General features: G+C 39.1%; 2 long non-coding RNA genes across 2 annotated transcripts; one reads left to right on the forward strand and one right to left on the reverse strand.

Moving 5' to 3' along the window:
• Nucleotides 1–15,259: 15,259 nt before the first annotated feature.
• LOC143683992 (uncharacterized) lies at nt 15,260–57,841 on the reverse strand. Its single transcript, XR_013175783.1, has 3 exons — nt 57,720–57,841; nt 40,523–40,598; nt 15,260–15,398 (listed from the first exon to the last, which is right to left on the reverse strand). It is a non-coding gene; the product is annotated as an uncharacterized LOC143683992 (long non-coding RNA).
• On the forward strand, nt 33,646–51,194 carry LOC143683997 (uncharacterized). Its single transcript, XR_013175784.1, has 3 exons — nt 33,646–33,726; nt 50,700–50,817; nt 51,135–51,194. It is a non-coding gene; the product is annotated as an uncharacterized LOC143683997 (long non-coding RNA).
• Nucleotides 57,842–72,089: the final 14,248 nt, after the last annotated feature.

Raw genomic sequence — 72,089 nt, forward strand, 5'->3', positions numbered from 1 at the left:
AAAAATAATAGATCTCTATTGAAATAATATTAACTATGTAGATTTATTTGTGGGACATGAAAATCATACTGTGGTGGATTGAATTGTGTACCCCAGTTTGGACATGTTTGTGGTCTTGGGCTGTTTGCAGCCTTGGTAGTTGTGGACCCAACTGTAAATAAAATCTCTTCTAGATGTTACTTCAGCTAAGGTGTGGCCCAACTGTATCCAGCTGCACTTTAACTCAGTGTTAATGGAGTCCTTTATAAGTAGAATGCAAGTCAGATAGAGAGAGAAGCCACAGGTAGCAGTCAAAAGCTAGAGCCCAGAAGAGAAAGGAGAAAACACTGCCTATGTGCATTGCCATTTGATAGAAAAGCCAAGGAGTAAGGATCACTATCAGTCAATCCTGAAATGCCACAGTCTTCAGGAAGAAAGCATTGCCTTGCTGATGCCTACATATTGGACTTCTCTTAGCCTGAAAATGGGCCAATAAATTCCTGTTGTCTAAGCAAATTCATTGTACGGTATTTGTTTTAGCAGCTAGGAAACTAAAATGCATACCATTACCCATTCCCTCACCACCTCCACCACCCTCCACCCTCCCCCATCTCTTCCAAGTCCCTAAACAGCTATTTAAAGTCTTCTTGGAAATCTTTCCCATTGTTTTTTAAGTGTAATGCTAGAAGAGAGTATACATCAAAAAAGGATATTGACTTTTATCAAATGCCTTTCAGCATCTATGATGATACAGTTATTTTTCTTTTGCTCTATTAATACAAGCTTTTAAATACTGAATTGTTCTTGAAGGTTTAGAAATCCAGGCTCGGGTTCTGATTCCCGCCCTTTTTATCTCTGTCTCCTTGTGTAAAATTCATCCTACTGAAATGATTTTCTGTAAAATGGGAATAAGGGATCAGCTGCCATTTTTGCCTGCTTAAAGTCATTTACCTTCCTTATAAAACAACAACCCTATTTTCCTTTGGGGAGTCAGCCTTCCTTGCCTGCAGTGTTCCCTGGTCCAAGGTTAGATACATAACCCAGGTCTACAAACAGATTGCCACACCCGCTCTGCCTGGCCAGTGATTTTCTTTAAGGATGACATAGCTGGGCCTATGAGAGCTCTGAACTTGTTCTGGACCCTGCTGCCTTTGCTACACTCACAGGATATAAATGTGGGGCCACTGGTGGCCACTTTGTCAACACTTGGGAAAGACCTGCCTGAGACTGAAAGCAACACAGAGAAAATAAAAGCTGAGAAGCAGAGAGAATGAATTCAAGGGAACAAGAGATTTTATGAAATTAATTGATCACTTGAAACCAGACTCTCTTATTCACCATCTGAGCATTTAATCAAACAAGAATGATAACAACAACAAACACACCAAAAATCACTGTGGTTATAATCACTAAAATCTGTCTTATCCTGCAGATAAGATACTGTTCTGGGTACCTTTTAATGCATTACCTCTTTCAATCTGCATTATAATCCAGTGAAGTGGGTGCTATATTATGATCCCATTTTCAGATGAAAAAATCTGAAGCCCAAAGAGCTTAATATCTGCCCTGTGTGAAAGGGGTGATGAGTGGTTAGAATCAGGATTCAAACCCAGCTTGTTTTGTTCTAGTGCCGAAGTATTTCAGTGACAGAGGAACTTTCTGTCCAAAAGCCTCCTTGAGAAGGGCTTGTCTCATCAGCAATACTGTTATTTTAATTCCATGATAATAATCTTTACCTTGAAAAATTTGTTGGGAACATTTAATGAGTCTGTGTGTGTAAATTCACTTAGTGCAGGGTATGGCTGTGCCAGTCTGAATCTGTGGTAGACCCCAGAAAAGCCATGCCTTCATTCAATATTGCTAGGTGGGAGTATTTTGATTGTTTCCATGAAGATGTGACCAACCCAATTGTGGGTGGTAACTTTTGATTAGAAGATTTCCATGGAGGTGTGTCTCCACCCATTGAAGGTGGAATCGCTTGCTGGAATCCTTTAAAAGGGGAAACATTTTGGAGAGAGTATCTTTTTGGTAGAGCCACGTGAAAGCCAGCAGATGCCGCCATGTTCGCCATGCGCCCTTCCAGCTGAGAGAGAAACGTTGAACATCTTTGGCCTTCTTGATCCAAGGTATCTTTCCCTGGATGCCTTAAATTGGACATTTCTATAGATTGTTTTAATTGGGACATTTTCCTGGCTTTAGAACTGTAAACTAGCAGTTTATTAAATTCCCCCTTTTAAGAGCCATTCTGTTTCTGATATATTACATTCTAGCAGCTAGCAAACCAGAACAATGGCAGAAATTTTAGATTCTGCTGCTGCAATTGTACCACTGAATCTTCTTGTTCATCCCACTCACAGAAGTGGAGGGGAATAAAGACTGTAGCCCTCTGGGAATTAGTTATATTAGCTTTGTCTGGATTCAGAGACCTGGACTTTAGCTGGGATTGTAAACTCATATGCTTAGAGGGGCCATGAAGTTAGCACAAATCAGGATTTCTCAACCTTGCCCCTATTAACAGTTTGGATAGGATAATTCATTGTCGTGGGGGCTGTCCTGTGCATTGTAGGAGGTTTAGGATAATTCTTTGTCATGGGGGTTGTCCTGTGCGTTGTAGGAGGTTTAGCAGCTTCCCTGGCCTCTACCCACTAAATGCCAGTAGCAGCCTTTCTCCCCAGTTGTGATGAACAAAAATGTCTCCAGATATTACCAACATCTCCAGGGTAAAGGGGTGGGTGAAATTACCTCCAGTTGAGAACCACAGGGGAAATGCCTGAAGACCATGCTTATATCGTGAGTAGCATTGACTGTTCCATATTGAAGGCACTGATTGCCCTAATTAAAGGGGGCAGCCACTACTCTGCTCCAGAGGATTATTGCTAAGATGGAATGTGCACTCGTTGCTTCCAGATGGCCAAATTTCCTAAAGAAGCCCATGTCTAGCTTTATCTCTTTCCAGATTTTTAAGCATTGGCCCCAATTTTTTGTAACATGTTGTAGACCAGATGAAAGACATCCTCGGTCATATTTGCCTCCTGCCTGTCACTGCGCAAATTCTGGTCTAGAAGAATTCCCAAGATGCTGCCCAGGTCTCTGAGATGCTGAGCAGTGCTTCCATTTCTCAAGCACCCTCCCTCTCCCTGGATCGCTGGAATTGCTGCCTCTCAAAATAGATGGGCTGATCAAATTACCACTTTAGTCCCTTAATTGATTAGGTTCATGTTGCCCCCTTGAACAGACACTCTTATTTCTAACTTGTCACTTGGTAACAGGAATTCTAGAGAGAGTAAAATGAAAAGGATTATTGAGATGATGCTCTCCTTGGAGATTTTAAATGGAGCCCTCTATTTTTTCACTCATCTCTATTATTGGTTACTATGGATATTTTCATTGGTTATAAGTATTACAACCTCCTTCAAGCTGGCTCACAAATAGGGAGAATTTATTATAAAATACTGGGGATGTCTCTTGGAATTGTTCAACAAGTATAATGAGACCTCAGAAGGGACCACAAAAACTATCTTATATCAAGTAATTATTGCCTTATCTTCTCAGACACCCCACTGTTCTCAGCTTTGTAGCTTTCATTCATTCCTCTTTCTAGAATGTCTTTCTCTGTTTTGGGGAGCACATGGCTGCCACAATCCTGGTGTTATATGTTGCTCATGTCTCACATTGAAGTTTCTAATAAGGAGAGAATCTGATTGGGCCAGCTGGAAACAGGCATAGACCCTCACGGCTGTTCAACCAGCCGTGACAGCATCACAAAGGCCTTTCTTTCGCTCATGGGACTTTCTTTTGCTCATGCTGAATCCCCAGAACTTAGAACAATGTCTGGCACATAGTGATCTTGTCTCTACTTACACACTCCTCTTGTGTGTTATATATTCTGCTGTCACCAAAATATTATCCTCAGGATGAAACTCTCTTGAACTCAACTTATTATCTTCACCAAGATATCTAATAGACATGTAAACTTATCTAAAATCATTCTTTCCCACAAATCTGCTCTTCACCTACAAAGATAGGCCTTTCCCATCACAGCAGTGGCACCTTCATCCTCCCAGTTGGAACAGCATCCTAGCAGTCTTCCTTGGTGCCTTTCTTCCTGCCACACTCCACTTCTGAAACATCACTAAGCCCCACCGGCTACAGATCCTGAGTAATTTTCACCACATCACATTTGTCATTCTGGTTTGAGTAGCAGTCATCTCTCTACTGGATTATAGCTATAGCCTTCTAACCAGTCTCCTTACTTCCACTTGTGGTTCCCCTGCATCTGGAGTGATGCAGTTAAAACATTAGTTGGATCATGTCACACTTCTTTCTAAAACCCTCTAATGGCTTCCAACATCACTAAGAATAAAAGCCTAAACACTATTAGGTCCAGGAAGTTCTGTATCATCTGGTTCTCCTTCCTTCTCATTTTAGTTCTGTTCATAAACATTCACCCACTTTTTTCACTTTTTTTCAGGCTCATGAGCCTTCTTGTTCCTCAGATCAGTATACTTCACCTCAGGGCCTTTGCATCTCTGTACTCCAATGTCTGGAATATTCTTTCTCTCAGATATGATCATACTTTGCTCCCCCACAACCTTCATGTTATTCCTAATTGTCTGCTACTCAATGAAGCCTTCCTGCATTCCATATTTCAAACAGCATGTCCATTGCCCTTGGCACTTTGTATTCCACTTCCATGTCTTTGTTTTCCCCACAGAGCATGTATTACCATCTTTTTGTTGTTGTGGATTTCTCTCACTGAAATTTAAGTTCCATTCCATGAGATCACAGTCGTTCACATTTCTTTTTATTTTTTAAATTTTGATTTTGGAATGATTTTAGATTTAAAAAAAAATTGTGAAAATAGTACTGGTAGTTTCCATACACTCCTCACTCAAAGTTTTCCCCATTCTTAACATCTTTCATTAGTATGGTACATTCATTATATTTGATGGATCAATACTGATATATTATTATTAATTGAAGTCAACAGCTTATTCAGATTTCCTTAGGTTTTACCTAACATCCTTTTCTGGTCTAGGATGCCATGTTACATTTAGTCATCACACCTTCTTAGGCTACTTTTGGCTATGATAGTTTCTCAAACTTTCTTTGTTTTTGATGACTTTGACAGTTTTGAGGAGAACTATCTAAGTATTTTGTAGAATGTCCCTCAGTTGGGTTTGTCTGATATATATATAAATATTCTTTTTTTCATGACTGGGGTTATGGATCTAGGGAGGAAGACTAGAGGTGACTTGCCATGCTTATCACATTGTATAAAGATTACACATTAGCTATAGGATTTATCCATATTGAGTTTACCTTGACACTAGGCTGAGGTAGTGTTGTTTTAGATTTATCCCCTGTAATGTTACTGCTCTTCCCCCCTACTTTCCATATTATACTCTTTGGAAGAAAATCATTATGTGTACTCCACACTCTAGGAATAGAGAACTATGGTCCACTTACTTGGGGGTGAAATATGTACATAAACTGTTTGGATTTCTTCTGCAGAAGAGATAGATCTATTCTCCCCAATTTATTTATTTATTTATTTAAGCAATATGGATCATGGATATTTTATACTTTATGCTATAATCTAATACTATTTTATTTATTTTGCTACTCAAATTGTTCCAGTTTTGGCTACTGAAAACTTATGAATGGTTCTTGTGTCCCTTTGACATATACTGTCAACATGGGCTTTTTCCAAAAGGCATTTCCTTGCTTTCTAGTATTACAAGATGCTCCAGGCTTACCTTGTATATACCCTGTCACAGTTCTAGGATCAAACCATTTCCCCAAGGAGCCTGGTTCCCTTTTTTGGAGAATGGAATTAGAAACCAAGATCTGTCTCCTAGGTGTCCTCATTGCTAACAGGCAACTATTACTTCTAAGCCCTCTCATCTCACAGAGCAAGGAAATATTAACATGTATATTAACCTATAGTTACTCAACATATTTATCAATCTATAAATATTTATGTATGTAACCATCTGCATCTATATTAAGCTAAATACTAGTTTATGTTGATGTCTCCAACTCTAATCATTCTATAGGGATCATTTTAGCCTTCTCCCAGTGCTTGTCTATAAGTATCTTTTTTTTAAATAACATCTCAGCTCCCAGAATAGTGTCCAGACATAGCAGATGGTCAATGAACATTTGTTGAATGAATTTTTTTGAGTAAATTTAAGAAGGAATGAATAAATGCAGTCTTCCTCTCACCACTCAGCAGAGACCTCAAAAGAGAGGATGTAGAAAGATGCACTAAGAAAGTGGTATAGGTGTCAGAAATAAAAGTATAAACTTTGCTATAATAATGCTATATTATCTTCTTTTTTCAATTTCAGACTTAATATCATTGTGACCATAGTCAGTTGCTATGAGTAAGAGCACTGATTTACAAAATAAGAGTTTTATTTTTTTTTTTTTAAAGTCATTTGCAGGCCAACTTCAATCTAGTTATAGAAAAGTGAAGAACCAAGTTCATCTTTTTCAAAACATTCTCTTCAAAATTCCACTCTCAGCCGTGATGGAGAGTAAGGTCAATATCCAATGCTTAGCTATATACTAGCAACAGACAATTGGAAAACAACATTTAAAAATATCATTTAAAATAACATAAAACTACTCAGATATATAGGCATAAGTTTAATATAATATGTCTAATAACTATACACTGAAAAATATAAAATATGGTAGAGCGAAATTAAAGAAGACCTAAATAAATTGAAATACATATCATGATCACTGATTAAAAGACTGAGTATTGCTACAATAGCCCCAAAATAAGCTATAGATTCAATGCATTCCCCCTTCAAAATTCCACCAAGGTTTTGTAGAAACTGACAAGCTGAATTTTAAAATTATATGGAAATACAAAGGACCTAGAATAACCAAAATAATTTTTTTTCTTCATATGATGACCGGGGTCACATTTCATTCTTTTTCCATGTGAGTATACCCTTATTGCAGCACCATTTGTTCAACTTTTGTTTTTCTTTGGTTTTTTCATTTGCTTTTGTGAAGTACATGGACCGGGAATTGAACCTTGGTCTCCCACATGGCAGTAGAGAATTCTACCACTGAACTACCCTCACACCCCAAAATGATTTGAAAATGAGAACAAACATACAAATCTTATAATACCTGCTTTCAAGATATACTATAAATCTACACTAATTAAAACATTGTAGTATTCACATAAGGATACACACAAAGATCAATGAAACAGATTAGAGAACCTAGAAATAGATACACATATATGTCAATTCATTTTTTTACAAAATTATTTTTTTTCCACAAATTATCTAGAAAAGTATTTTTTCCCACAAATTATCTAGAAAAACTAGATATTTATGTGGAAAAATGATGAACCACAACACTTTTATCACACCATACTCAACATACCTTGCAATGGCTTATAGGTTTACATGTAAATTAAAATCACAATTATATATTGCTGCATCACAATAGAATATCTTATTTTACAATAAAGCTACTGATAATACTGAGTTATGATGAGGCTATGGGACAACTGGATCTCTCACATTTTAATATTGGGGATCTGAAATGGTACAATCACTTTGGAGAACTTTTTGGCAGCTTCTTATAAAGTTAACTATATACTTACTGTGTGATTTCGCAATTCTGCTTCTAAGTATTTACCTAAGAGAAATGAAAATATATGCCCACAACAAAGATTGGTTCACAAATGTTCATAGCAGCAGTGTTCACACTAATCTAAAAACCGGAAACATTCCAAATCCATATTAGAATTGTTACCGGACAAAGGCCATAGGTTCTTCTCTCTGACCCACACAATAACCAATTCCTGAGACGCATAGTAGGAGAGAGATGGTCTAGTAGCCAAAAATCTATCTTCCCAAGTTTAGGGGGTTCACAGAGTTTTTAAGGATTTTAGCAAAAGGAGAGATGAGGTCATCTCGAATAGCAAGTTCAAAGCAGAAAAAGAGACAGTGTTGTCATCACTATTTCAATAGAAGAACATAAGCTGAAAGGAGGGGAGGCAGAGCTATCACTTCAGTACTACAGTTGTAAGCGAAAGGAAGGGAGGCAAGTTATCTTTCAATAGCAGAGTGTAGCCTCTACAAATGTTAGGAACTGAAACTAGGAGGGGTGATAAAATGTGCAGAATCTTCAAATTCTTCATTAGCCTTAGGACCTCGTCCTACAGGAAAATGACCAGATAAAGGGAATAACAGCTCTTATAGTCACAAAGGCACAAGATAAGGGCTTTTACAATCATTTCAGATATCAGAGCAGCTGAATTAGTTTAGGAATTTCAGGTATTTCCCTCTGACTACTTCAATATACCAAAAAGCAAAAAAGAGTATAATGATTCAGTAATCAAAATCCTAATTTAAATCCTAATTTCTCAGCTATAGAATGGATGGAAATAAATTATAGCACGCCCACACAATGATTAAATCCATACTAGTCAGAATTAAAAAGGGAGGAACTAAGGATGGATGGACCACAAAAACTTTATGCTAAACCAAAGCCATATTAAAATAAAGTACACACTGAATGATTCCACTCAAAGAAACTCCAGTACAGGTGAAACTACAATGACAGAAAGCAGATCAGTGGTTGCCTGAGGTCATGAATGGAATCGCGGGTGGGTGGGAATTGACTACAAAGAGGCCCTAGGAATTCCTCTGTACAATGGAAGTGTTCCTTATTTGTATTGTTGTGGAGGTTACCCAGGAATATGCATTCTCAAAAACTCATCAAACTCTACACTTAAGATGAATGCATTTTATTGTGTGTAAAGTACAGAATTGATGTGGGGGAAAATGCTTTACAGAGAAGCCAATTCCTTTGGAGTCATCCTCTATTCTTTCTCTTGGCACATTGTGTTTAGCTGTGAAGAAAATGCCCAAGAAAAAGATGTCCCATTAGAACAAAATCATACTTGAGAAAATATTTACATCCCGAGGGTTGTCTACACAGGATGGGTGGCACTAAAGGTAACTGTCAACAACTGCAACAATGCCAGAAAATGGTTTTTTTAATGCAAAAATCACAATATCCTTGTCCGGAGGCCACATAAAGCCCCATAGATTTGCTCCTTTTGCTCTTTATGGCTCTGTTTTTAAAAAAATTGTTGCCAACATTCAAATATTGAAAGATCTTACATAAAAATACAAATTTCACTTTATCTTGAAAAATTGGGCCCTTGTTCTTCCATGGCAAATTAAACACCCCACAGTCTAAGTTAGAAAAGAAAAGGTTAATAAACAGGCATAAATAATCTTATCAAATTTGGGTTTGTGTTTCCAGGAAAACAGATTTTTGGCTTACTAATTTTTACTCTAGGCTTCAATGTACAAGGACTCTGAACCCTTTAAAATTATAGATAGAATTTTGTGGAGGGAGAACTTTCCTTTAGAAGGTAGCTTTTGTTTTCCTCACATTAAGAAAGTATTCATAGCCCGAAAAGAAATATGAAACACTGTCTTGGTGGCAGTTCTCCCATCTCTCAATGACATGAATTATTGCGAATGATTTTATGGATTCCAAGTAGTATTACAAGTGCATTTTAAAGGGTATTTACATTCAACACTGCAAAAATGCCAACACAGAATTTTCCAAATTTCAGGCATACACTATAGCTACAAACTGTTGGTGAAACTGGTGAGGGCTTTGTACATGTCTTAGTTTTATCAATAATAGTTTAATTAGCTTATACTAAGGAAATAATCATAAATGTGTTGAAAGATTTAGCAACAAGTAATGAACAAGGATGTTCATCACTGCATTATTTAAAATAATGAAAAATCAAAACCACTTACATGCCCAACAATAACAAATTAGCTAAAAATTGATGGTACATCAATATAATGGTATACTATGAAAATCTTGAAAAATGGTGTTGAAGAATACTAGTGACATGTGAAAATATATCATCCTATATAAGAGATGATAATGACAAATTGTAGCCATGGGCCAAATCCTGCCCATCATTTATTTTTAAAATGCAATTGGTATTGAGATATATTCACACAGCATAGAAACCATCCAAAGTATACAATCCCTGGTTCACAATATCATCACATTGGTTGTGCATACAGCCCCATGATCAACTTTAGAATATTTTCATTACTCCAGAAAAAGGAATGAAAATAAAAAAGAAAACCCTAATCCTCCCACACTCTTATCTCCCCATTTTATTGCCTCAGAGTGTTGATGTGGTACATTCGTTACTATTGAAAGTATCAAAATATTACTGTTAAATATAGTTCAGTTTGCAATACATACATCTTTCCCATATACCCCTCTATTATTGACTCTTTATAATAGTGTTGTACATCTGCTCTAATTCATGAAAGAACTTTTTAATATTTGTATAGTTAATCATGGACACTGTCCGTCACAAGATTCACTGTATTATACATTCCCATGTTTAACCTCCAACGTTCCTTCTGGCCATCACCTATTTTTGTAAATAATTTTCTTGGGACATAGCCATACCCATTCGCTTGCTATAATCTGTGTCTGCTTTCATGGTACAGCTGTGGAGTCCAGTAGTTACAATGGAGATTTTAGGGCCTGCAAAGCTGAAAATACTTCTACAGGGGCTTTTACAGAAAGGGCTTGCCAACTCCTGCTCCATATCATTAAATGATGGAATACTAGGACCCCATCCCTGCAAAATTCATTCAGAGAAAGAGAGGGAGGGAGACGAGAGCTGAGCGGAGGGGGAGCCAGGGAGGGAGGGAGAGAAGGAAAACGGGGAGAAGGAAAGAAAGAGAGAAAGAAAGGAGAGAAGAGAGAGAGAAAGAAAGAAAAAAGAAAGGAACTATTCAAAGTTGATATTCCAAAATGGATAACATAGTATCTTGGGTGGTAGAATATCATGCAATTTTTATATTGATACGAAACATTATTTTTAAATGTTGTAATTCCCTTTAAAAATTCCATTTTAGACTTCAGCAGTTTCCCCATCTCTCAAACTCTTCTGAGGGCAGCAGTGACTGCAGAAGAGTCTCTGGTTATTTTGTTGAGTGGTTGTGAAGCCACCAGATTACCCTGGAACCAAGTTCAGCTCAATGTTATACCTGGGAAGATATAAGCAGCAGGAAAAGAGAATAGGAATAATAGTGCTTGGAGAAAATTAAGATCTGCAGACATGACAGTTCCTAGAAATCAGCGTGTCTTGGTTTTTCCTATAATTATTCACCATTTTGTTTACAAATGGGAAATAGCATTCTACTGTTCAGTGTCTTCCAAGAGAATGAAGTTAATTTGAAATAATCCTCCAGCAAAAGTACCAATAAAAGTATCTGGAACGCCCTGTTGCCATACCCTCTGGCTACCGACGCGACATTACTGATACACAAATCAAAGCTGACTGCTCTGGTAACAGTGAGTCCCACAGCAGCAAGAGCTTTCTACAGAGAAGGTGTTCCTTTCTTAAGACAGGACCAATGTAATACAATCTCTCATTGTTAACAGGCTTAATAAGACATTGAGTGGGTCCCAATAAAAAAAACACAATCTTTTTTTTTCTTAGATGGAATGGGCCTAAAAAAAAATTAAAAGAAAGAAGAAATTCAAACTACACTTAAGAATAGACTCAAGAAAACATAAAGAAGGCTATAAATATTATGTGATTTGGAGCTGACATATGATTTCACCTGTCAGAAACCTATAGCAGGAAACTTAAACCTGTCTGAAGTTTCCACCATTAGAGTCTCTTCTTTGAGACACAGTATTTCTTAAAAGACTCTGCTCAAATGTAGAATTACAGGGCTTCCAGGTTTAAAAGGCCTTTAGAGGCCATAAATTCATTCTTGAACTGAATTTGCATTCCCTCTTCATTAGCCCCTCTAAAACATTGCCTAGCCTTGGTATGAACCCCTCCTAGGATGGGGAAATGATTATCTCAAGAAAAAAGCAAACTATTTCACTATGGGTTGCCTCTAATTGCATAAAGGGTGTCCTCCTGATGAGCTAAAACTTCTTCCCTGTAATTTTCATTCTTTGATCATTAGGTTTACTTTATTCATTCAAATAAGTATTTCTTAAGCACCTTCCACTTATTTGGGCACAGTGGCATTCCAGAGAAGAAAGATTCCTGTCTTCATGGAGCCTATGTTCATAAAGGAAAGAGCCAACACAGAAATTAACCACCAAAGAAGGAAGATCATTTTAGACATCCTCAGGGTAGAGTGAAGTGATAATGAGTGGAGAGGTATGTGTTTGGAGGGGGGGGTGGGGAGGTGGGGATAGTTTACTTACATAGAGGGCCAGGGAAGACCACACCAAGAGAAGACTTCTTGAGCCAATGAGCCAACGTTGATCAGGAGGAAGACTCTTCCAAGCACAAGAACTGGAAGCGCAAAAGTCCTAAAGTTGGAATATTCCAGAAAGGAATATTCAGTACAGGAGCTCAGAACAAAAGGCAGTGCTAGGAAATGTGGCTGGAGAAGTAGGCTGAAGCTGGGACATGGCAGCAGAGGTTCTCAACTGGCCTATGCAGCAAAATGCAGATGCCCAAACCCACCTTCCAGGGATTCAGATTCTGTTGGTACATGGTTGGGTCCAGGTGTCATTATATATTTTAAGTTCTGAAAGTGATTCTAATATTCAGTCAATTTCAAGAACCACATATGAAGAGCCTTGTATGCTCAGTAAATAGTTTGGATTATATTCTTTAGGCAATGGGAAGCCATTGAAGGTTAGGCAATAGGCAGCTCATTTGGAAGGTCTAACTCCGTTGCAGTATGACACCCTTTAGATATTTGAAAGCAGGTCTTTCATGGTGCTCCCACACCCAATGCCCCTCCTTTCCCCCCTTGTCTTTTCTCCAAGCTGAACATCACCAGTTCCTTGCATGCAATTTATTTAATAAATATTTATTGCACACCTGGCAGGAAGGCAGGAAGTACGGCACCTCAGTATGTTTCAATATCATTGCATACATTTCTCTGTTAAATTATCTAGTTCAGTTGTTCTAAAATTCATTTTTCTGTCTTGTGAAGTGTACACCACAGCCCCATTTCTTTCTCCACTTGGAGGCAGGAAGCAATGTCCACAGTGGTACTGATTTGAATATTGCCCCATCCCACACCAGAGATGTGGGACTCACTGTTACCAGAGCAGTCAGCTTTGATTTCTGTATCAGTAATGTCGCATCAGTAGCCAGAGGGTATGGCAACAGGGCGTTCCACTCATTATCACTTCACTCTACCAGTCAGGTTGACTTGTACCTGGAGGAGACTCAAATATTCAGATATTTTGAAGTGAGAACGAGAAAAGGTTTTGGGATTCATTCATCAAATGTGTTGAATATCCCTTATGCACTGGACCTATTGTGGCAAGTTCTCCTTGTTCTGATTAGCAGGGGCAGGGGAACTCAGGCAGTGTCTTCCATTGCTAGAAATAAGGAGTGCTGAAGCAGACTCACTACAGATGGACTTCCTCAACTTCCTTGGGCTTAGAAGGGAATAAACCAAGGAATGTCATTCATGCAATGAAAGGTTTTAAACCTTTTAAAACTGCAATTTCTGCTTGCAGGGTCCTTGCTTTTAGTTCTATGGCATTTTTGGAAACCACTTCTCAAAGCAGACCCATAAGACAACTTACTAATTGTGTGTTGCTGAGGCTCTCTGCTTATCCAGAGGTTGGCAAGAACACTAAATGAACCCAGAAGCTCACCAGGTGAAGGACGCCAAAAGACCAGAGCAACAAACAGCACAGTTGTGAGAACTAGGACTTCACCAAGAGAGCATTTCTTGAGCTAATGAGCCAATCTACCTCTCTGTTTCTTCACCAACTATTATACAGAACTCTAAAAGTTTTCTAAAAGTCCTCACTCATTGCACGTGTCCTTAAAAGAACTCATTTTGGGAGTAGTGATAGTCATATTTATTTAAGGATCTCATACTATTTTACCAGGATGTGCACTGGTATGGTTGGGTCATTTGTTTACAGCCTGGGTCTGTTCTGATTGGTTGGTGATCATTCTCCACCTGTTGTCAAATGTTTTTAATACTATATCTTTATCTCAGGGCCCTTACCTGAACCTTAATATAGCAATGGACTAGTAGCAATAAGACTCACATCTATGGGGGACAATCATTGGGTTGACTGTCAGGCTTTCAATGACCCCTTTTCTGGCTGCCACTTTACCCTGATTCACTGGAATAGACTCTTGGAAGCTCCATTTATGCAGTGATCTTTCCCCCTGCCCCCCATTGATTGGTCTAAGAGTGAAGGCTGGTCAAAATCCCTTCTCTGGGAAATAGGCTCAGGCCAAGAAGAAACTTAATCTTTCTACTCTCTCTCTGTCTTTCTGGACTATGTCTGTCCTTCTAGTGTAAAAATTAGGGATCCGTTAGCAGCCATCGTGTATAATATTGAAATTAGGAAACTGAACAAGGTAACTTGCAGTGAAAGAAAATAAGTTATCAGATTCTGTTAGTTTCTGTAATTTACTTCAAATAATGGTGAGCCACATGAAATGGCCACTATTTAACCAGTTGAAAATTGACTATGATCTGTGTAGTTGACATAGTATATATTCCTTATCATGCTATTTAGAATTTATAAGGCTATTGTCATCTTCAATGTTCTCTGATAATTGATTTGTTTTGTAATTGCTCATATTTCCCTACAGAATTAAATAGTATGATATCTTTGAGCATATATGTGAATTTCACCAGTCACACGGTATGCCTGAGATAGGTAGAAACATCAATTCAGCCTTGGAGAGATTGTCATTGGCTGAAGGAATATATTTGATTGTGGTTGAAATTTTTGTTCCAGATAGCTGGACCTCAAAAGTGGACCTAGAGGAGATACAAATCCATTTTAAATAAAGATCAATTAGGATCCATGGTAAATGCAAACCCACAAATAGCATTGTGAGGCCTTGCAACAAACTTATGAGTCTTTGCTAAGAGAGATTCTTATCACCTGGGTACAATAGGGAAGGTGAAAAATTAGATGAATCCTTCCAGTGGATGAAAGGTCATATGCTGAGATGGCTGGAGGGATGCTCATCACTTAAGATTCAAAATCAGGAGAAATTTTCGGGAGGAGATCATAATCCATAATAAATAATAGATACTTATTGACAATTAAAAGAGAATTGAGCAATGGCTAGATGTTGGGGAAGCTTCCAAACTTGTTAGGAAGCCATCGTTATTAAAGTTCTGGTCCCTAATGGGGGTCTGCAGAAGACACACTTAAGCACTCCTTTTTAAAACCATGGGAAAAAATACAGTAGAACTATCTCATCATGAAATTGACTCAATTTGTTTTATTAATGGTTCCGAGATTACTTGCTGCTTTGGAGGATTCAGCTCATGCTCATTAGAAATATGCTGCTAGAGCAGGAGTCTTCAAACTATGGCAGACAGGCCAGTTCCAGTCCACAACTGCTCCTGTATGGCCCAAGAGTTAATGATTTTTAAACAGTTGAAAAAATCAAAAGAATAATGTTCTTGACTTGTGCAAATTATATAAAATTCCAATTTCAGTATCCACATATAATATTTATGGGAAGATACTCACCCTCATTCATTTGCATATTATCTATGGCTGTTTTTCTGCTACAATGGCAGACTTGAGCAGTTCTGCCAAAGACTGTTGTATGGCCTAAAAAGTCTAAAATATTTGCTTTCTGGCCCTTTACAGAAAAAGCATGCCAAGCCCTGTCCTAGAGAACATTTACCTTTGCTTCCAAAGGACTTTTCCAGCAAGGTGTTGTAGGGGCACCTAAAAGGACAGAAAGCTCAGTTTTTGTGAATTTTAAATAAGGGACTAGGCCTGTTTTGTGCCTGCTTCTTCATAAATATAAAACTTTTGTCTGATATTTGTTTTCATTACAATCTGCTTGTGAGTCATGAGAGGAGACCAGAGTCTAGACCTATCTCTATCTATTGAGAATTGACCAAAAAGACCTAACAGTTGTGTGAAGCCAAACTTGCTGAGATCACTTCACAGCAGATGTCATGGGAAGGGTAGAAATGAGAGCTGGGACAAAATACTCCTAGCATTGTGACCCCTGGTTCCAGACCTTTTTCAAGATCCACAATTGCCTTATTGCTCTTGCATCCCGTGAAACACCCCATATCTTTAAAATAAATTCCTTTTGCTCTACTTAGTCCATGTCCAGCAGATTTTTTATCACTTGCAACCAAATAGAAACCTTACTTATACACTTCTGATGATCAACAGAAAGGAATAAAGCCCAAGTGTTGTAGCAGTTCACTTTATGGAGGCACAAGATCTTCCTGAATTATTTACTTAACCATCTAGTACTTATGGCCAGATACCTCTTAACACTTAACCCAGAAATCCTAGTCACACGGGTAACACTTTATAATATTTGTGTTGGGCAACAATACAGCAAAAATACAGATATGATTTAGCTAAGATTTGGAGTATGTAAAGTGTTGAGGGTAATAAGTAATACACCATACCTCTTTTTAAGAAAGGACAAGACATACTTAAGACACTACAAATGCCTCTTCTATTATTCACATAGTTCCAAAGATTCAGCAAGTGATCAACTAGACCTTTGAAAAATGGAAGAAGCCTGATTGCAAATACTCTACAAGGAACCAGTGCTTTACTTTATCTGTGATGTTTCATTTCTTTTTGCACTTGCCTTCCTTACTGGGGGAAGCAGTCCCCGAAAGCTAGCCTTGTTGGCATTTCCCACAATCTCACTCTTAGGTGACAATACCAGTGACTGTATGAGAGTTGTACAAAGTAGACCAGCAGGAATATGCACTCTGCAATAGCATGCCAGATCAATAAACAACTTCATACAAATCTGTCCCAGTTAGTGGATAAAAGAGTCTTTGTTTTAATTATTAAACGAGAATTGGCAACAGTCAACAAATATGCACTTTACAAGGCAAAACATATTTCCAATACTAAATCGAATTGGGTGTAAGTTACCCCTGGCTCAATCATTTTCATCAACCCATTATCAACAACTGAAAACAGTCTGCTAACCAATTGGCATGCCAACTTTTATGGTCATTGTCATGAAAAGAACATTTGTGAGTTTTCCATAGATACATAATCTTACTACTTTGTTCCTGCTTCTAGAGACCTTTCTTTTGATGAAATCCATGGTTCCTCTTGGTGGGAGCACCTATGAACCAGGGGATTCTTTCCCCAGCCTTCACAAGTGGTGGAAGCACATTGGTTTCAAAAGGCTGTGCTACCATAGAACACTCACTTTTCCTGCACTAATCTTAATAAATCCAGGAAAGAGTGCCACCCAAAATGAATGAACCCAGTCCTGCCTAATATAATGGGGCTTTTATGCTACTATGCTCCATTAGAACCACCACACACATCTTCTTCAACAAACAAGCATACTGCTCATTTATGGTGAGAGGTCAGTCAGAAGTCCAGGACCTACACGAGGTTCTTAGAGACGAATTATACCAGATTAAGCTAAAAGAGAATCCCATAAACTCAAATCAAAACCATCTTTCAACTGAAAACCTGATTCCCCTGGCTCAGGCTTCCCATCACAGAAAAGGCTCAGCTGCGCTGTCCCATATAAGGAAAAGGAATCTGGTGACTTTAAATCCAATTAAGCCCTTTCAGAATCTGAGAATAGTTTCCTGTACTTTTTTTAAAACACAAGAATTTCTGATCAAACAAGAACTTTTCAGCTTTTAATTAGCCCCTTGTGTTCATAGAAGAAAAGCAATAGTAAGAGTTATAAAAAGCTTCTTATTTCAAGTCACCATTGCAAAGATTTTAAATTTTTAGCTCTCTGATTATTAAAAGAAGATGTCACATGGATGTGGGTGTTCTCCATTATTGGTGCCCCTGTCTATTCTGTAGTAGGGATGACTTTATGTCATATCTAGGACCTTGCACATTAGAAGATATGGGAGGGGTGCCAATAAGAGGTAGATGTGAGGTAGAAGAAGGAAGCTTCTTTTAGGACAAAACTAGCCTAAGAAAGAGATTGAAAGCTCATAATATGCCTTGCTGACCCCACAATATGCCTTGCTGACCCCACAACATACAAGCTGCCCTTAATAAGATTCAATATATGTTAGCTATCTTTGCTATTTCTATAGATATGTACATATGGATATATATATATATATATGGATATATATATATGAATATATATATATCCATGCTTTTGGCATGCTTTTTCTGTAAAGGGCCAGAAAGTAAATATTTTAGATTTTTTAGGCCATACACCAGTCTTTGGCAGAACTGCTCAACTCTGCCATTGTAGCAGAAAAACAGCCATAGATAATATGCAAATGAATGAGGGTGAGTATCTTCCCATAAATACGGGTAATATGGGTAATAAGTATTACCCATACTATATTTGAATAATATATATATATCCATAATATATTTGAATAGATACATGTGTATCTACACATGTATCTATTCAAATACTTGAAATGAGAGTATAGAGTTCCCTGTGCTCTTTTTTTTCTGGCAAATATATATATTTCCCTTTTTTTTAAGACACTACATACATGAAGTAAAGTGGATGGAACTTTAAATGTACAGTGCAATGAATCCTTATATACCTGGGTAACTATCAAGTAGATCAGGACATAAAACAGGATACAGTCAGTACTGACCAGATGTAACCAGAAGGAAGGGTCCCCTGTTCTTATACCTTAACAGTCCATACTACTAGTAATAGCCCTGGGGAAAGGGAATTTTCCTGGGGGGCAGATGTCAACCCAACAGCCAATCCCAACCTGACTTCATGAAATGTGGGGGAGGTCCTCCCATGACAGTCTGAAAACACCAACTGCTCCCTTCCTCATCCTCCCTTGAAGCTAGTCCATTCGACTGCTCCAGCCAAGGAGGGGTGTCTGCTGGGGCCTTCGGTGGGGGTGGGGCTGTCCCTTCTGATAAAAGGAGAGACATACTGAGGAAAAGGTTGTATTCCCTCTACAGCCAGGTATATTTAGACATGATGCTTGGAGCTGGGGCAGTCTCCAAGAGGATGGATGATTCCAATATCCCAAAGAAAGCAGGAACATGGAGGCTGCATACTCTATGACAAGGGTGAATATCTAAGCAAAGAATTGACCAATTTGTTCTGTAAAGTCAGATAGTAAATATTTTAGGACTTGTGGGCCACATCTGGTCTTTTTGTTTGCTGCTGCTTCTTTTCTTTTTGAACAACCCAATACACTGTTGCGATAGTTAGGTTCAGGTGTCAACTTGGCCAGGTGATGGTGTCCAGTTGTTCTGTTGCTGTGGACTTAAATCATAAGCATGTGAATTTCATCTATGGCTGATTACATCTGCAAGGGGAGCGCCTTCTGCAATAAGCTGGAAGCTTAAATGGGGAAGTCAGGAGAGAGAGAGAGAGAGAGAGAGAGAGAGAGAGAGAAGGCTCATAGCCAACATAGACCTAGACATTTGGAGATACAGAGAGGAAACATCCCTGTAAAAGCCATTTGAAACCAGAAGCTGAGAGTGAGGGCCAGAAACCATCTTCCTTCCCATGTGACAGAGGAACCCAAATGAAAGCTAGCTGCCTTTCCTCCGAAGAAATGTAAATTTGTAACTAAACAAATCCCTTTTATAAAAGCCAATCCATTTCTGGTGTAGTGCACTCTGGCAGCTTTAGCAAGCAAAAACAAAAATATATATCAATAGTTTTAGTTTACAGGCTATATAAAACAGGCTGTGGGGTGAATTTGGCTCCCAGGTCACAGTTTGTTGACTAAACCAACCCAGTAGCCACCTATCTCAAGAGTTCCCAATAACCAAGACAGTTAAAGAACAAAAACAAAACAAAACAAAAAACTGTTTTAAGCTGCTCTAAGCCAGGTATTCTGTTACTTGCAGGTAAAAAATATACCTCAATGATACTGTCATGCAGCTCTTTTTCCAGATCCACTCACCATCTTAAAGAAAAGGAAATGATACTGAAGTGTTTGAGAGGAAATAAACCCTGGGTATGTCCTTTGACTTCTTTTTCAAATTATTATAGCTGCTGCTGTGCATATTGGACTAGATGGAGGTTGTGGAACACAGGGCCAAGGGCTGAGGTGCAGAACACTCTAAAATGCTAGAAGGAAAAACAGGGCTCTAAAAACTCTCCAGAGCAGGCCCAAGTAGTGGGATTTGCACACGCGAGCTCTTCCAATAATTTGCAACTCGCATCTCTCATTCTGTTCAACACCTCTTCCCAACTGTGGCTTTCTAGACTGGGTCCAATCAAGAAACTACTCAAAGCCTCATATTTCCTCCAGGATAAGGCCTACACTTATCCTCAAGAGCTGCAGTGCTCAGATTCCTGCAAACCTGTGCAACCTTGTCTTTCCTCTCTCTGACATGGTGTCTCGCTTTTAGTTGGACTTGACCCCTGTGGGTCTCTGAAGGCACCGCCTTATTTTCCTCCCCTATGCCTTATGTGCTGCCCACCTTCTGCTATCTGTGCCGGCTTAATTTCACAATCCACAGTCATCTATCCCTCACTCATTTTGCACCAGCATCCCTGGCCTGCAATCAATCTCACCCATCTCAAGGCATTTTTGATGTGCTGGTTCCTTCCCCTGATATGTTTTTTCATCCCACCCTTGTGGATTGAAACTTATTCCTCTTCCTTAAACCAGATCAAACCTCACTTCCTCTGAGAAGACTCCCCTCACTTCCCTGACTAGGTTCTTTCTGCCTTCCCTACTTTATGGCATTGTTACCATTGCAATTTTTAAAAATCTTTGCAGGGGTTCTTGATAATTTTATTCCATAGACACTTACTGCACTCTGAGAAAGCCATAATAATATTATCAAATGCATAATATAAAATACATAAGATTACAAAGAAACCTACTTTTCAATATAATTGGCTATAAAATATTTTTTTAATGTAACAGAAATATATATACTTCTTTATTAAGACATTAAATAACAAGATCTAGTGGAGGATCTAATAACGAATTTAATTTTGAAGTATTGATAAGTACAGATGATATTTGAAGGTATCTGCAACACTTGCAATGGGGTCTAAAAATCTGGAATTTGTATTGGTGAACTAAGTCACAAAAATCCCTAATTCTAATGGATTTGATGCCTAAATTCATAATAGAAGGGAATCTACATGTCAGTTAAGTGTTTCTGGAAATAAAACTATTAATTTGTTTTTCATTCTAGTTCACAGATCCTCACATCCCTGCCTAATTCATCTATGTACCCAAAATTAGGGGGCCCAAAATTTACGTCTGAATTCCCTCCTTGACTGTGAGCTCTAAAAGACAGAGCCATGTGTGAGTTTGCTTACTATTGTGTCTCTAATACCTGGTAACTACTCAATAAATAGCTATTGGAGGAAAGGATGGAAGGAAGAAGGGAAAAGAATGAGGGAGAAGAAAGGGACACAATTGTCTGCTTGATTAAGCTATCTTCTATCCACATCCTTTCAAACTCAGGCCAATTTTTATATCCTTTAGATCATCTTCCAAGCTTACCTTCTATAAACCCACTGGCTTGGTTGTCCCTTCTCTGAACACTTGAGAAGTACTTCTTTGTGACTTAGTTCTTCCTAAAATTGTTGATTTAATTATCTGTCTTTCCACTCACAATTTTGATTGGGAGTTGGTTTTTTTTTTTTTTGAGGCCTAGGGTTATGTCTTATTTCTCTCTGTGTCACCAGTGTTCGCCAAAACTGGGACAGTTGTTTGATTGTTTTTTTTAATTAAAAAATTTTTTTTTCTTTGTGAAAAATAGCATATATATAAAAAGCAATAAATTTAAAAGCACATGGCAACAATTAGTTGTAGAACAGATTTCAGAGTTTTAGATTTTTACCTCTTGTGCTCTAAAATACTGGAGACTAAAAGAAATACCACTATAATGATCCTGCAATCATACTCATTTGTTAAGTCCTATCTTCTCTATATAACTCCATCATCACCTTTGACCTTTCTCCCATTCTTCAAGAGTATTTGGGCTATGCCCATTCTAAATTTTTCACTTTGGAAGGGACTGTCAATAATTTGGGAGAGGGGGATGGAACTGGTTGGTATTCTGGAGATCCTGGCCCCTCTGCATTTCAGGACTTACCTGGTCCAGGGACCCATCTGGAGGTTGTAGGTTTCTGGAAAGTTACCTTAGTGCATGGAACCTTTGTAAAATCTTATATAATGCCCTAGGTATTCTTTAGGATTGGCTGGAATGGTTTGGTTGGGGTTTGGCAAACTATGATAGTTGGCAATTTCTAACTGAAACTTGGATAAGAGTGACCTCCAGAGTAGCCTCTGACTCTATTTGAATTCTCTCAGCCACTGATACCTTATTTGTTACACTTTTCCCCCTTTTGGTCAAGATGGCATTGTTGATCCTATGTTGCCAGGGCCAGGATCTCTGGGAGTCATCTCCCATGCTCCCAGGTAGACTTTCACCCCTGGATATATGTCCCCCAAGTGGGGAGGGCAATGATTTCACTTGCAGAGTTGGGCTTAGAAAAAAAGAGGCCACATCTCAGCAACAAAAGAGGTTTTCTGGAGATGATTCATAGGCATACTTCTAAGTAGGCTAAGCTTCTCCACTATATACAAAAGCTTCACAAAAGAAAGCCTCAAGATCAAGGGCTTGGCCTATTTATTTGGGTGTCCCTAATGTTTGACACAGTATCAGGGGTCACCTCAGTGGTAAAACTTAATAGTTCCATATTTTTTCTCCCATCTCTCAAGGGTTTGTCAATACTTTTTGATTATCTGTGTAATATATTCTGGGATGTATTCAGGTATTACATTAAGCGATACCCAATTAAAGGTCCTCATTCTTATTCTGGGCTCCCTGAGTTTGGATTGTTTAAATGATCTAATCAGACAGGTTGAATTAGATTATGTGCTACAGAAAGTTTATGTTCTGGACAAAATAAAGCTTTCTTCCTTTGGTCGCAAAGAGTAGGTGCAGTTCTAAAATATAGACAATGTTTTTCTTACACCTATATTCTGAATGACCTTAATCCTGACTTGATTGGCTTCATTCTTATCTCTAAATACCAGATTATTTATATATAAAACAGCCTCTCAAAATCCATAAATAATAGTTACCACTCTGGACTAAATGTGACTGCTCTAAGAGCTTGCAATCTAGGCCCCTGTTTTCTTATAAGTACTTTCCAAATAAGACCATACAATATTTGCTCTTTTGTTTCTGGCTTATTTTGCCTCATCAAATATCACACATGTTCATTCACAATGTTGCATGCCTCACAACTGCGTTCCTTCTTGCAGCAGCACAATATCTGATCATACGTATACATCATCATTCGCCAATCTACTCCGCAGTCAGTTCATTCTTCAGCCACCTGCATTCATTGGGCATCATGTACAGGGTCCAAAAGCCACAATCCATCAACATTTTCAATTTTTGATAATTTTATTGTTCCCAAGAGAAAGATAACCAATAAATACACCATCACCATATAGAAAATCTAAACCTCCCCTTAACTCTTTTCCCTCCCCTCATTATTTATCCCTGGTGTTACTGTGGTGCTGTTGATGTTTTCCCAGCTAAACATAGTCCATAGCACGCAATAGCAGTCTTCCCCCTATGCTCTCTGTATACACACTTTGTACAAGATTCATACCTTTGCAGTAGTTCATACAAGAACTTATTTGTATTTCTAGTGTTAATCAGTGGGACACATGGGAATATACAACCCCTTTCAATCATGTTCACCTTCAATATGGTAATATTATTTATAGACCCAGTAATGAATCACCTTCACTTCTATCTATTCCTTTACATTTAAGTTCAACCTTATTAGCTAACCGTTCACCCATCTCTAGCTTCCGTGTATCTCTAGGTCCCCTATATTCTATATAGTAAGTCTCTGATTTTACCTTTACCATGGTCATAAAAGTGGAATCATACAGTATCTAGCCTTTTGTGTCTCACTTATTTCACTCAGCATTATGTCCTCAAGGCTCATCCATCTTGTCATGTGCTTTAGGACATCATTTTGGCTTACTGCTGCATAATATTCCATCATATGTATATACCACATTTTGTTAATCCACTCATCTGTTGATGGGCACTTGGATTGTTCCATCTTTTGGTGATTGTGAATAATGCTTCTATGAACACTGGTGTGAAAATGAATGTTTGTGTCATTGCTTTCAGCTTTTCTAGGTATATACTGAGTATTGGTATTGCTGGGTCACAGGGCAACTCGATATTTAGTTTCCTAAGGAACTGTCAAATTGTCTTCCATAGTGCCTGTACCATTATGCAATCCCACCAGCAGTGTATATGTGTCCCAATTACTCCACATCCTCTCCCACATTTGTAGTTTCCTGTTTGTTTAATAGCAGCTATTCTTATAGGTATGAGGTGGTATCTCATTGTAGTCTTGATCTTCATTTTCCTTATAACTAATGAAAATGAGCATCTCTTCATGTGCTTTTGAACCACCTGTATCTGTTCTTCAGAAGAATGCCTGTTCATATCTTTAGCCCACTTTATAATTGGGCTATAAATTATTCTTTTGTTGTTCAATTGTGATTTCTTTATGTATACAGGATATCAAACATTTATTCAATGTGTGATTTCCAAATATTTTCTCCCATTGAATTGGCTGTCTCTTCATCTTTCTGACAAAGTCTTTTTAGGCACAAAGCATTTGATTTTGAGGGGTCCCATTTATCTATTTTTTCTTTTGTTGCTTGTGCTTTGGGTGTCAAGTTTAGGAAACTACCTCCTGGTACTAGATCTTGAAGATGCTTCCCTACATTTTCTTCCAGGAGCTTTATGGTACTGTGGCTTTATAATAAGTTTTAAAATCAGTAAGTGTTAATCCTACTTTATTTTTCTTTTTTGGGTCTCTTTCCCTTCCAGATGAATTTGGGAGATAGATTTTCCAAGACTTCAGAGTGGGTTGTTGGAATTTTGATTGGCACTGTGTTGAATCTGTAGATCAGTTTAATGATATATTAACTACATTTAACCTTCCTATCCATGAGCAAGGAATATCTTTTCACCTATTTACAGCATCTTTGATTTCTTTTAGCAAAGTTATGTAGTTTTCTGTATATAAGTCCTTTATGTCCCTAGTTAAGTTTATTCCTAGGTATTTGATTCTTTTGGCTGCTATTTTGAATGGATTTTTCCCCTTAATTGACTCCTCAGGTCATTGCTTGTGTATAGAAATATTACCAATTTTTGCACATTAATTTTATAGCTCCTCCCCCTTGCTGAATTTGTTTATTAGATCAAATAACTTTGTTGTAGATTTCCCAGGATTTTCCTTGTATAGTGTCATGTCATCTGCAAATCATGAAGGTTCTACTTCTTCTTTTCCAATTTGGATGGCTTTTATTTCTTTTACCTGCCTGATTGCTCTAGCTAGAGCTTCTACTACAATATTGAATGATAGTGGTGATAGAAGACATCCTTGCCTTATTCCTGATCTGAAGGAGGAAGCTTTCAATCTCTCTTCACTGAGTACGATGCTGGTTATGGGTTTTTCACAAATGCCTTTTTACATATTGAGAAAGTTATCTTTGATTCCTACCTTTTGAAGCGTTTTTGTCAGAAAACGATGTTGAATTTTATTGAATGTCTTTTCAGCATCAATTGAAATGATCATGTAATTTTTCCCTTTCATTTGTTAATGTGCTGCATTATATTAATCAATTTTCTTGTGTTGAACCATCCTTGCATGCTTGGTATAAATCCCACTTTGGTGGTGTATAATTCTTTTAATGTATTGTTGGATTCAATTTGCTAGTATTTTTTGAAAATTTTTGTACGTATGCTCATTAAAGAGATTGACCTGTAGTTTTCCTTTCTTACAGCATTTTTACCTGGTTTTGGTATTAAAGTGATGTTAACTTCATAAATTGAGTTAGGCAGTGTTCCTTTTCCCTCATTTTTGTTTTTTGAAAAAGTTTGAGCAGCATGGCTGTTAGTTCTTTGGGAATATTTGAATATTTCCCTGTGAAGCCATCTGGCCCTTGGCTTTTTTTTGTAGGAAGATTTTTGGTGACTGATTTAATCTCTTTACTTGTAACCTAGTTCTTCTTGAGTCAGTGTAGCTTGTTTATGTGTTTCCAGGAATTTGTCCATTTCATCTCAATTGTCTAGTTTGCTGGCATATAGTTGTTCATAAGTATCCTCTTAAGATTTTTTTAAAAAATGTCTTCAGGGTCTGTGGTAATGATCCCCTTCTCATTTCTGATTTTGCTTATTTGCATCCTCTCTCTTTCTCTTTTTTGTCAGCCTTTCTAGTGGTCCATCGATTTAATTGATTTCCTCAAAGAACCAACTTTTGGTTTATTGATTCTTTCTATTGTTCTTTGGTTCTACCATTCGTAACTCTGCTTTAATCTTTGTTATTTCTCTTCTTTTATTTGTTTTGGGGATACTTTGCTGTTCTTTCTCAAGTTCCTCCAGGTGAGCAGTTAAGTCCTTGATTTTTGCTCTTTTATTCTTTTTTAATATAGGCACTTAAGGCAATAAATTTCCTTTTCAGCACAATCTTTACTGCCTCCCAAAAGTTCAGATATATTGTATTCTCATTTTCATTCATCTCCACATAGCTCCCAACTTCTTCTTTGACCAACTGGTTGCTTTAGAGTATGTTGTTTAATCTCCATATGTTTGTAAAAGTTTCCATTCTTTGGTGGTTATTGATTTCCAACTCATTCCATTGTGATCAGAGAAAGTGCTGTGAATAATTTCAATGTTTTTAAATTTATAATGACCTGTTTTGTGTCCTGGTATATAATTTATCCTGGAGAATGTTCCATGAGTCCTACAGAAGAATGTATATCCTGGTGTTAGGGGGTATAATGATTTATATGTGTTTGTTAGGTCTAATTCATTTATCAAATTGTTTAAGTTCTCCATTTTCTTGTTGATCTTCTGTCTGGTTTTTCTATCTATAAGGGAGAGCTGTGTATTGAAGCCTCCTACTACTATTGTTGAAATATCTATTGTTCCCTTCAGGTTTGCCAATGTTTATTTCATGTACTTTGGAACTTTTTGATTGGAGCATAAAAATTTATGATTGTTATTTCCTTTTGGTGAATTGTCCCTTTTATTAATCTATAGTGTCCTTCTTTGTCTTTTATGATGTCTTTATATTTAAAGTCTATTTTGTCTGATATTAGCATACCTATTCCTACTTTCTTTTGGTTACAGCTTGCATGGAACATCTTTTTCCAACCGTTCACTTTCAATCAATTTGTATCCTTGTGTCTAAGATGAGTCTCTTGTAAAGAACATATAGTTGGATGATATTTCTTAATCCATTCTGCCAATTTATATCTTTTAATTGGCAAAGTTTAGTCCATTAACATTCAAAGTTATTACTGTAAAGACATTTCTTGAATCCACTATCTTATCCTTTGGATTTTATTTGTCAGATCTATATATTCCTTTGCCTCTTTCCCTTTTTATCCTTTAAATTATCCTTACTGGTACTGGTGCTTTTCAATTCTGTGCCCTCCTCTTAATCTCCCACTCCTGTCTTTTTTTTCAGCCAGCAGAACTCCCTTTAATATTTCTTGTAGGGCTGGTCTTTTGCTGACAAATTCTCTCAGGATTTGTTTATCTGTGAAAATTTTAATCTCTCTCTCAGTTTTAAAGGACAGTTTGGCTGGGCACAGAATTCTTGGCTGGAAGTCTATCTCTTTCAACACCTTAAATGTTTCATACCAGTGCCTTCTCGCCTCCATAGTGCCAGTTGAGTAGTTAAAACTCAGTTTTATGTGGTTTGTAGTATGTAGTAGGTTGTTTTTCTCTTGCCACTTTCAGGATTTTCTGCTTCTCTTCAACATTTGACAGGCTGATGAGTATGTGCCTTTGGGAAGGCATATTTGGATTTATTCTATTTGAGTTCATTGGGCTTCTTTGATTTTCATATTGATATCCTTTATAAGGGTTGGGAAGTTTCCCCCCATTGTATCCTGAACTAATCTTCCTAACCCTTTACTATTCTATTCTCCTCCTGGGATGCCAATAATTTTTATATTTCTATGCTTTGTTTTGTTCATCATTTCCCTAAAATCCAGTTCAAAATTTTCCATCTTTGTTGCCATTTGCTCTTTTGTGCCTTTGAAATTGTCTTGTTCTCTAGTTCACTTATTCTTTCTTTTGCCTTTTCAAATCTGCTGTTGTGTGTCTCAAGTATATTTTTATTTGATCTATGGCATCTTTAGTCTCTGTGATATCTACTGTTTTTCTATTTATTCATTCAAATGCCTCTTTATGCTCTTCTAGTGTCTTCTTGATCTCCTTTATGACATTAGCCATCCCATTTATTTTATTTAGTAGAGTTATAAGAACATCTTGGATTAGTTGTTCCAAAGTCTATGTCTCCTCTAGTGTTTTAATTTGGTCATTAGGCTGGGCTTTATCTGTCTGGATCTAGATGATCTTCTGTTCCCTTTGAGGCATGTAGACATCTTGATAGGGTTACTTTGGAAGTTGACTTCCTTCAGCAGTCTAACACTTTGTATTTGCTGGATGGTTGTGGAGCAGGTTGTAGGGCATGGGGCAGGGCACAATAGTGTGCAGTGATGGGTTGGAGGTATAGGCTGATCTGAACTGAGCCTGACACGGGCATAGGCTCAGGTCGGAACACTAAGTTGGTACCTGTGAGCATGGTCTGTTGGGCGCTGGGTTGTGCAGGTGTGGTGCAGGAGCAGTGGGGTGCAGGGGGCAGCTCAGGTGGGCCTTGGAATGCAGAGCAGTGTGTGGCATGGGAGACATAGAGTTAAGTTGTGGCAGGAGACAGATGCGGATGCATGGGGGCTGGTGCACAAGCAGGATATGGGTAGGCATGTGGAGCATGAGGGTTATGGACATCAGGGTGTGGGGTACAGGGTACAGAGATCGGGGCACAGGGAGGGCAGGGTGCTGTGTGTCCTTGTGTAGGGGGAAGGGTCCAGGGGGCCTAGGAGGCATATGCAAGAGTGTGTAGGGGTGGGGCACTGGTTGTGGGGGTTGTGGGACATGGGTCAGGGGTGGGTTATATCGGGTGGGTGTTGCCCTGCCACGGTCCACGGGTGCGGGGTTGGGGGCGTTGGGGCAAGGGTGCACCCTTTCACAGGGCCAGGACTATGTAGCACAGATATGCACAGGAGCACCTGCCAGGGGTGAGAGCAGGGTGCTTGTGCCAGGAGATGGGGCAAGGGTATATACTTGTGCAGTGCAGGGAGCAAGAGGTTGGTGCATGGGCCCCCAGACGGGAAGATATGGCTACATGCAGGCCGAGCCCGGGCTGGGGGTGGGGGTGGCCCAACGCGCAGGTCAGTGCTTGCCCAGAGCTTGGGGGTGAGATGGGGGTGCACGCACGCGCAGATCTGATGGGGACCAGAAGTTGATGTACATGTGCGCAGAAGTCAGGGGGAGCAAGGTGGGGCCAGGTTGCATGACTGTATGGGATGAAGGTGTGTGGCCCAGGCAGGAGGGTGAGCACCTGCAGTCTGGATGCACAGGCAACCACCTACAGGGGGCAGGGAGGGGATCCAGGGGCTGGTCATGGTTGCATGGGTAACAGGTTTTTTTAAAAATTGGATTTCATTCTTTCCTTCCTTTCCACAGAGGTGCCATCTCTGCTGTTTTTCTCATGTCACTTGAGATCCTAGGATGCTCTCTTACCCATTCCCTTTGCCTACCCATCCCCATCAGTCCCTACATAGTCGGTTCCTGGGCCAGTATTGAGGCAATTCATGGGTCAGATATGAAGCAAACTTCAGGAGCAGTGACAATGATTTCCATTTCATAATTCTAAAATTTGCCTTCTTTTTTCAATCCCAAGAAATTAGGAACACATGTTCCTTGGATGTGAATAATTTTTCAAAGAATCCAAAAGGCAGCATTCCTACTTGCACTTATTCCAAACAGCAAAAGAGAGTAAGGATTCAGTGCCCCCCAGAGGCTATTAGCCTGAGCGCCTTGGGTCAGAAATGTCAGGTAGAGCCCTTAACCCCCTGCTCCTCTTGTCTCAATTGGAGTTGTCAAAAGGGTGGACAATGGACAATGGATCCATTTTGCCCATGGATTTGTTTGACAAGTACCTTTGTTGGAGGGACAGGTGGGAGGAAGAGGGAACTACCTCAGAATACACATGGAATTAAAGGATTTGCTTTGGACTAAGAGTTGTTAATAGATGAAGTATTTCCCAATTTAAAGGAACTCTTGGCTCAATTCTTATTATATCTGAGTATTACCTGTATTATATTTTACTTAATATTTTCTCTCTAAAACAACTTCCTTATTTATTTCACAGAAGTCACACATTTAAAAAAAATTTTCTAACGTCAATTAAATTAACATTGTCCATGCACTACCCCAATCATCTTGTGTGTTCCCAATGTTATCAAATTTATAGACTCAACCCATATTCCCTAATATTTTAGCTCCAAGTCTGCTTATAGAGTAGCACTTTTTTTTTTTTTTTTTGCAAGTGCAGGTGCCAGGAATTGAATCCAGGTCTCCAGCATGGCAGGCAAGAACTCTGCCACTGAGCTACCATTGCACTGCCCGTGAGTAGTACATTTTTTAAAAAATCAGTAAAAAATCCAAAAATCAGTTTTGGATGTACTATACGTGAAATATAATTTTATTTTGTCCACATTAAACATTTTATAAGTGGCATCACATTGCTCATACTAATCTGCCCAACTTATTTTCAAAGCTCAACTTTATGTTTTGGAGATTTAGCCACTGAGGTAAATACAAATCTTATTCATTCATTTTAATTGCCATATGACACTATTTGTTCATCCATTTCCCTGAAAATAAGCATTTAGGTTTTTCTAGTTTCTCAGTGGTACAAACAGAGCATGCTCATTTTGTATGGGTCTCCTTGGGTACATTTGTGAAAACTTCTCTGATGAATTTACCCTAGAGTGGAATTTCTGAGTCATGAAATATGTGCATCTTCAACTATCTCAGATGCAGGCAAATTCTCCTCAACATGCTTTTGCAAAACATTCATACACTTCCTAGCAGTAGGCAAGAAAGCTACTATTGCCCAACCCTAACAACATTTAATATTGTCAGACTTTTTAATTTTGTCAGTTTAAGAGATGTAAGATGGTAGCTTATTGTAGTTTTAAGTTGCACATTTCTGATTAGTACTGTCTGAATTATAGGTACCCTGTAAGTACTTTTTGTCTTTTAAGGACATTGTCATAATCAATCTGTCCAACAGCTTTGTAAGATAAGCATGACCTTGCCATATTTTATAGACTTGCTCTCAATCATACAATTAGAACTCAAATCTAGGTCATTCTAAAGCATACATTTAACCACTCTGTATTAAAGTTGCCCAGTCCCCCATACTGACACATAGGCTGTCATTTGTTGGTGAAGATTGACAGTTAGTGTATAAAGACATCTTTGTCACTTGGCACTTTCTCTTCTTGTCCCATCTCCTTAGAGGGAGACTCTCCTCATCCGGTGCCCAGCACTGTACACGTAGGAGGTTCACAGTATATGGTGTTTGTTATAAAAAATATTGGTGGTAATAACACCCTGGTGATGTTCACATGAATGGCAAGTTTATATGGCTGAAACGCTTTCTCTCTTTACTGGACTAAACTCCATATTACACACACTAGAATCTTGTGAATATAGGTAATTCACACTCTCCTGAAATCTCTCATTGAAGCTGGGATGTTCTCCTTTCTCCTCCTTCTTTATTCTTCCCCCACTTTCTTTCTCTCTCTATTTCTCTCCAGCTCTCTCTCTCTCTGATAGAACTTAAGTTTTGGTTTGTTAGTTGTTTGATATTTTTTTGTTTGATCTTCAGGGAAAATTTTGCTTTAGCTATTGCCTGTGAGAGGACTGTAGGAGTGATATGGGAGTGTTTCTGATAGAGTTAAGGCAACAGCCAGATAAGAGTTCCTTGGGGGTGGTTGATTTTGTCAACAGTATCAACTCATTTTTATTTTAAACTGGACTCATCTGGTGAGGGACCTAGCAGGGAGGATGTCTTCTTATCATTCAAAGCTATCCGCAAAGCTGTCTTACATAGAGAGAACTGCATTTGATTTAGAGTTGTGTCCCAGTTGCCTGAATGAGGTCTTGGGAATCAGGCTTTCCATAATACACTCCGGATTAGTCATTCGATGAGCAGGAGTATTTGCTTTTGCAATTGTGCCTCATGAAATAATCTAGATAGATATAAAAACAGTGAATTCAGCTGCTTGTGAATAGTATGGATATTTAAGCTTTTGTGCAGTACCAATCCCCAGCAATATTTTTTTTGTATTAAATACTATGAATCCACTTCACCTGTCAGCACTATTCAAAACACGAAATGCTGTATGAATAGAGAGGATGTTCTGGGATCTTTCAGATGATTACTGTTGCTAGGAAAACCACTTCCTGATATCTTTGTGCTTGCTGTATGTGTCTCTCTTTGTGTACAGCTTTCAGTGACAAGCAAATTCATAGCATAGTATTGGGAAGGAATTGGGAAAGTTTAGAAATGTTTAAAGAACACTGCTTAAAGTTAAAAGGGAGATGTCATCTAAAATAATAGTTAGGAGTTATGCTTGCTTTCATGTGGAGGATTATAGCTATCAAAAGGAGAGCAATGGGGCTGCATTCGTGTTATGTTGCAGACTTCAGGGCCATTCCAGCCATCATTTTTTAGAACTTCAGAACTGGGTTATACTTTTTTGGTGCCTCAGGAAATGACCGTCTTTTGCTCCTTGCGAATATCATGCCAATTATTGTTTCTGTAGTGTCAGCTCTGCTTAAAGTTGCAATTCTGTAAGACTGATGGGAGGGCACTGCATGAACTCTCTTGGGGACATAGCTGGAAGTGAAATCCTGAGCCAGGTAAGACAAGCTCATGCATTCTCTTGGGAGAAGGCATCTTTCCTAATTCTGTTTCCCACCAGAGCTAAAACAAGAAAACAGGAACTTCCTGGAAATTTCAAAAGTAAGAGTGGCCTCTGCACTAGTGCCTGGTACAAGGGCCTCCCCAAACCATGTATGAAATGAATGAATAAATAGGTAAGTAAGTAATGGAAGTAACATCACATCAAGAGGGGCTGTACTAGGAGTCCACCATCATCTCAGTGTAAGTTTCAAAATAACCTTATTAACTGAAGGATCTGGGGCTAGGCATTTCACTTCTCTGGGTCTCTATTCTCATCTCTAAAACAGAGGAAATATGTTTATCTACTTAATAAATAAGCAACACATCCAACAGCCATGCCGATATAACAAGTATAAGGATAAGGAAGTACAAGGACAAGGATAAGACTCAAAGAAATTTGAATATTGCCTAAAGCCACCCAGCAAAAATAGGGCAGGGATGGCAGTGGCACCCTGGCTTCCCTCTCCATACTTGGGAATGCAGGGAAAGTCAAGGAATGGTTCTAGGTTATGTCAATGATCAAGATTATCATTTCTGCCTCTGAAATTCCATTCTGAGTTTGCCGTTAAATGTTATTGCACAGCTTCGTTCCAGGAAAGTTTGGGGATAAAAAATCTAAAATTATACAGGGGAGGACTGGAATATTAGCAAGCACCTTCAAATCAAGGACTTTTTTGTCTACATTTAAATTACCCCAGAACCTGCAGAACTGCTCGCTCCAGACCCATCAGTCACAGGAAGAGATTGTGACATCATATAGATGTCACATATTTTGGGATACCAAAAATATGTACTTCTTTTCTAAATATCACTCCTCTACCAGCCCCACCACAGAGCCTGGTATTTCCTCCTTTAAGGACCTAGAAGCAAGTATCCTTCATCTAGGAAGGGTAAACCCATCAATTTTGTCTGCTACTAAGACTGACTCTTCAGTTAATTTTTCAGATTAATGTGGTACCTATTAGGACACCATTGGGATGGAACACAGGACTGTGGTGACTGGATCTATGAAGGAAAAAGCTCTAGAATCTGGGCCGCAGGTGCTATGATAAGAAAAGATGGAAAGTGTCTTGGTTTGCCAGTGTTACTATAATATATATTACAAACTAGCTGGCTTAAACAACAGAAATTTATTTCCTCACAGTTTTAGAGCTTGGCGATTCCAGATCAAGAGGTTGGCAAGTTCGTGCTTTGCCTGAAATCTTTAGCGTTTTGGTGGTGGCTTGCTGGCATAACTCAATCTCTGCTTCTCACACATGGCCTTCTTTTTCCTCATCTGTTTTCTCTGCCTGAGTCTGAATTTCCTCTTTATAAGAACTACAGTCCTATTGGACTAAGGCCCACCTTGATTCAGTTTGACTTCACTTTAAGCAATAATATCTCCAGTGATCCTATTTACAAATGGGTTCACATCCAGTAGACCAGGGGTTAGGACTTGAACATGTGTTTGTGGGGGGACAAGATCCGTTCCATAACAGAAAGTAAAACAAGAGACAAAGTATTCATGGAGACAAACTTCTCTGTCTTTTGCCTGGGATAAGAATTGTCTGTATTCTCCTTGGATCTGGAATAACAGAACAGAATACACTTTACAAATGGTCTTGGATTTCTGGCATGTGTGAGATGCCCTGACTTCATAAGTGTCCCATTTGGTGCATTTGCTGAATGAATGTTGGGGAAATCAAGGCAAATGTATGCCAAGTTTCCAGACCACTCCCACATGCGCAGATGTACAATGCAAGGCTCTTCACCCGGAGCCTCTGCCCATTACTGTTGCTGTCCTGGCACCAAAGGTAAACTGTGCCTGGGCTGGATGAACATGTCTGTTTAGGGGCAAAGGTGGGTATAGAGAGACAGCAGCCGTTCTTGGGCAGAGGTAGTGCTGTGATCGATGGGATCCAGTTTATCTCAGTGCTTCCACTGAGCCAAGCTGTCTGAGTGAGACCTCTCCCAAAGTCAATTTGCAGTAATGAGAACAAGGAGTCACATTGCATTCTGACAATCACTTATCTGTATTTACAACTAACATTTTAGTGCATCCTGTATACCAGGCACTGGGCTCTGATTCTCCATATATTATCTCTGGTTGGGAAGACTAGTTCTTACAGAGTATTAATTAACATTAGGATTGCATGTTTCAAGCCAAGGTTCATGGTTTCTCCCTAATGTGCTACATAAAGGTAGATATTTATTTTTAAATATCAAATAATAAAATGCAACCTTGCAATTCTAGTCCCAGGAATTCTTCCTAAGGGAATGATCAAACCACTATAAAAAGATGTATGTACAAGAGTAATATTGCAGCAAGATTTTAATATAGAAAAATTGATTTGGAAAGCCAATATACTCATCAATTGGGGATATATTTGTCTGTACACCTACTCTAATGTGCCTCATTTTAAGACTCACTCAATGTATACATACACACCCCCCCACACACAACACACATACATATATACACACACACACACACACATATATATATATATATATGTATAGGAGGTATATTTAATCTGTGTAGGATATATTTTACATAAAAGAGTAGGTTTATTAAAATGCTATTCTCATATACATGCAGTACACATTAATAAAAAGCCTAGAGGATATATATGAGTTTCTTACAGTTTTTTTTCCAGATGTGATAGGGAGGGAAATTTATGGATAAAGATGCTATTTTTCCACTCCATACATTTCTGTATTTTTTTTTTTAATAAAAAGCATGTTTTGATTTCATAATCATCTCCCACTTTAATAAAGCTATTTACACTATGGGGAAGAGGGGATAAAGAGTCATAATATTCAAAAGTTTCGCAGCAGTGATATGTCAATCATTTAATTACCACAAATAGTGATAAAATTAGCTGGTTTCACAGATCTTTAACTCATTTTATTTTCTTCATTTGCCTGCTTATTTTTGTTTAGGATATTTAGTGCATCGAAATGGTGAGTAATCTTGGAAATAAAAGAGCAAGTAACTCAGTTAAAGTTAAGCAGTTTATGAGGTCAATATACTCATTTTGGTGGGCTAACAGTTAATAAAGAGGGAAGCAGCCTTCAGTTACATACATTTTAATGAAAATAGGTGTCAAAAAGACCTTCTTCCCAAAGGAGGTAAACAGTTTATCATAACTTTTCTTACAATCTTTTCCCTTTTCTGAATACTCAAATACCGGTATTGGCATAAGGGAACAGAAAGCTTCAGAAATGCTTACAAGGCACAATGGGAATATAAAGAGTTGGGGAAAATTAGTGCTGCATTCAATCCCAACTCTACCAAATACAATCTTTTAATGGTTGGGCAAGTGACTTAATCTCTCTGACCCTTAGTTTCCTTATCTTTAAAATGGGAAGGGTACTCTTGTGCCTTGAAACTCAGAGCTGAGTCATAACTCACAGAGTTTTCAATGCATAGTGTCAACTTAGTTGAATTCACATTAGTTCAATAAACATTAACTGAGCAGGTTTGTTGTACCATGGATTCTGCTCGACTCAGGGGGGTGGAAGAGGAACAAAAAAGTTAAAGAGCTCAAGACCTTTTAATCCAGAAAGCAGCTATCAATCTTTATTTTCTAAGATATTCTGCCTTATCACAATCAGTCATAAAGCCCATTACAAATAACTTTCTACTGCTACTAAAAAAACTCAAGTTATACATAGTTTTCAGTTTTTATAAATTTGAAGTGGTAAAGGTTATGCACATGACACTGCTGCTCTACTCATTTGCTTTCTTCCTCTCTTCCTTTCTGCCTTCCTCTCTTCTTCCCTCCTTTCCTCCCTTACAACAGCTTTATTAAGGGATAATTTACATATGTTAAAATTAGCCTAGTTTACTTTCTTTGGTGGTACAAAAATGTAAGGAGAGTTAGCACAGGGAAATTATATATAACACAAAGCCTCCCCATACCCTTGCTCCATCTTTACTTGTTATAGTGCTTTTATGAAAACCAGGTTTACAACAGCCTTCTTTATTCAGCTGGAGGTTATATTTGGGAGTGGGACTTAAAAAAAATTACAGTTTATCATTCAAATGGACATGATCCGTCAGGAATTTGGAGTGGGTGAAATGATGCAATCCACTTATCTAATGGGTTGCCATACAGGGAAGTTTATGAATATACTCCTCTCTTTGAGCCTTCAAAGAGCATGGATAGAGATAAATATAAGGACCTGATGTATTTGGTGGATAAGGGAATTAATTGGTATTATCTACCACAAATACAAACAGGGTGGGGTGGTTGGTGGATTGCAAGAGGTGATGAGCTGCTATTGCTCACCTCCTTTGCTGGGAGAAGGTTCCCGGGAAGAGCAGGGGCCTTAGAAAGTCTGTTACTAATGAAAGAGGAAGGGTGTGTGAAGGCAAGGGTCAGAGGGAATTTCAGGCCTGGGAAGGAGGAGGCCATTATCCCGCCTGCTCCAATGTGCCTCCTTACGAGACACACTTAGTGATGACAGTTAATAGAGGCAACATTTTCACTCCCATCTCATGAAGTATTTTAATCAAAATGTGGAGAATTCAGAAACACAAACACAAGTGCATCTCTTGTTCTCCCTCTTTGCCGCTTCATCTTTTTCCTTTTCCTGTAACAATGACTCATAATGGGCAATTACTCTCTGCCTCAGATATGGCTAAGGAGCAAGCCAATCTCAGGAAGATTAAAATGCAGAAAGAGGAGGGGAACAATTAAAGAGCTGGAGCTCTACTGGGCACCTGGGTGGGGCCTGAGCAAATGGCTACACTCCCATGTTCAGGGGCTAATGGGGACCACGTGTGTTCAGCAGGAGACCCCCCCTCCTTAAATTTCAATTGCACAGCTTTCCAAACTGATTTCCTGGCTGCTGTAAAAGTTACCAGTCTGAGGCCTATTATTAAGGAATAAAGCCAGCAGTGTAAATTCTGCAGGCTTCTGGTCACTCTTAGAAGGAAATGGATCCTTATCTTAAGGCAGTAGAGGATTCACAAACCAGATATGAAAGAAATGCTATTTTTCAATAACAAAATAATTTTCATATCAAGACTTTATGCTGCTGGCTGGAAGAAACAATCTTAGTCAACTCATGGTTCCTAGTTACGTGTCTAAGTTCTGAGACATGTAGGGCAAAGACATCGGGATAGGAGAGTTTGATCAAGACCTGCACACTCCAGATAGTAGTCACAAGCCACATGTGTACATTTACATTAAATTGAAATGAACTAAAACAAAAAATTCAGTGAGTTGCTCAAGCCACATTTTAAGTGGTTGATAAGTACATGGGGCTAGTAGCTACAATATTGTATCATAAAGATTTACAACATTTCCACCATTGCAGAAAGTTCTATCAACTATGGCTGAACTACAGTGGCATTTCCTAAATCCTTTAGAATTTTCTGAGATGTTCTCATCCTCTGTTTTTTCGCTGAGGAAACTGAATCTCAGAGAGCTTATATAATTGATCACTAGGATTCTAGGTAGCAGAACTGGAACCCAAACCTCTCCCCAGGGGCCTAAGCAATGGGCTTCTCTTCCTCCCCATTGCAACCTGACTCTCCATCCATTTTTCCTTTTAAATTATTGATGAAAAACATAATGCCCTCTTTCATTGAGGTTTTGAATAATCAAAATTTCAGGATTTTAAGACTCAAAAATCTTTTTCTCTGCATTTCTACTACTCTAATTCTTCTCTGAGGAATGATGACCTCAGTCTAGGTTGGATGAGGAGAAAAAGAGTCTAGGTTTCAAAAGCACATCAGTTAATATAATAAAATATTATCCACCCACAGCAGGCTTAACTGAGAAAGTCTAGATGGATGAAGAGATGGTCAGAGACAACCTAAGCACCTCAAATGAGTTCAGTCTATCCAAGTGTACATAAATGATGGCTTCCGTTTGCTAGCTGCTGGAATGCAATATACCAGAAATAGAATGGTTTTTAAAATGGAGAATTTAATAAGTTGCTAGTTTATAGTTCTAAGGCCATGAAAATATCCCAATTAAAGCAAGCCTATAAAAACGTCCAAATAAACGCACCAAGAAGAGGTTACTTTCACTCAAGAAAGGCCAATGAAGTTCAGTCTCTCTCTCTCAACTAGAAAGGCAATGGTGAACATGGTAAACATGGTGATGTCTGCTAGCTTTCTCTCCAGGCTTCTTGTTTCATAAAGCCCTCCCAGGGATGTATTCCTTCTTCATCTCCAAAGGTCTCTGGTGGCATGGACTCTCTGCTTCATGGCTCTTTCAAAAATGCTTGCTTCTTTAAGGGATTCTATCAAACTAATCAAGACTCATTTGGAATGGGTGGAGTCACATCTCCCTCTATTCAAAAGTTAACACCCACAGGGCGGGCAATGGTGGCTCAGTGGCAGAGTTCTCGCCTGCCATGCCAGAGACCTGGGTTCAATTCCTGGTGCCTGCCCATGCAAAAAAAAAAAAAAAAAGAGCTAATACCCACAGTTGGGTATGAGTCACTGCAGCAATAACCTAATCAAGTTTCCAACATATAGTACTGTATAAGGTTTAAAAGAAACCTTGCTCCCACAAGATTAAATCAGGATTAAAACATGGTTTTTCTCAAATACATAAATCCTTTCAAACCAGCACAGTGACAATCTCCAAATTTTGATGACTTAGTCCATGAAGTTCATTTCTCGTACATGCAAAGTCCTCTGAAGTTTGGGCAGCTCTCCAGGACAGCTATCCTCCTAGCTTCCATTCAGAGGTCCAATCTGGTTTATCACTATGACAATGCCAGCTTAGCCTGTGGGCTTTACCATTTCCACCAAAGGGAATGTGAGAGGTGGGGAATTTCACAGGGGCCCTGAATTGCATTGGTCCAAAAGTGACACATGTTGCATCCCTAACAAGGGCACTAAGTCATATTACCCACCCTACTGCAAAGTAATCAGGGAAGGCAGAGGACAACATGGACTATTGGGTGAGCATTCTTGCTGTGGCTATACTGGTGAATTAAAATGACCAACAACAGCAAAAGTGGCAATATATTATTGAGCTCTTGACTGTGACAGATGCTGCTGAATGTTTTATGTGTAATATCTCACTTGATCCTTACAACCACCTTGGGTGGCAGGTGCTGTTATTATCTCTTTCTTGGAGATGAGCACAATGGAGCTCAGATGGGTAATGAAATATGACTAGGGTTGACTGTATAACATTTGGCAGAGCCAGAGCTTGAACTCAGGTCTGGTTGATCTCAAAGCCCATGATCATAACCTCTCTGCAATGCTGCCTCCCTACTGTTTATGTCATTTGGGAAATTTTGGGGAAAGGAGAAGATACAAGGAGTTAGAATTGATTAAACCACCCAGATTTTTTTTTTTAAGGGAAAAGAAAGTTGTACTCTAGAACAGTACTGTCCAATAGAGCTTTCTGCAAAGATGGAAATGGCCTATATCTGCATGGTCCAATACTGAGCTCTTGAAATGTGGCCAGTGTAATTGAAGAAAGTACATTTTTTATTTTACGTAATTTCAATTTAAATGCTGTCATGGTACTACTGGCTACCACATTGGACAGTGTAACTCTAAAACTATATACTAATTAGCCTGTCATCCTCATTTATACTTTAGAACAAATAGGCAATGATGTTGTGTAACTATAAATAAAACTGGTGATCACCAGGGCCAACATAATATCAATGGGAATAAGAACATGCCAAATCAACCTCTTAGTCTTATTTGTTAGAGTGACTTACCTGGTAGATTAGGGAGCTGCTATGTATCTTGTATTTTGATGTGCTGATAACATGGCAAAGATTTTCTTTCAAGAGTCTGGTCAACAATATTTAGAAATGAGAAACAGATTATGGTAATGGTCAAGTGAATTTATGGCAAGCTTATTTTAAACTTGTGTGTGCTTTTCACACCAGCCTCAATGTCTGTCTTGGTGATTTTGCCTCTTTATTTTAGACAGAAGCACGTCTTCAGCAGTGTTCTAGTTTGCTAGCTGCCAGAATGCAACATACCAGAAACGGATTGGCTTTTAATACAAGGGGATTTATTTTGTTAGTTCTTCAGAGGAAAGGCAGCTAACTTTCATCTGAGGTTCTTTCTTAAATGGGAAGGCTCAGGGTGATCTCTGCTGGCCTTCTCTCCAGGCCTCTGGGTTCCAACAACTTCCCCCAGGGAGATTCCTTTCTGCATCTCCAAAGGCCTGGGTTGAGCTGTGAGTGCTGAGATGAGGTATGCTGAGCAAGCTGCTTTGGCTGTGCTACATTGTGCTCTCTCATTTAAGCACCAGCCAATTAAGTTAAACGTCATTCATTGCAACAGGCATGCCTCTTAGCCGACTGCAGATGTAATCAGCAACAGATGAGGTTCACGTACCATTGGCTCATGTCTGCAGCAACAAAACTAGGTGCCTTCACCTGGCCAAGTTGACAACTAAATCTAACTACCACAAGCAGCAAGCCACAGGGAGTTAAGGCATGCTATCCCCGCATCTGGAGAGAAGCCCCCTTGGACCAATACAGTTGGACAGTCAAGAAGTGACCATGGATCGTAATAGAAAGTTACAATGAGGCTCAAACATCAAATAACTCAGGATATTACCTCTTGGATGCCTTTGTTGAGACCATGAGGGAAAAAAGTGAGGAAGGTAAAAGAACAAAGCTTTAATATTCAAAGTCAAGGACCATATTTTCTCACCTCTTGGTTTAAATGCCACTTCCTCTGCGAGTGCCTCTCCACCCACATATAGAAGTCTCCCCACCTGCTGTTCTCTAACCTCTTACCCTGCTCTATTTTTATTCACACACTCTGTACTTACTGTTCTTTTATAACGTGTTGTTTATCTGTATTCTCTCTCTGAGATATAAGCTTCATAAGGGCAGGGCTTTGTTTAGTTTCATGTGTACCCAGTAATGTATTGGTCAATGTTTAACAACCAGCTCTCCAGAAAGGAAAAAGAAAACCTGATTGGTAAATGCCACTCTCTCTGGTGCAAATTACTCCCATCATGGCTGATTTCAAGCTACCAACATAATGCCAAAGATGCAGAGTCAGAAAGGATGCACAAAATTAGCCCTTGTAAGCTGATATGATCCAGCTCCAGCCTATTCCAAGCCTTAAGAACAATGCCCCCTCATTAGAGGAACTCGTATTTATGGATGGCTGAATGTGGTGCACTCCCGAGTCATGCAGCAGCTGGGAAGTGGATGCCAATCTCAGGGAAACTGGCATCTATCACCTAATGAATAAAGTCTCACATATTTGCTTGGCCACTCAGCAGTGCACCTACCCCCAAATTGCCAGTGCAAGTCCACAGAAATTTTGGTGGGAAGCCTTTAATTATTTTCCTTCAAAAGTTGTGTGTATATATTTCTTAAACACATTCATTTCTTACAGAAAAAGATAACTTAACTGCACTGAGATAGAAAATTGAATTAATGGTATTATAGTTTATAAGTGTAAATGCATTTACAAAAATGAGTAAATTTTTGAGGTCAAAGATATGATTTACTCATCTTTTCTGTCTTCTTTTAGCTTAGGGTGAATACTTTGCAGATAAAGGTTGGCCAGTAACTATTCATAGGTTATTATTTGATGCACTACAGGATTTTCTTTCTTATTAAGAAAACGGATTTGCAGTGACCAACTCAACTTGCCTGGAATGTGTCAGAAAGACCTTAAAGCTCCATCTAACCAGCAATTTCCCTCTTGTTTTCAGTCTGCTTAGAGGATTGAGCATCCATAAAGAGAGATGTTTTGGTATTTTCAGAAAACGCTTCCAAGGCTTTCAAAAAATTACTTTTTTTCTTTGGGGGGTGCCAAGTCCCCTATTTTCCATACTGATTTTTTAAAAGGAAAATGAAGATCTAGTTTAAAGGGCTTTCACCGAACAGAAGCAGAATGAAATGGAGGAACTTAATGGATCTCTTTTTGTGACTAAAATGACAGATAAAATATCTATTTTGCTCACATATTTTTCATTCACAGACAGTTCATTTCAGTAAATATCTTACCACCTGCACTTGTCTATTTTCCAAGGTTTTTGGGAAATTTCCAATAAGTTCAGTTGGACTTTATAGTTGGTATTTATGAGGCTGTGCTTAAAGGGAAATTGCATCAAGGATATCATCAGCTCAATTTTTCTGTGTTTTTCTTGAACGTGGAGTTGGCAAGCTCTCAAAACTCTTATCAGGTCATAACTCAAAGATCCTTGTGGTCTCCACAGCTGCGTTAATATTTACAAAGCACTCTTCTGCCCTCCAGCCTTATTCTCATGTCTCTGTCCTATAGTTCCTGCCTTTTCACAGGCTTATTAATACTGAAGATTAGAAGAAACAAGTCTACACTGACAGAAAATGTCATTCTCCTCAAAGCAGTCTAGTTAGTGAAAATCTTCACCATGCCCTTACCATGTACATTAAAGTGGTAATTTAGGGCAATGTTCTCACGTGATCTTCCCACTCAAACTTTCCTCCAAAACAGGCTCTGCTGGCCTCTAAAAGTGAGTCAAAAGATTTCTGAAATCCCTAAACCAGGGTTTTTCAACCTTGGCACTCCTGACATTTTGAAGTAGATAATTCCCTGTGGTGGGGAGATGCCCTGGGCATAGTAGGATGTTTAGCAGTATCCTTGGCCTCTACCCACTAGATGCCAGCAGTACACTGCCACCCTCCTCTCCAAAATTGGGATAATCAAAAGTGTTTTCAGACATTGCCAAATGTACCCTGGGGTCAAAATTGCTCCTTCTTGAGACTATTGCCCTAAATTTACCACTTTAATGTACATGATAAGGGCATGGTGAAGATTTTCACTAACTAAACTGCTTTGAGAACTGCCTTATACTTTTAAGGTTCAGAAATATTCATTACTTATTCCACCTCCCTTACCCCCACACATACACATTCATCCAAAGAGCCAATATACCCGTGCATATTTAGAGTTCCTTTGTCTGTGGTGTGAAGTTGTTAATAACAAAATTTGAAGGAGATAGAACTAAAAACTTTCTTTAATGGCATGATGGGGAAAGTACCATGAACATTTCTACATGACGGAAATTATTTTCTGTTTAGGATTATTCTGCAAATCATGCTTCCCAACCAAAGAACAACACTACAGGAACGGCAGGGGTAAGGGGGGAGTCCAAATGGTCCAGGTAAAGCATTGGAATTGGTCCTTCTGATGATTATTACTTTAATAGGTATTTCATATTTGTTGACCAAATGAATGAGTGACTGCTATGTGCCAGGTTCTCTGTTAAAACTGAAAAACACTACAAGGAGCAAAAAGAATCACAATGATGGGCCCTGACATCAAGAAATTTTTAGTCTATTAGGAAGACAATATTAACTGAATAACTACATCAATGAACATGTCGCTACAAACTGAGATTACATGCACTGAGCATCCAAGAGAGTGATGACCAAAGAACATGACCCATACCACATCCCATTGGAAAGGATCCTTGAACTAAGATCTGAACAATGAATATGAGTAAACCAGGTGAAGTTAAGAAAGAGGATTTCAGACAGATCAGCAGTTATATAAGCTTGGTGGAGGGAGAGAATAGATGGGGGAGAGAAACTGGGAAAAATATAAAAAGGGAGGAAGCCAAGAACACAGAGATCACTGGGTGAGAACATGTGAATAGAGTCTAGATTCCTAAAGCTCATAGGTTTATGTCCTTCCTAGGAAGCCAGTTGTTCTTCTTCCCATCAGGAAACACATGCTGATGGGCTATAAACAGCAGAGGGAAAGATCAGGTATGCATCTTATGGAGACCTCTAGTTGCAGTATGAAGAATTAATGGGGTTGGATGGAATATACTAGAGCAGAATACACTGGTGTGGTTGTCCAGGTGAGCGAGGAAGAGTACGATGGCCCAGTAAAGAAGGAGAGAGGTAGGAGAATGAGTGCTATTTAGGCGAACTAACAGGGCTTGGTGAGGGATCTGACCAGAAGGCCCCAACTGGGGAAGACCAGTTTTTTACAGGTGGGTTGAGGCCCTTACTGAACAGTATTTACAATGCTGCTTATAATTAATACCTGGATGGAATGGTGGTGGTGGTGGTGATGAGTGATCAGGAGAAGGAAATTGTCTAGGATACTTCTTGGGTTTCTAGCTTATGCAACGAGATCATTTGTGCTGTTCTTTGTCCAGACAATGCCCATTAGGGAAGAACTGTGCTAGAAAACTATGAGTTTTGTATTGGGCATGGTGAACTTGAGATGCCTTTAAGGCACTCCAGAGAAAAGAGACCTGGTTTCCTTCCTTGTGAGGGAAGAACTTTCCCAAAAGAAAGGGTGAATTAACTAGGAGATGACATTTTACAAAACTTCCATTAGTCATTTAGCAAGTGAAGTGAAATCTGAATGAGCTATAAGCAGGGCTTATTATTTTTAGCAAATAATAGCAGAACTGTAAAAAAGAAAATGGTAATTTCAACCATGATTTCTTTCCTTACCCCATCTCATCCATGCCCCCAAAACAAGAAAGAGTTCTGTGCTCAACTCTTTGCATGGGCCCCTGCTACAGAAAGCCCATTTACATGTCATTCACTTTGGGATGGAGACAATCCACATACTTTGTGCCTTACCCAGGACATCTGTAGGAGAAATTCTCCTTTTCTTCACCTTGTGTCTGCTTAGTATCTTAATCCCAAATTGTGGGAGTGAAACTCTGGCAACCTTTAAGGATATAATTTGCTTCCTATTACATTATTTCTTCCCATACAGGAGAGACCAAGTGTTTGTCATTTACGAGTGTCATGTCATTACATTCCATATTGCAGTGTAATGATGTGAAATGATTAAATGACAAAATGCCAGCTCACTGCCAAAAATTTAAAGTGGCATACTTTTATTTGTAGATTGAAAAGGTATTATTAATTCTTATATTGACTTCGCCAGATGAAATAATGCAAACAGAATGATGCATACAGGAATGGGGCAATACGAGATGAGGTTCCGAGCGCTGATTCCAAAATAAACAGGAAGAATTATCCAATTCTGGTGCATTCTTCAAGCTACATATCCAGAGCTAAAGTATCAGTTTAGAACAGTCTTGTCACCTGATAAATGTGGAGTGACAGGCATCAAAATGTAACCTGACTGGAGTTTTTATTGAGAAAAAAAATGGGAACTGGGGCCAGGTGGCTGAGAAAATGAAATGGTTTATTCTCCTCTGTCTCATTCCTTCGCTACTATTTTTCCACAAGCACTTGGGAGATTTTATTTTATTCTTTTTTCTTTTAAGGGAACAAGAACATACAAAAATCATTTTGTGTACATCACCAAATTACGAGAAGAATCTGTGGTTGGTAAACTAGTAATTTCTTCCTTTGTTTTTCCTAGACTATAAACATTTTATGGAGGTATTTGAAAGTTACATTCTTGGCACTATGTTTTTTAAGCTTTTAAAGTTCAAATCTGAGTAACCACAAGTGTTTTTGAGGATTTGTGAAGATACCTGTTCTCACCTGCCGTTTGCCTCTACTATTTGTGGATTCCTATCCTGGCAATACAAACATTACCTGATTTCAATCAGAACTTTCTGGCTACCACATTCAAGTAACTCTTCTGTTGTTGCTTCCTGTCCCCTGAGCAATTTTTATTCTTTTCTTTATGGAGACAAGAGAAACAACATTTATCTTGACCTCCTCATTTCTACTGGATGGTCTAAGAAACACTCTTGCCTTTAGAAATCTCTGCTCTAGAACTAAAAAGGACATTAGACTTGGTTTATGTTTTGTTTCACTTTCCTCTTTTTTTATTTTATTTATTTTTATTTTTCCTTTTTATTTTTTTCCTTTAATATAAACTAACAGCTTATATTTTTTAGCTCCAATTTTTGTTACATGCTACTAATGCCTTTGTTTTGACACTCTTTTGTTGTAAAGTACTCCCGGGTAAAAGTTGACTGAGTAGAGATGGAAAAAAGAAATCAAGGTACATAGTGCTTTTTTGTTTGTTTCATTTTATTTTTATTACATAGGGATACCAGCAAGGCCACTCACCTGTGGCTTGATCATTTTAAAGTAGAAAACCACCAAATTCTAATAAACTCCTGGATTTATAGACAATAGCCCATGCTTGCCAAGATAGTTAGTGATATTTGCTCTCTCTCCAACACAGGGCACAAGTAGCTTTGCTTCTGGCATGTTGGTAGAGGTACAGAGAACATGGACAAGACTCTTCATGGACAGGAACTTATAAATGAACAACTGCTTAGGTAACAAGCTGTTGGGCGCTCATTTGGCTTATAGAAAATGCTTAAAGTCTCCATGACTGGAAAGATATCCTCTATCAAAAAAAAAATACTCTGGATGAAATGACTTGCCATTTTATTTGAATTTTCAAAGTGAAAATTGGCCAAGCATGTTCTTGCAGTGCTGTAATCAGGCCACTCCATTCTAGTCTTTTTTTTCTAGCACTTCTTTTGAGTCTTCTCTTTCTACATCCCTTTAACTCTAGCTCCTGTTTGGCAAGTAGTAAGAACTGAGGGTTCCCTTGGAAGACAATACATTGAAAAGCACTGGAGGTGAGGTTGGTGTTATGTTTTTTTCTTTTTCTTCTTTTTCTTTATACATAGATCACTTTGTCATTGTGTCCTAATTCATGAATGCATAAAATACCTGCCAAGAACAGCTCAAATGGCTGCATCAAGGGCTCCAAAATAACGGGCTCATTTTATCTACATTATAAAGGAGATCATATTATGCATGTCTTAACTGGCACACATAGACCAGAGCTAACCTAAGACCTTTGTTACATTGCTATGGCCTGTGGGTATTATATATGTTTCATATATGTTTTCATGAAAAAAATTGATTGCTCTTCAATAAGTCACCTATCTTCCTTGAAGTCACCTAAAACCAATCATTGGTTCATTTTCTCCTGCATTCAACCAGGTATAGGTGCTCATCTACATGCTAGAGGTACAACAGTGAACAGAGATGCTGTCCCTGAAATCACAGACCTTAGATTCTAGTAGGAGTGACAGAGATAAAAAGCAAATAAGCAAGACAAGTTCAGATAGTGAGACATGCTATGAAGAAACAAACCAGAGAAATGTGATTGAGAGCTAATTAGGAGTAGGAATATATAGATGGTGCCATCACAAAGGGCTTCCAAAAGGAGGTGACATTTGAGATGAGACAGAATAAAGGAGCACCAACCATATTACAGTCTGGGGAAGTCCATTTTAAGCAATTAAAATGGTTGGTAGAAGAACTGTATGTTGGGGATGAGCTTTGGGTGTCTGCGGAATTCGAAGCAGCCACTGTGACAATATAGCATTGAGCTACATGTAGGATGGAAAGAGTTGAGCTCAGAGCAGAAGCCAGGGGCCAGTTCATCAGGACTTTCAAACTTAGGAGGCAACCTCAGGCTTTCCTGGCCTTCCCTTGTCTCTAATTTGGTTGGCTGGTTTTGTCATCTTATTTCTTGGAGTAAGTCACATATATCACTCCACTTTCAGGGCAATAAGAAATACTACCACAATACAAGCAAGTGGTTCCCCAGTGATATCTGGGACAAAAATAGTTTACAAAATGTCCATCAATGTGTAAAATTTACCTTTGCTACACCAAGTGTATTAGTTAGGGTTCTCTAGAGAAACAGAATCAACAGGGAACACTCGCAAATATAAAATTTATAAAAGTATCTCTTATGACTGTGGGAACACAGAGTCCAAAATCTGCAGGGCAGGCTGCGAAGCCGACAACTCCAGTGGAAGTTCTGGATGAACTCCACAGGAGAGGCTTGTCAGCCGAAGCAGGAATAGAATCTATCTCTTCTGAATCCTCCTTAAAAGGCTTCCCGTGATCAGATTAAACATCACTCATTGCAGAAGACACTCCCCTTTGGCTGATTACAAATGGAATCAGCTGTGGATGCAGCTGAGTGATCATGAATTAATTATATGAAATGTCCTCATTGCAGCAGGCAGGCCAGCACTTGTCCAACCAGACAAACAGGTACCACAGCTTGGCCAAGTTGACACATGAACCTGACCATGACACCAAGGGATACCTATGCTTATAATAAAATCTGTCAACTGAAACAGAGGGGTATAAAATATTTCTACTATGGTATAGAAAAGTGTAGGTTTACACCAATAAGTAAGAAGAGCCACTTTCCGCCATCTCCTGCATTGAATGAGGATGTCCTGTCTGGAGCTGCAGACACCATCGGAAATTCAAGACAGGGAAGGGCAAGACCATCTCAGATATTCTGAGCACCACTCCAGATTTCCTTGAGTCACTGAGCCAATATCAGCAACCACCTATCCAAAGACTTCTTATTATGTGAGAGGTTAAAATCTGATTTATTTAAAAACAACATGATAAGTAAGAATCTTAGAATAGGGCTAAGCTTGCCAAAGAAAGAACAAGTATTTACTGAAAATGTGTGAACTTTGTCTTGTGAGTTTATAAGAGAACTCAGTTGACTTAAGCAGTGGCCCAGTGCCAAAATAGGCAGGGGAATTGAATAGTGATGACAGTGCAACATGGTAATCCTGGAGTAATAATCAAGTTGTAATTATTACTATTCTAGCATGGCTCTGAGTTTTTTATTACTTTCCAGAATGCAGCCAATCTTCCAGTAATTTAAATACATATTTTTAAATATATAGGGTGAGAGCACTGATAGAAATGGAGAGGAACAACTCTTCCCAAATAGCAAATATTGACGTCTCTCTGATGTAAGTGACATGTTCCATTATCATATCCTGCCATCTGGAATCTTGGTCCAGACAGATAAGACAATTTACTCAGACTGCTTCTGCCTGCATACCCCAAATAACATCAATTCCTGATCCAGGTTCAGGCTCTCTAGCTATATTAAGGGCATGTACCTCCTAGTTTTCAAATCATACTCTCTTTTCTTAGTTAACTCTAAGATCTCAGATTCCTATTGCATAACATGTAAGACTTGGCCAAAGATTGTGACTTTCAAATATGTCTTAGGTGTATGCTGGGATGGGGGAGAAGGGCAATTTACAAGCAGCAGCTGACTTTCTTCAAGTGAAATTGTATATAGAAAACCATTAGATAAAAGAGATTAAAGAGGAAGTAGAGGGCTGGTTTTAGAGTATCATGAGCTTCCTTTATATTCATTTCCTGAGGACAATGGATCAGAAATAGAGACTCACACTTGGCTAGTAGGCATTTACAAGGGAGGAATAAAAATGGTCAGGCAAAAGCAAGTGTGGAGAAGGGTAACACAGAAGCACAGGATGGTGGAAGAGGCATCTAGAAGTTCTAACTTGGTTTAAGTGATATTTGTGGAGAGGCGGGTCTTTAGTATTCATTTCTCCATTTAATTTTCATTCGCGAATAGTGATTAAGAGGATGGAGTCTAAGCCAGTAGGTCTGTGTTCAAAGTCTAATTCTATCACTGATGAGTTGTGCCACCCTTGGTGGCAATACACTTGACCACTTTGAGCATTGAGGATAATCATGGAAGACATTAAGAGAGTAAATGGCTTGTCCAAGGTCACTTGGTAATCAGCGGTCCTTGAGTTTCAAATCCCAAATGTTCTGACTCTTTAAACCCAGTGCTTTTTCCCACAGGAAGACCCTGCTACAGATTTATAAATGATGTGACTCTTGAGAAAGAATAAGAAAAGAGAGAGAGGAGGAGGTTAGGAGAGGGAAAAGAAGGTGAGGGGAGGGGAATGAAAAGGAGAAGAGGGAAGGGGAGAGAAGGGGAGGGAGAAGAAAGGATAGTAAGGAAGAAGGAAAGGAGGAAAGAAAGAAGAAGAGAAAGAAAATTATAGAAAATGGGAAAGAAAGGAAGAAAGTGACAATGATTCTACAATTATAGATATCTAGACATTTGCCAAAGAAAAAAAATCTAGAATTGGTCTGAAATTTCCAAAGTCATTCATTTGAGTAAAGTACCTATTCCTTTCCTTTCCAGATGGGATGATTCTTCCAGGTTTGCTCAACATTTATGTTTACCAAGAGGTGGGAGCAGAGAAATCAAGAAGCATAGAATGTACATGGCAGCAGCAACAGCTTCAAAATTTACAAAACAAGTAAGACGATGTGTTACATCCTGAATGGTCTGTTGGGCAGCCTAGATTAAAACAGGGATGCCTTCTTTGTCGAACAGATGGTGGGCAGTGGGGTGCATGCATTTCAGTCCTTTGCCCTGTACCTGCTGTGTGCCTGGGTGAGATATGAACAGAAGCTGATAAAACTCATATTCACAAACATTTGTTGCCAATTAATTAATCAAATTAATTGTATCAAGGAACAGGGTCTTGAAGGAATGTGATAAAAGGTAAGTAATTGATAAAGGTGGTGGGGGATACAATGCAAGAAGGTAAAAAAATTGTTTAAACCATCACAGACCATGAACGAGGAGTCTGGATTATGTTTGAAGCTGCCCCACATACAAGAGAAGAAATTTTTCATCCTTCTAATTGAAGAGTTTGAAACTTTCCCCTTCCCACAGCCCTAACTGGATCTGAAGATCTCAGTCACCCTCACGTAGAAACCCATCTGGGACAAAGTTGTCAGTAGTTCAGTAGCACCAAAAATAAACTGTTCCCTTCCCAATAGTTTTTCTTACGTACAAAGAGCCTTGTGCAAAATGGAGGTGGGGTGGAGGTGAATCTTACAATTCCTCCTTCATAATGAAAATAACCAAGAAAGCAGTCACTTAACCAAATGCTCACAAAGGAATGATGCCAACACAAATTATCCTGCATCTTCCATTTCTACTCTAAAAGAGCATGGCTCATTTCACTTTCAGAAGTAATTTTAATGTATTATCTCCAACAAAAACTAGAATTTTTCTTCCCCAAATTTATTTTGGAAGAGATCGGCTTCTAAGTGATTCCCAACATTATTAATATTACTATATTCATATAAATCTGATAACAATAGAAGCACATTTATTGAAAAAAAAATCACATTAAAACTGGAGCTCATATTTGGCCGACTTTGGTGGGTTGACCAAAAATAGAAATCGGCTACGTATCCTTTCATTTTTAGGGAAGGTGAAGATATGGATTTAGACACCTGATTTTCTTAGCTCAGGAGCACTGTAGGCTAAACTGCTTTGGCCCTGAGGGACTCTTTGCTATTGGCAGCCCTGGGCAGGGTGAGGTTTTTAAAATTCATTTCTGATATCCAGTTGACATGGATTTTTTTAAGTATTTAAAATTATAGTGGTAGCTACTGAGGCCCTCAAAGAATTCTGCTCTCACTGACTGCTGATTCTTGCTCCTCCTTCTTGTGTTTCCCTAGCTTCACTTTGAGTTCTATTTCCCAAGTTGGATGTTTGTCTCTAAGCAAAAAAGAAATGTATGAGAAATCTGAAAACAGGGAAAGGCAGGGAGCATCTGTAGTGCTCCAGAGTTACCTACAAAAGGACATTCCTCTTCACCCAGCAGCCTCAGTGGGAAAGAGAAGGAAATGCATCACAGTAGTACAAGCAGGGTCCTGTCAGAGAGAGGAGTGTGTGCTTGGGGGTGGGTAAAACTCAGGAAGGGAACACGGTTGAGCAATGGCAGTCCAGTGGGTCACCCAGAGCTCTGTAGAGTTTAGGATGAGATGCAAGCCAATGTTTTGTTTTTAAAATGTATCTTCTTATGGTGCTAGCATCCTTATAAGAGAATCTGTGAGGAAGAGACAATAGCTACTCTTCCTCCTTTTGAGACCTAAACAAAGCAGTTAAGGCTACAGAGTGCTTAGAAGTGTTAATGAAAAGATTTTATCAGGTTTCAAAATGTACTATTTAGCTAGAAAATTTACTATTAGGGTAATGGTTGGGATAGCAATATACCATTTGGTTAAACAAAACATAATACCATGAAGGGTATCATGAAAAGCTTGCTGGATAGAGCTTGTCAAAAGTTGAGTTTCTATTCCTGGCTCGACAATTTACTAGCTGTTTAACCTTAAGCAAATCACTTGGCATCATCTCTGGATCACTCTTACACATCTGTAAAAGGGTAGCTTTGACTGTTATCCTGCCTACATCACAGGGTTGTTAAAAGGATCAAATGAATTCATGTATAGGAAAATGCCTTGTAAGTCACAAGCAATATACCAACACAAGAAATTATTACCATCTGATTGCATTTCATTTGTTTTCTATTCTTAACTTCATAATTTCTCAAAGAGGGATAGAACAGTAGGACAAGAGAGTGCATTGTCCTCACAAAGGAAAGGTGGGGGAGAGTGTTAATACCCCTAAGGCTCTCTGTTCCTCCCTCTCCTTCCAAAGAGGCAAGACAGTAATTTAGGTGAGGACTCAGCTTTAGGGGCTAATGAGTGAAATCTGCTTAGCAATCAGGGGTTCCATCAAACTGGCAGTAGTGGGCAGTTGGAGACATCCTTAATATCAAGCTCAAATCATTTATGCACATGAGACATTTATGATGTGGAGCTATAAATAATGAATAGAGATTGTCAGCAAAATGTGGGTGGGACTCTTACTAATTTGCATACCCTGAAGAGAAATTGTCAATGAGGTTAGAAATATAATAAATAGAATTGTATACACATATATACAGATGGTATTGTATATATACATTTTTATTTTCTTGTGGGGGGATTGATATTTGCCAGATAATCAGTAAGAGCCAGTAGAAATCAGCAAGGGTGATTTAGTGGGTTGATTTTCATATTTCACTGAAGATATTACAGATGATTATTAAAACCTGGTGGTTTAGTTTATGTGATCTGACTCCAACTTGTGCCAATCTGACCACAAATTTTGCTAAACTCTACTTAACAGGTCGTTTTAGTTGGTACAAAAGAAAAGTGATGCTATTACAATATTCTACCTGAAAAACTGATTATTTTTATGAGGGTGGGAGGGAGAGAGAAGAGGTCACATTTCAAAGAAGCTCTACTTAACTAAATGAAACCAAATAAAAGAGTTAATTGTGAAATTTTTTACAGAAGAGCTAATTGTGGAACTTTGTTTGCAAACTATGTATCAGACCAATTTAGCAGCTGAATGTCTCCAGACAGGGAACAATGTCAAGATCACCTTCTATCTCCAATTTTCTCCAAGAGCATTTGTGTGTATGCATGAATCCATTTACCCTCACCTTTGTTAGAAATACTGAAACATCTAAAGGTTTCTAATGTTGCAGATGACTGCTCTATACTCCATCCAAGGACCAATGACTTCTTTATATAACTGGCTGTTTACTAATTTCTTGGCCAGGGAGGGACCTGAGAAAACAGTTATTGATTCATTAGATATTTATTAAGCACCTATTATATGCCAGACCTAATTCCAGGCACAGGGGATATGACAGTGAGCAAGACTGGCCAAAATCCTTGCCCTTGCAAATCTGACTTTCTCTTGCAGGTAAGGGGAGACATTAACAGATCAATAAAATCAGTGAAAATTTTGGAAGATCATGTGATAGAAAGGAACTGGGGATGAAAAAGGAGCAGAGGCTCCTCTAGAGTGGCTAGTCAGAGGCAGCCTATCCAGGAAGGGGACATTCAGCTGAGCTCAGTTGTGTATTATGAGAAGAAGCCAACTATGCCAAGATTTGAGGACAATGTGTTTCATGTAAGAGAAACAGTCATGGCAAAGGCCCTGAGCTGGAAACAAGCCTCACTTGAGTCAAGGGACAGACAAAAAGGCCAGCATGGGAAACAAAACAAAACATGGAAGAAGAGGGATAATGAGTTCAGGAAGTAGAGAGCTGTGGGGCTGGATCAAGCAGGGTCCCTCAGGGAAAGGTAAGGAATTTAGATTTTTTAATAAATGCAGTGAGAAGACATGGGAAGATTTTAGTCATGGTAATGACATAGTCTGTTTTTCATTTGAAAAGTAGCATCCTGGCTATTATCTAGAGAATGGAGTAGAAACACTGTCATATCATGTGACCCTCTCCCTCAACCTATGGCCATTCCTGATTAAAACAGAATAGTCATCTTATCCAATGTATTTTTTGTCCTTAAGGAATTTGGATTTGGGGACAAAGGGTCAGAATTCTGTAGGTTTCTTCATGGGACTAATACTGTACCATATATGCTTGGCAGGGTTGAAGTAGCCATTTTGTACCAAGCGGACTGAGAGGAAAATGGTGGCCTTCCATTTTTCAGTTCTTATCTCTTTTGAGAATTCAAGTGAATTCTTGTCTTAGAATTTCACTAGACTACCCTTTCTATAAATCGCCACTTTATTCCTTACAATTGTTTGGGTGATTTCCATCTCTTTCAACTGACATCCCAATTCATGTAATCAAAGATGGGCCTGAAAATGAGGCAGGTAAGTAATGGAAAGTCATGAGGGGACAAGATAAGTACAGACACTTGAAAACCAGGCACCATTGTCCAAAATAGGAGGACACGTGGTGATGTCTTGGAGGCTCTCTCTGAACTGGGAGCAAAAGTTTGACCCTGTAAACTAGCCTCGGCAACCCAAAGAGCCCACACTGTTGCAGGAGCTAGAAAATATAAAACATGCCTAGTGAATCTATTTCTGAGCTTACCAGTTGGCAGACATTTCTATTGTATGTTAGGAATAATAAGTGGGAAGATATGAAAGAAAGAAAAGAAAGAAGCTCTTGATTATTTCTCCAAACTGTCCTCTTACTTCTTATCTCTGCGCTGGTCTCACTGGTCTTTTTCTTGTCAGACAAGTCCACATCACGGGTTCCTTGTACCTGCCTGTCCCTTTACCTGGAGTACTTCCATGAGTACTTGCATGATTTGCTTCTTCCTTATTATCAGTTCTCTGCTCAAATGGTGCCTCCTCCAAGGGGTCTTTCCTGATGAGCCCATACAAAACAGTATTTACATCACGTTTTATCCCCTAACACTGCTTTGTTTTTTTCCCTATAGCAATTTCCACCACCTGGCATAATGTTTTATTTATTTATTTTTCCCTCTCTTCTCAAATCTGCACTAGAATATATGTTTATTGAAGGTAAAGATTCTATTTAAATTGCAAAGCACTCCATCTTCAGAGCCTAGACTTAGCACCCTGTATATAGTAAAGACTCCATACATGTGAATTCCATATACCAATGAATGAAGAGTAAGGAAGAGAGGGGAAAATGGGAAAGGAGGAATAACATATCCTGGGATCTCTAATTAAAGGAACAATGTTAAGTTACAAGAGCTGAACATGTAAAACAAAAAACACTTCTATATTTTCATTTAAAGTTGATCTCTTTTGTTTGGCTCATTTATTCATGTACGCTTCTAGAAATAAGGCCAAAGGAGGAGAAAAGGAGAAGGACATGGAATTCTCTTTTATCAGGACTCAACCTTTTTTTATTGGAGAAAGAACATTCTCCATAGAGACTGATACCTCAATCTGATTGGGCAAAAGCCAAGTCACATGACTGCTGTTAACTGCAGTGGGGTCTGGAAAGGTAAGGATTCAAGTTCTGTAAGCTTCCATAACACAGGGAGGCAAGAGAAAAGGGAGCTGTAAATTGCTTTTGGAAGGCCAATTCCCAATTTCTGCCACAGCTTACCATTATGATCTGGGAAGGGCATGATGAAAGGCCAATTCATCTATTCTGGAGGTGGACAAATTGAGAGTGAGGATCTCAGAAGCAAAATGCCCAACTTAAAATAATACATTATATTTTGAACACTGAATGTTTGACAATACATTTCATGGCTCATTTCCTGCTACTTGTGAATGCTAGTAAACAGTCAGGGAGCGAATTCACATTTTTCATGTCAAATAGCTTTACTGTTCTCCCCTCCTCCAGCTTGTCACCAGTTAAACAGACCCCTATGAGGACAGTCTGTTCATACTGTAATCTTTTGTGACACTAAACCTTAATCTGTCTTCAAATTTCTATTGTTTTTCACTAAAAGGTTATTCCAGAAATATTTTATAGAGCACATTCATTTTCTTGGCTGAGAATAAATTGGATAATCAGAGGCACTCTGACCAATGCTGAATCTCCCTTCCCAATCCAAATTTAAGAATTTCATGCGGATTACTCTTTGCCATTTATCTAGCTAATTCAATGTCATTATTTTTCTCTGGTCTAGGCAGAATTTACCCTTCCCTGAAATGAGCTTATCTCATAATAAGATATTAAAGGAGGAAGGACAATGTTGGTGGTTAGTTACTGAAGTCCATGTCCCCACTCCCAGGCCTGGAATTATGGGGCTGTCAAAGTCTCCCATTAGGAGGGGAAATTCATTTTTAAAAGGATTGCAACTTGCTATTTAACGAAAAAGTCTGACTTTGCAAATGATAGCCTTCTGTAAGACTTGGTTTTATCTTTGACTGTACTCCCCCACCCTACCCCCACCCTGTTCTAGCCTAACTTTCACTTACTACTCAGTTTAGATGTCCCTTCCTTTCATAGGCTTTATCTGTCTCCAAGACTCAGTCAAGTCCCTCATCTGAACTTTCAGCTTCATCTGAACCTCCCAGCCCTGTATTCCCATTTCTAACATTGTATCATGGAGCATATGTAGCACTATCCAGTAGAAATTCAATGCAAATCACATATGCAATTTTAAATTATCTAGTAGCCATGTTTTAAAATGGTAAAAAAAAAAAAAGTGAAATTAATTTTAATAATATGTTTGATTTAACCTAATATGTATAAAATACTATCATTTTTACATGTAATCAGTATGAAAATATTGAGATATTTTATATCCTTCATGTAAATCCAGTGTATATTTTAGACTTACAGTGCATTAGTTGGACCAGCTGCATTTCAATTGCTTGATGGCCACGTGTCTCGTGGCTACTGTACTAGATGGCACATTTCTACTATGTTTGGATGTACATTTGTGTTTCTTCCCATTTCGCTTGAGGGAAAACAACATCTTTCACTTTCACTATTGTAACCCTTGCACCAGGCAGAGAGTAGAAGCTTAAATGTTTGATGAAAAATAATTGAATAATCCCATCTCTACCACTATCTAACTGTTTTACTTGGTGTTAGTCATTTTCTTTCTCTGTAGTGCCTACCTTATTTAAGATGAGGGTGTCACATTCCATGATTGTCAAGGTTCCCATAAATGTAAACATTCTAGGTCACTTAATTCAATTCCTTCTCCCACTCACTTAAAGCAGCTAAATTCATGTCTTTGACTTTTTGTCTTTCAAGGCCAGGGTACACCCAAATTTGCAATGTTACCTCTTTCTATATTTTCCCAACTTGTCTTTGGAACACAGAAACATTTAGGATTATGTTAAAGTTCCTTTTTTAAGATAAGTATCGTTGTTGTTTTTTTTAATTATTAAAAAAGTGAAATAGCTTCAGAAGAGAAAATTTGGACAATCCAGAAAATGTACTCAGAAAACAAATTTACATACTATTACATAGTGAACATTTATGTATCTATCCTTCTGGTGTATTCTATTGATTAGTGTGAGTGTGTATATATCTATGTATATATTCACATTTTGTGCTCCTTTTAGCAAAATGGAGGTCATAATATGCATATTGTTTCTGAATCTTTTGTAATCTAACACTATTTTAGGAATATATCCACAAGTTGTCAAATGCCATTTTTAAGCATAACTGTGATGGGTGTACCTTACAGCAATCATACAACTACATGGAGGCACCACCTTAAGGAGATGAATGAATGAATCAAGTGGGTATCTAAGGGAAGACCTTTCCAGGTTGAGGAAACAGCAAATGCAAACACCCAGAGGCAGTAACAAGCCCTATGTGCCAATATAATTGAGGTAGAAAAAGCAAGGCACAAACAGGTAAAAAATGAGGTCAGAGTAGAAATGGGAGAACAGATAATGTAGTGTTTGTGGCCATTTACATGACTTTTGCATTGAGGGAAAGAGAAGCCACTGGGGCATTTTCAGCAGAAGAGAAAACTTATTTGACTTAACATTTAAAAGACTTGCTCTGGCGTTTGTGTTGAGAAGAATCTATGGTTTTAACCAGGTTTTGCCTCCTACAGGCCATTTGGCAGTGTGTAGAGACATTTTTGTTTGTCACAACTGGTTGGATGGTGGGCAGTGTTAATGGTATCTAGTGGGTGGAGGCAAAGCATGCTGCTAAATATCCTACAATGCCCAGGGACAGCTCTACAACAAAGAATTATCTATCCCCAAATGTCAATAGTGACAGGGTTGAGAAATCTGCTCAAAAGGAGGCAAGAGCAGTAGCTGGGAATCCAATTAAGAGGCTACTGAAAAAAATATAGGGTAGAGAAGGTGATTCATAGGATGAAGGTGGGAGTAGTGGCAGTGGAGATAAGTATTCAGATTGTGTACAGATTTTGAAGATAAAGCCATCAGGAATTGCTAATGAACTGGACATACAGCATGAGAAAAACAGAGGAATTAGGGTTAACTTTGAGGTCTGGGGCCTGAACATATAGAAGGATGGGGTTGCTATTAGCTTTATGATGATAAGTGATAGTTCTTCCATGAACCTCCAAATTTTCCTCCATTACTTTAACCATGAGGTTAAGTGGCTTAGCCAGAGGCTAGAAGGTAGAGGAAAATGTTATATGAATAAATAAATTGCCATCTGGGTGACAACTGTTATGAAAATGTACATGTTTCCTTACTTCATGGGATTGCTGGACACTTTGCCCAGGATATCACGGTCCTGCATAATAACTGAAGCAGGCTGGTAATTCCTGCCTGATGTAGGCTTAGGTGGGTGGATTACAGAATTCAGTTCAAGTCTATATTTGGTATCAAGTCTATATCTCAGTAAAACAAAGACTTTGAAAGGAGGTTCAAGAAAGAATTTGAGGAGTCTGATGTCTGATTTTGGAGGATTTGAGTAGGCTTGAAGACTGACTGAATGTGAACTGTAAAGAATAAAAAGCAGTGGAGGATGCTCCAAATTATGTGGTCTGGGCTACTGGTTGGATAATGGAAGCATTCACCAAGACAGGGAGAGGGGCCAGTTTACAACTGGAAGATGGTAGTTTTGGTTAGGGATATATTGAATTTGAAGCACATCCAAAGGTAATTATGATAGCTCTTCTATCTCCCTTACCTGTCTGTTTAAACATCAACTAAGATCATGGAGGAAAGCCACATTATAAAATTAAAGTCTCAATACAAACAAAAAAATTTTTTTTGTGTGTGCGTGACTTCAGGTAATAGGGCTTTGGACTCCTCTATCCACTTTTATGGGAAACCATAATGTATCTCTTGTCACATTCTACCCTTCAAGATTCTGATGAGAGTTGACTCCCTGCCATTAGGGAAAATGCATATTTACTTAAGATGTTTAAAAATTAAGTTTATAGCAAGTGAGCCTCCCTTTATTTGGCCCTGGAACACATTATCATTCTTTGAACTACACTGTTCAGAACATTTTTAAGGGTTATTTATACATCAGTAAAAGGCTTTCAAATCCAGAGCACATATAGGATGTATCATTTTTAAGGAAGATCAACCCTTGGTAAAGCTGGAATGGTATTCTTCAAAGTGCAAGATAAGATTTATTATTATTAATTTTCTTTAAGGGTCATACTGATGACACTGCACTAATAAGTCTTTATATTCCTTATTCTATCTAATCCTCAGAAGAATCTTTTGAGGTATGTTCTGTTATTCTCTGTTCACAGACAAGGGCCATGAGTCTGAGAGAAAAGGAAGTAGCATGCCCAAAGACCAGTGGGGATAAGTAAATCACAAAATGGGAACAAAATGCATTACAAATGAGTCTTAAAGATCATGTATTCATCAATGTACCCTCCACTATACAGACAAGCCAACTGAGTTCCTCATGCAGTTAAGAGACTTAGCCAAAGTTACATGACTAGGAGGCAGAAGAGACAGACATAAGCAAGTGCTAGAGGGATAAGATAGAACTTTATGTACTAGAAATCTACAAACAGCTCAATACCAGAGGACATAGATGGAAGAAAAGAAAAGTCAGTCTAGTGATGAGGTAAGGAAGGTGGGTAGATTCTAGATAAGTGAGTTGTATAAGGCCATTCTTCACTTACCTTTCACAACAGTGCTTCCCAGGGCATCTTCTGCAAACACTAGTTCCTTAGAAATATTACTAAGTATTCCATGAAAGTATTTAGTGGTTATGAAAGGTTGGAAAATGCAGGGAATCTCAAGGCCTAGAACATGCTAATGGACGTTATGGCTCTACTCCCCGAGGGAGAGCTAGAAGACACAATGTTACCCAAATTATTTGAAAGAAAAATTCATGTCCTTACAGAGCATGTGTGGAAACATTATTTCAGAGAAATTGACTTTGAGATAAGCTGCTATGAAGAATGGTTTTAAGTGGAAATGTGAAATAGGTAGAGAGGGAAGTGATGAGAGTCACTTTAAAAAAAAACGTAATTTGGCATACAAATCTGATTTTGTAAGTTTTCCCTTTTTTCCTGTACTGTTTCACACATAGTTGCAAGAAGTATCTGCTAAGAGGTAGTGTGAAGTGATAGGAGAAAAGACGAAAGAGTTCACAAAGTTTCAGAAATTCCTAGGAGGTTCATATATGCCTTAAGTCTCTTGTGTGTTTGCTTTATTTGTTTGACCCATATAGAGAGAAGCCAAATATAGACCTGAACTCAATTCTCTAATCAGCCTATCTAGGCCTACATCAGGCATGAATTGCGAGTCTGTTTCTCTTCCTATGCAGAATCATGATGCTTGGAACAACATAAGAAGGCAAACCTTTGTTTCAGGATGGGTCATTTTTATGATACTTGTCACACCACACTGCAATTACTTTATTCGCATATTCTTTTCTTCTGCCTCCTACCATACCATTTTGGCTGAACCAATTAGCAATTAAACTCATGGTAAAGATCATGAAAGAAAATGTGGGGGACTTCAGTGAAAGAAATATGACTTGTCATCTCTGTATACCTGGTATTTAACACAGAGCTGGCCATAACTTCAGTTTGCAAACATTTGTTACAGGTCAGGTGTAATGATCAGTTCATTCTAAAGTAATAGTCTCAGGGAGTTCTCAACTGAGTAGAGGAAGAGACAACAGGAAACAAAAGGTATAATGACACATTTTGACTCGTGCTATAAAGTCAATCAGTGGCGTGCAGAGCAAGGTTTATAAAAAAGAGTCTGACTCCAACTTTGATGTTGGATAACTGGCAGCGTTTGAGCTGTACCATTCCCCTCTCCTTCTGCCCTTTATGTGAGCAAGCTGATAAGACAGCTTGGATGCTCTGATGGTTAGGTTCTGGTGTCAACTTGGCCAAATGATTATGCCCAGTTGTCTGGTCACACAAGTACTGGCCTGACTATTTCTGCAAGGATATTTCATGGATGGCTGATAAACCAGAAGGCTGGGATATTAAATCATCAGTCAGTTGGCTGCATCAGTGGCTGATTACGTATGCAATCAACTAAAGCCTGTCCTCCACAATGAGATAATTCAATTAGTTGAAGGCTTTTAAAGAGGAAGAGAGACCCTTTCACCACTTCTTCAGCCAGCGAGCCTCTCCTATGGAGCTCCTCCAGACCCTTCATTGGAGCCACCACCTTCACAGCCTGCCCTACAGGTTTTGGACTCTTCCATTCTCGCAGTTGTGTAAGATACCTCTGTAAACCTCATACTTACAGATCTTTCCTATTGGCTCTGTTTCTCTAGAGAACCCTGACTAACACAGCTTGGTACTAGATGTAGTTCTTAAGAAACAGTCTTAAAAATGGGTTTTTACAATTGGTTTTCTACTCTGATTAGACTCAGAGGCACTGATGACACTGTTTTCAATAATCAAGTTGGCACTGAAAGTCCATGGGTGGGTTGGCAAAAGAGACCCAAAATATCACCATTAGATTCTGCTATTTGTGTGTTTATGTGAGGCAAGCTCTGTATGATAATGTTTTTGATGCTTTTATGGAGTTTTGTGGAATTAAGAAGTATAATGATGCCTGGTTGTTGTTAGATACACCGGATACCGTGATGAGGGAAAGGGATGAACTGAAAGCTTCGAATTTATACTTTAGGCACTGTATGAACAATAGAAAAGTTTCCATGTGTGCCCTGAAAGAAAATATTATATCCTGTGATCACAGACTTTAGATCTCTGAACACCAGACACAAAGCCTCATCGTGTGAGCAGCAGATTTACAACATAAACTAAAATCTCAACCTTGTAGGGAATCTGCTGTTAAAGTAAGGGCTTTGATTGGAAAAGAATGAGATCCTGAAATGTGGGATAGTGATATATGGCTTGATAATGATGGTGATGGAGAGATGGGATTCCTGATGGTGATGGAGAGATGGGATCCCTGTAATCTGCTGAGCCTCTGTTATATAGACCTGCAATGGATGCCCTGAGGAAAGAGATTAAGAGGAATGAGATTAACCCTTCATTGCCTGCTAACCCTGTAACCAATTCTCCTGGGGAAACACCCCTCACTTCGCTGTCTGAAATGACTAATACTGTTTCAGCAGACAAAACTGCAACAGAATGCCCTGAGGTAATTGGCTTGAAAGACACTTTTATTTCTTTTCCTGACCTACTCCCACCATCCCTCTTTTCTTTAAGACCTATAGCAAGACTAAAATCCCAAAAGGCCCCAAAGGTGAAGTGCAAAGTGTGACCCATAAGGAAGTACTCTATACTCCAAAAGAACTGCATGAGTGTTCCAATCTATATAGACAGAAATCAGGGGAATATGTGTGGGAATGGATATTAAGGGTATGTGTTAATGGTGGAAGGAATATAAAGTTGGATCAAGCTGAATTTATTGATATGGGCTCACTAAGCAGAGATTCTGCATTCAATGTTGTAGCCAAGGGGTTAGAAAGGGCAGTAACAGTTTGTTTGGCTGTAACATGGATCAAAAGGTAGCTGACATTATCTGAGGTTGAATTGCCAGAATTGCCCTGGTATAATGTAGATGAGGGGATCTAGAGGCTTAGAGAGATAAGAATGTTAGAGTAGATTTATCATGAAAGTCCTGCTCACACACCCCAGGACTGTCTAGAAGACACATCTTTCACCAGAACCTTGAGAAATAGATTCATGAGACTAGCTCCATCATCCCTGAAAACCTCTATAGTTGCCCTTCTCTGTAGGTCAGATATTACTGTGGGAACTGCTGTCACTGAGCTGGAATCCTTAAACACAAAGGGGATGATTGGATCCGGAGTTGGCAGAAGCTATGTGGTGACAGTTAATCACCATAGACATGGTGGGTGTGGCCACCATAATGGACAGCAGAACAAAATAATCTGACATGCAGAGACCTGTGGCATTGGCTAGTAGATCATGGGGTACCTAGAAGTAAAATAGATGGGCAGTCTACTAAATTCTTGTTTGAGCTGTATAAGCAGAAGAAATCTAGGTCAAGTGAACAGAAGTCTAACTTGAATTACAAAAACAGAGAGTCCAGGCCCCTAAATCAATTCCCAGACTTGAGACAGTTTAGAGATCTGGAGTCCCTTGAATGAGGGGAGGGCTGTGTATCCTTGGAGAAGGACCCTTTTATACTGCCCACAGTTTATACTGTTAACCTTCCTCCCAGTCCTCCCCCAAGGAGAGCCTTTTATGAGGGTAAGTGTGCATTGGGGAAAAGAAAATGATCAGATATTCCAGGGATTATTAGACACTGTCTCAGAAGTGACACTAATTCCAGGAGACCCAAAATGTCACTCTGGTCCACCAGTCAGTGTAGGGGTTTATGGAGGTTAACTGATCAATGGAGTTTTACCTCAGATCCCTCTTACAGTGGGTCCAGTGGGTCCCTGGACCCATTCTGTGGTTATTTTCCCAGTTCCAGAACACATAAATGAATTGACATACTCAGCAACAGGCAGAATCCCCACAGTGGTTCTCTGACTCATGAAGTGAGGGCTATTATGGTAGGAAAGGCCATGTGGAAGCCGCTAGAACTGACCCTACTTAGCAAAATAGTGAATCAGAAGCAATACCATATTTCTGGAGGGATTACAGAGATTAGTGCCACTCTGAAGGACTTGAAGGATACAGGGGCGATGATTCCTACCACATCCCTATTCAACTCCCCTATTTGACCTGTGCAGAAAACAGGGGGAGGGGGAGTTGTAGGATAACAGTGGATTATCATAAACTTAACCAGGCGGTGATTCCAATTGCAGCTGCTGTCCTGGATGTGGTATCATTGCTTGAGCAAATCAACCTATTGTCTGGTACCTGGTATACCTATTGTCTGGTACGGGTATGCAGCTACTGACCTGGCAAATGCTTTTTCTCAATAGCTATCAGTAAGGACCACCAGAAACAGTTTGCTTTCAGCTGGCAAGGCCAGCAGTATACCTTCACTGGCCTGCCTCAGAGGTATATGAACTCTCTAGCCTTGTGTCACAATCTTGTCCATAGGGAACTTGATCATTTCTCCCTCCCACAAGACATCACACTGGTCCATTATATTGATGATATCATGCTAATTGGACCTAGTGAGCAAGAAGTAGCAACTACTTCAGACTTACTGTAAGGCATTTGCAGGCCAGGGGATGGGAGATAAATCCAACAAAAATATAAAGGCCTTCCACTTCAGTGAAATTTCTAGGTGTCCAGCGGTATGGGGCATGTCAAGATATCCCTTTTAAGGTGAAGGATAAGCTGCTGCATCTGGTCCCTCCTATGACCAAAAAAAGAGGCACAATGCCTAGTTGGCCTCTTTGGATTTTGGAGACAACATAATCCTCATTTGGGTGTACTACTCCGGCCCATTTACGGAACGACCAGAAAAGCTGCTCGTTTTGAGTGGGGGCCGAAACAAGAGGAGTTTCTGTGACAGGTCCAGGCTGTTATGTAAGCTGTCCTGGCACTTGCACCATATGATCTAGTAGGACCCAATGGTGCTGGAAGTGGCAGTGGCAAATAGGGATGCTGACTGGAGCCTTTGGCAGGCCCCTATAGGAGAATCGCAGCGCAGACCCTTAGGATTTTGGAACAAAGCCTTACTGTCTGCTACAGAGAATTACTCTTCTTTTGAGAAACAGCTTTTAGCCTGCTACTGGGCCTTAGTAGAAACTGAACGCTTAACCGTGGGCCACCAAGTTACCATGAGACCTGAGCTGCCTGTCATGAACTGGGTGTTGTATGACCCACCAAGCCATAAAGTTGGGCATGTACAGCAGCACTCTATCATAAAATGAAATGGTATATGAGATAGGGCCATAGCAGGTCTTGAAGGCACAAATAAGTTACATGAGGAAATGGCCCAAATGCCCATGGCCCCCACTTCTGCCACATTATCTTCTCTTTACCAGACCAGAGCTATGGTCTCTTGGGGAATTCCTTACACAGTCAGCTGATTGAGGAAGAGAAAAATTCAGGTCTGGCTTACAGACACAATGTGCAGAGACCACCTGGAAGTGGACAGCTGTAGCACCACAACCCTATTCTGGGATGTCTTTAAAGGATAGTGGTGAGGTAAAATCCTCTCAGTGGGTGAAACTTCAAACAGTGCACTGGATTGTTCATTTTGCTTGGAAGGAGAACTGGCAAGTTTGTATACTGACTCACGAGTTATCGCTAATGATTTGGCTGCATGGTCAGCGACTTGGAAGGAGCATGATTGTAAAATTGGTAACAAAGAGGTCTGGGGAAGAGGTATGTGGATAGACCTGACTGAGTGGGCATATGAATGCTCACAAAGGGGTGACTTCAGCAGAGGAAGGTTTTAATCATCAAGTGGATAAGATGACCTGTCCTGTGGATATAAGTCATCCTCTTTCTTCAGCCACTCCTGCCATTGCCCAATGGGCTCAAAGTGGGATGGAAGTTATGCATGAGCTCAGCAACATGGACTTCCACTCACCAAGGCCAACCTGGCTATGGCCACTGCTGAGTGCCCAATCTGCCAGCAGCAGAGACTCACACTCAGTCCTCAACATGGCGCCATTCCCTGAGGTAATCAGCCTGCTACCTGGTGGCAGGTTGATTATACTGTATATTTCCATCATGGGAGGGGCAGCGATTTGTTCTAATTGGAACAGACTCATATTCCAGATGTGGGTTTGCATTCCCTGCATGCAGTGCTTTTGCAAAAACTGTCATACATGGACTTACAGAATGCCTTATCCACCATCATGGTATTCCACACTGCACTCCTTCTGATCAAGGAACCTACTTCACAGCAACTGAAATGTGGGAATGGGCACATGCTCACAGAATTATCTGGTCTTACCACGTTCTCCATCATCCAGAAGCAGCTGGGTTGATAGAATGGTGGAATGGCCATTTAAAGACCCAATTGTAGTGCCAACTAGGTGGCAATACCTTGCAGGAATGGGACAATGTTCTCCAGGATGCTGTGTATGTGCTGAATCAGCATCCACTCTGTGGTGCTATTTCTCCCATAGCCAGGATTCATGGTCCAGGAATCATGGGATGGAAATGGGAGTGGCATCACTCACTATCATCCCTAGTGATCCACTAGGAAATTTTTGCTTCCTGTCCCTGATAACTTCAGTTCTGCTGGTCTACATGTCTCCTTTCAAGAGACACAACAATGATTCTTTGAACTGTATATTAAGACTGCCACCTGGCCACTTTGGGTTTCTTCTGCCACTGAATCAAGAGGCACGAAAGGGGATTAATGTTCTGTCTGGGGTGATTGATCCTGACTGTTAAGGGGAAATAGGACTGCAACTACACAACTGAGGTAAAGAAGAGTTTTCCTGGAATACAGGAGATCCCCTAGGGCATCTCTTAAGACTTCCACCCTCTGTGATTAAAGTCAATAGAAAACTGCAACAACCCAATCCAGGCAGGACTACCAATGGGCCAGAAACTTCAAGAATGAAGGTCTGGGTCACCCCACCTGGCAAAGAACCACAGCCAGCTGAAGTGCTTGCTGAGGGTAAAGGGAACACGGAATAGATAGTAGAAGAAGGCAATGATAAAGATGAACTATGACCACATGACCAGTTACAGACATGAGGATCGTGATGGCGTTAATATTTCCTCCCTGTTTTGTTATGAGTTATGTTTGCATTTGTAAATATGCAAATATCTTGTTTTCCTGATCATATGACATAAGTTGTATTGTTCATGTTATAATATTTAAGTCATAAGATATGAAGTTTAAGAGTGAATGTTACCTAAGGACTTTCACCCTATTTTGGCTAGATGTAGTACATTTCCAGTTGTACACAGGACAGTTGAGTGTTGTTGGGTGAAACATATGGCCTTTATTGTGTTCCATTTGGAAATTAAGCATTTTTCTAAGGTGATATGCATAGCTGCCAAGTTATAGACTGGCAGTGGTAGACTGTGATGGTTAGGTTCTGGTGTCAAGTTGGCCAAATGATTATGCCCAATTGTCTGTCAGGCAAGCACTGGCCTGACTGTTGCTGCAAGAATATTTTGTGTCTGGTTGATAAACTGGAAGGTTGGTGTATTAAATCATCAGTCAGTTGTGGTCATCTGTGGCTGATTACACCTGCATTCAACTAAGGTGAGTTTCCCACAGTGACATAATCTGATCAATTGCTGGCTTTTAAGGAAGAGGAGAGACTCTTTCACTGCCTCTTCAGCCAGTGAGCCTCTCCTGCAGAGTTTGTATAGACACTTCACTGGAGTTGCCAGCTTCACAGCCTGCCCTATGGATTTTGGACTCTTCCATTCCCATGGTTGTGGATTTTATAAATCTCATATTTACAGATCTTTTCCATTGGTTCTGTTTCTCTAGAGAACTCTGACTAACACAGGGGCTCTCTTCTTTGCTGCTGGAAGAAAGTTCAAAGTATGTAAGCCTCATCCCATGGAGTGAACGTTCACCTAATCGCCATAAAATTTCAAGCCATTTGTACCTCTCTGCTTTCTCAAGTCATTTCTGCTTGGGACCTGCTCTCTCAGAAAATCTCATTATGTGAGCAGTAAACCTTTTCAAATGTACTCAGTGCATGCAGGATCATCTGTCTCAAGATCTGAACCAAATTTTGGGTGGAGAGGAAGGTCCATCCAACCTTTGATTATGTCCAAACAAGGTTGCTGCATAGAGCAGTTCCAACTTACATGCTTTATATGGATTAACCATTTATTAATTGATAGAGGTACTAGAGTGTGGGGTGACAGCAAAGGTATCAGCAGGAAGCAACTTAATTTTTGGAGTGGGAAATCCAGTGGCAAAGGCCTGGCTCTGTCAAATCTTCATTATCCTTAAGCATAAAACTGAGATTTTGATAATAACTCCCTGCTAGGCTTGTTGTGAATATTCTATGAGATATTTCAATAAAAGTGCTGAGTAAGCATTCAATTAATCACCATCATTATTATTCCTATTAACATTTTCATAATCATCTTCATACTTACGAAACGAATTAGGAGGGACCAAGAGGGTTTTAAGAGGAAGTATCCAAGACTAATTGTTCCTGTTTTGCACAGATCTAACATCTTAATAGTCAAAGGTCTCCATGGCAATTTAAAAATGAAACTTAAAAGGAGAGAGAGATAAATTCTTTCAAAACACTTTCTACAAAGTATTGATATACATGGGCATGAAAAGAGTTACTTAAAGAATATTGTTGATGATTTTTTAAAAACTAGGATAAAGCACCTAGCTAACCAGAAAATGACTCTCAAAGTCAGATATTTGAAGAGTGTGGCAAAGTGATAATACATATGATATGTAGTTTCTTCGTAGTCCTGGACTTTTTAATTGAGCAGATTGATATGTGGCTAGCATAATGGGTGTGTGGAATAGAATATGAACCAGGATTATTAACTCCACCCCACCCCCAAAGCCATGCATTTGAAGTGTAGGTGAATACAAATTATTTTGGGAAATAATTGGTTGGACCCAGCAGCTGAGGTAGCCATTGTGGCAGCCATATCCCAGGTATTGCTTAGGTGTTAAGAGACAGTGAGGCTAAGATGTAGAAGGCAAGACTTCCCCAGCATAAGAAGTAAAGGCAAACTACAAACAAAATTTGTGATGCTAGTCTTTTCAGATTTAGTGAAAAAGAGAAGAAAAGAAAATACCCTTCTGGCTCAACAATGAACTAAGTTAAGATATCTGAGTTATGAAGCATCTAAGTTAAAGTATCAGAATTTAACTAAGTTAAAGCCTTTGAGTCTCATTTTCTGTAGCCTTAATATATCTATATCCAGGTTTAGCAACCTATGGCCCTAGGGCCAGATCCAGCCCACCACCTGTTTTTTTATTTATTTATTTTTATTTTATTTTTTTTACATGGGCAGGCACCAGGAATCGAACCTGGGTCCTTGGGCTTGGCAGGCAAGCATTCTTACCTGCTAAGCCACCGTGGCCCCCACCACCTGTTTTTATAAACAAAGTTTTATTGGGTCATGGCCATGCTCATTCATTTACATATTGCACATGGCTGCTTTCATACTGCAATGGCATAATTTAGTTGTACCATAGGCCTATGGCCTGCAAAATCTAATTAACCATCTGCTCTTTTACAGAAAATGTTTGCTGACCTCTAAACTATAGAAACAGGTCAGTCAAGACCATTCACATCTCTTTGCTTAAAGTCCTTAAGTGATATTATGTTGTTCCCAGGATAAGTCCAGATTTTAAAAATGGTTTAAAAGACCAGCTACAAACTGGTCTCTCCCTACCATTGCAACTTCATCTCTCCACTATCTCCTCATGCCTAAGCCTTTATATGTGTTCTTTCCTCTAGCTAGAACATTCTTCCCCACCTTCCCTAACTTTCTTTGCCTATATGTTTTACATTTTTCTCCTTGCTGGCAAGTACTTAATTGTTACTCTGTTTCTTCTGGTGTAAGTTCTGCTTGTTTTATAGGTTCAACACTCCTCAAATGGTGATTCTTAATTGTTCTCTCATCTTTAAACATGAAATTCATGATTTGTTTGTGCCACCCAGTAAGGGAGAGAGGACCTTGAGTTGTATCTTTGATTTTGGTAAGAGTTGGAGGAGGGGAGGCAGAAATGCCTCCCAGGAAGGCATTTTCGTAGCTGCTCTTCTGAGCATGATGGTTCTCTTTTTCTCCTCCTTCTCTCCACCCTGCCATCTCCTGTCTTTCTGAGAAGCTCTCACATTCTCTGCTCTGGCCTCCAGACAGAAACTTCCAAACTGTTTCCTGCTTCAAGGAGAGGTGCAAGGATCAATGGCTGTGACTGGTAGTCCACTAATTGCCTTGACATTTGATTGTCATTTGATCTTGGGCTCTCTCTTGCTTCTGCCTTCTCTAGAAGCAAGATAGGATGGGGCACCCTTAATGCAAATCCAGCCTCAAGAATAGACTATTTCTTATCTTCATGTAAGGCTACATATTTATTTTCTTTATAAGTAATATTCTTCTATATTTCCTAGGGATTTAATGCAGAAGGATTGAGCTGGTAGCATGTACACAGCCAGTCTATGTCAGAGAAAAGATATATTATGTCTCTCCTGCTAGACTGTAAGCCCCTGTGGTGTGCACCACACCTGCCTCTCTCTTCACCATTGTATAATTAGCACCTTCCATAGAGCCTAGAAGGCAGCAAATAAGCATTTATTGAATGAAATGAAAAATATTGAGTGGCAGATTATGGGTAATTCATATTTGCTAGCAGGAGAACCAACAGCCCACAATAGAATTTAGTCTAGAATCCAGTTTTAAAAGACAAAAAAGAGTAAAGATTCTCAACTAAAATCCCTTCATACTTTTTTTTTAAATTTCTATCTTTATCAAAACAAGAAGAAGCTCTCTGATTTTTAAGTTATGTTCTAATACCAATGAAAAGCCAAATGATGAGCATTACAATTGAAGGGTACGGCAATGCCTCTCTCTTGTGGCTTTCTGTACAAATATATAGAAGCATGGATCCTCTCATTTTGAGCCCATTTCATTCAGGGAAACCCGGCTCAGCCTACCCCAAAATATACTGTGAAGCTCCAGTTGACTCTGTCATAATGACAATACTGTTTTTTACTCTTGATCTCCACATCCATCCATCAAAATTTGCTTGTCTTATATTCCATTCTTTTAGGTCCCTGCTCTCAGATAAATGATCTTTTAAATGAATCCCAAGTTTTCCTAAATTTTGTACCAATGTTGAAACATTGAGTGATATGTATGGTATAAATATGTGAATGCAATTTATCTTAATAGCTATACATTTATGTATCAATAAATACATAACTGGCTCTCTAAGTAGAGCATCAAACCCTTGAGGTGTGGTTTAACATTTAAGTAAATAAATATATTTGAGTTTAAAGAGTCTAGTTAGAAAAAATATTTAATGACCATATAAGTGGTATTGGGATATGGCAAAAATTGGAAAGTAGTTTTCAAAGGACCAGAGTCTGCTAAATACCTCACTAAGCCTGCTACTATAATGAAATGAATTCACTCTTTAGTTCCTCATAATTCTCAACTACAAAGTAATATTGGGGGGAGGGGTCTTCTAAAACCTCTCCCTTATCCCAAATATATGGCTCTGCTTCATCCA

The sequence above is a fragment of the Tamandua tetradactyla genome, chromosome 1 (genome assembly GCF_023851605.1).
Source record: "Tamandua tetradactyla isolate mTamTet1 chromosome 1, mTamTet1.pri, whole genome shotgun sequence".
In the NCBI taxonomy this organism is placed as follows: domain Eukaryota; kingdom Metazoa; phylum Chordata; class Mammalia; order Pilosa; family Myrmecophagidae; genus Tamandua; species Tamandua tetradactyla.